The sequence below is a fragment of the Doryrhamphus excisus genome, linkage group LG10 (assembly GCF_037039965.1).
Source record: "Doryrhamphus excisus strain RoL-2023G ecotype Guam linkage group LG10, RoL_Dexc_Guam_v1.1, whole genome shotgun sequence".
NCBI classification, from domain to species: domain Eukaryota; kingdom Metazoa; phylum Chordata; class Actinopteri; order Syngnathiformes; family Syngnathidae; genus Doryrhamphus; species Doryrhamphus excisus.
Genome location: NC_136366.1, coordinates 9,260,354 through 9,322,365, shown reverse-complemented (window position 1 = coordinate 9,322,365; position 62,012 = coordinate 9,260,354). Strand labels below are relative to the sequence as shown.

The window sequence follows — 62,012 nt, the reverse complement described above, 5'->3', positions numbered from 1 at the left end:
CCCTTTCTTTGTTCTTCTTTCTTTGTTCTTCTTTTCTATCCCCTCCTGCTCCAATCTGGCTGCTCCAAATTAAGCATAACAAAAAAACGTCAAATAAAGCCAAATAATATTCCATATACCAGGGAAGGGATTACACTTTTCTCCGACAGAAGCTTAACAACCAAGATCCACCCATAAGTCATTATTTTCAGCGTGAACACTAACATGTGTGTCCAAGCACATATTGAACTAACTGCTAAGTAGTACAGCAAAGTATCCTGCTCGCTGTGCCTGCATGGGAATGACTTTCAGATGCTGATGATAGTAGCAACATCCCACTCCAGGAAATTGGACATTTTTCCTTTTGACGGGCTCTCTGTCCACAGCAGTAACATAACTTCCACGTCTGGACTGTAACACAAGACACTTGCAGCGGTGTATCTACTACCTTTATACACTTTACTGTACCGCTGGACTGTCCTAAAACTTGCATTGCATCTTTCACTTCCTCAGTTAAGACTCCATCCTTGCCTCCAAGCTCTCCTGCGATACCAAAGGAAGCCAAGCACCATAAGAGCATAACAAACATTTCATTTCCTCTGGCGAGCGATAGGAAGGCTTCCATGATGTCAAAAAGAGCAGGAATAGCAGAGAAAAACGCTTGTCATTCAAGTTTCTCGGGGTAGGTGCTTTCTTGAGGGTTTCACAAAAGGATTCATTGTAAAGTGTCGACTCATTTGTCGATGTGTTTATTGAAATGCGTTAGCCACGTTGCTTTGGGGGTGTTTCAAGTCGTCAAGCAAATAAGCCTTTATCCAAATAGATCATGTCTGCAGTTATTTTAGCCCAGCTGCAAAGTGTTATGACACAACTTGACTCTTTGCCGTCTGCTACTGCTGTCATCAAATTAAATCGGCATAACGGCCTTGTAACAGTAAAACTTTATAGAATTTTTTATGACTTGGTAAGTGTCAGAATGTGGAAGCAATCATTGAATAGAATTAAAACAGATGCAAAAATCGAAGTAGTTCCATAACATGATGACATCATACAGTCAAGACACCTGATAAGATTTCCATGACGACCAGGTGGAACCCAAATAAGACCGTCTGAGGTTTTGTCGACGTCTTACGCTATGATTGTCTCACTTTTTCCTCATTACGACTAACTTTTCTGGGAAATCAGCTCGTTTTCACATCTTGGGACTGAAATGAATACTATTATGTAACTTATTTTTGCTCCCGCGCTCCCCCTACTGTTGTAAATGTTAATTTAGAAAGTCCTAAACCGGTTTTCTGTGCTCCAACTACAAAAATACTCCATTTATTAACAATGAATCCTATTTCACGGAAATTATCTACCATAAACGAGGGAGTTTGTGCCAGACTGGAGCACTTTCTACTTTACTTTACTAAAAAGTAATTCAGAGTATCTGTTGACACCACTTGATTTAATACATAAATGCAATGTAAAAAATGTCATTAATTGATTTAGATACACTTTCTAAGTTGCTAACTTTATTTTTTAAGTTATGTTCAAATCATAATGTTGGCTATTACATTAACTTAATTTAACATGTCATATACACTCAAAATTTATTGTTGGTAAGCTTAAAACAAAATTCAAGTTGCCATGACTTGGTAACATAATATACACACACACACATATACGTATATATATATATATATATATATATATATATACAGTATATATATATATATATATTAAAGTTACTGCTACTTAAAAGCTGTGTGCATTGTTATTATAATTAAGTAGACAACAAATTAAACTAATTTGAATAAAATGATTAAGTCAGTTGACTTTACATATTTCTTTGAGTTACAAACTTAAAAACTTGTCCCTTTTAATTATTACAATTATTCAGTAAGCATTACTTAAAATGAGCTTTGAGTGAAGAGGAAAAGCTAATTTGTGCAATGCAATATTGTGTGTTGGTTCAAAGCAATTTCAAATTAAGTTGTCATAACTAAGAAAGACTAATGGAAATTGTTGCGTTGATTTTTTTTGTTGAGGCTAAACATTTATTTTTTGAGTGTACTTTTGCATTGAATCCAGTCTCTATGCGCGTCTGTTATTTCTGGGAGGGGATGGGAGGCCCGGTACAGACCTATTCGTCCATTTTGGCGCCATCATCCCAGCACACGGGAGCTCGCCAAACACACTGAGGCGCACGGTTAACAGAATATTACATCACAAAAGCTAAATTCATGCTAAGTCGTTCTACAAGTGGTAAATACAAGGGGGCGGGGGTGGGCACGGTGCTTCTTGTCTAAACCAGCTATTTTCCAGGATTCTAACCCCCTCCCCTCCTTACAACACTCTCATTTAAACTCATTTGGTCCTGGCTACTTCAACCGCTGCTTTCCCGCCCTCCTCATTTTTTTTCTTAGCATAGAACCCTTATTTTCCACCCCCAACCCCCAACACACACACTTCCAGGTAAATGAAGGTCCTGGGAGCAAGTGTGGCAACTGTGGGCGCTGGATTGCGACACCGCGGCTTTAAATGCACAAAGAAGAGGAGTTTGTCAAGTGCACTGCAATGGGGAAAAGACTCCATGTTGCCAGTGAGCACGGGTGCTCCCTCTAGTGGATATACACTGTCACTGCAAGCTAAGAAAGTCTGGATTGGAATAACCTGGCAATCAGACACAAAATATTAGGGGAAAAAAAAAGAGATAGTAAAAGAAAAACATCATTAAGCAGAGGCCCGTGCAGAAGCGCTTTAAAGTGGTTTGTTTTTCCATGCGAACCAACAAAGCAGTTCCTCGAAAACACAGAGAATAGTCGAGGAAAATTAGTAGCTCTCATCGGGGCATCTATATTTTTCTCTTAGCATATACAATAATTAGCTTTATATATGTTTCCCAGTAATCCCCAGCTGTGTATTTTCGGTGCCAACAACCTGACGTCTCCCCGCAAGGACTCGTTCTGGTTCAGACCGCCACACTGGTCCCAGTAAAAGGAAGCTTAATGACAGGCTTGTCTAAAGCAGGAGTCTAGGAGTCCGTAGCCCTGCTCAACGGACGTCCTTTAACATGTTATGGCTTTTTTTATCAGAGCGCCGATCAAAATGAAGCTGCGGGACGTTTGCTTTGTGGTCACACCGACACAGAAGATGAGTGTGCAGGTTCGACAACGAGAGTCCAGTCCGTGAGGCGGGATGCGTGCTGGACTAAAACCCCATGAGGCTTTTCCCTGAGCCCCGTCTTCAATGAAGCCTTTCTCCAAAGCTCATTAATATCATAGTAGGCGTCACACCTTCATGCGCTAACTCCACTTCCTGCACAAATCCAAACAACTCCAGAAGAGACAGATGGACTTTTGAGAATTTGTCGTGTTTGCCCGCCGTCAGAACAGCAGCGCTGTGTCGGTCCGGGCCCGGGCCTCATGAAGGCCGCTCACTGAGGCATCACTGAGACCCGTTTCACCACCGCGTCCATCAAAAGGCGTCATTTAAGCGCAGATGAAAGCGTGGCCTTTTAACTCCTTCCTCTGCCTAAAGCCGCCATGTTGACTTTGTCATCTGTTCAGCGAGCGCCCACCGCACCCAAAGCCCCTTCTGTGCACGCCGCTCCTGTCATCACATCATTAGTGACGGACGACATAAACTAGGTGTGTTTTTTGTGAATGGGAGGATAAAATATGGCTACTGAGCCACTGGTCACGTGACCAAATGGCAACAACAGCATCACTCAGCATGTCTCCATATGCTAACTCTATATGCACCATCTTCCAATTAACCTCAAAACCATCATAAAAATTGTAAAATAATTAATATTAAAAATTCCATACACAGGGCGGCACGGCGGACGAGTGGTTAGCGCGCAGACCTCACAGCTAGGAGACCAGGGTTCAATTCCACCCTCGGCCATCTCTGTGTGGAGTTTGCATATTCTCCCCCTATCCCAGCTGTCTTCGGGCGAGAGGTGGGGTACACCCTGGACTGGTGGCCAGCCAATCACAGTGCACATATAGACAAACAACCATTCACACTCACATTCATACCTATGGACAATTTGGAGTCTCCAATTAACCTAGCATGTTTTTGGAATGTGGGAGGAAACCGGAGTACCCGGAGAAAACTCACGCATGCACGGGGAGAACATGCAAACTCCACACAAAGATACCCAAGGGTGGAATCAAACTCCGGTCTCCTAGCTGTGAAGCCTGCGTGCTAACCACTTGAACGCGTGCAGCCATTTCATGTATTAGTTAATGTATAAAATTATTACTAAAATAACAACTATGAATCAATATACTCATGTTCCTCCAGAAATGGAGCCCCAGGTAGCACACGACTGGTGAAAAACATCCAGATCAAGACGACTTACATAAGAGTATCTGGATGGAGGTCGGAAGCGAGCGACCCGAGTGTTGACACGCACACACTCGTGAATAGGAACACACAGAGGCCAACGTATTCAGCACGTCCTGAAACATATACTTTGAAAAGGCCGCCGTTTCTTTCTCCACTGAAAGAGCTTATTCAAACGTGTTGGATAAAAAGTACCAGCGTGCACGTAAGGAGGTGCTAAATGCTGCACTATTTGCCTCACGTGCCGTCTCTCCATACATGTTGTATGTTCATCTGCAAAGTCTGTCGGGAATTCATAACATTCCTGTAGGAATGGATTGAAACAGAAACCATCTGGTCCAGGGTCAAACTGCAACCATCGTTAAAACTCAATGTGATGTTTTAAAAGGCGACCTAATAGGCTATTTCCAGCTATAAATGTAGTTAGAATGTTGTATTCCCGTGTTAAACTATTGCAAAGTTTCAGATATTGACGTTTGGACATTTAGAAGTGAGCCTTGAAAGTAGTTTGGGATGGCTCTGAACGCTAGGTTTCAGGGCGGGGTTTCTAACACCGGCTCACTGTGACATCACAGTTTACAAGCTGGGTGTGGGTACATGCCTGGAAGGGGGCCGTGGGTGGAATAAATTAAAACAGACCGTTTTGGGAAATCCAAGGACATACAGCTGGAATAGGTGCAGATTCTGGAAGATCTAGAAAGCTTTCTGTGTGGGTTATCATGTGTAGCTACACATCTGAGAAAAAAATTGCTTCAATTTTGTTGGACCTTTTGGAACAAATTCATCATACAAATGAGGTACAATTGGAGATTTTTTTTTTCTCTGAACATTACAGGAGTTTGTCTTGTTTTTCATCCATTACGCATCTTTGTCGTCTTTGTGAGCGACTCTGCTGCAGCTTGTTGACACACATGTTCTGCGGCACCCATAAAGCTTCATGCTTTGTCTTTCCATCCTAATTAAAAGACAAAATGCTTCAAATGAGAGCCTAAAAGCCACATTTTCAACAGCTGTGACAATTCCACCCCCACAAAAATACAACAAGTTTGACCCAAACCACAAAAGACACAGAAGAAGAAAAGAAGCTAAAATGAGACGAGTGAAGGTTCTTCCTTTGAATGCAACATCAAACTTTGCCTTGAAACAGCCGCAACGTTGCATGCATGCAAAGAAGGAAGTATTCACACAAAAAAAGTTAGAAACCTCATTAGAAAGCATGTAAGACAACATGTGATCTTCAAGGAAAGTCTGAGATCTGAAATAAGAACTAAGCTTGAGCTGCACTCTATCATGGATGTTGTAGAATATATTTAACATGTAAATGGAAACATGGAAATAACATCCGTAATTGGTAACCTCACCAGAACTGTAAATGGAGTGTAAAGAGGAAAACATACAGTATAGCCTTTCACACTAAGCTGTGGAGATATACAGTAATTTGCTGTGGCGCTAAGATACAATTGTAGGTCCCCCACCCTCGGCCTTTTTGCTATCAACCGCAACCGCACACGTCACTATGGGTTTGATATAAACATTCTTTGTGTGTTTAGCGTCATTGACTGGCGGAACTGTTGTGTCGGGGGGGGGACCCGGTTTTATAATGACTGTTATTACCACTCTTAAAACACTCACATGCACTTTCATTCATTCATTTTCTACTGCTTTTTCCTCACAAGGGTCGCAAGGGTGCTGGAGCCTATCCCAGCTGTCTTCGGGCGACAGGCGGGGTACACCCTGGACTGGTGGCCAGCCAATCACAGGGCACATATAGACAAACAACCATTCACACTCACATTCATACCTATGGACAATTTGGAGTCGCCAATTAACCTAGCATGTTTTTGGAATGTGGGAGGAAACCGGAGTACCCGGAGAGAGCCCACGCATGCACGGGGAGAACATGCAAACTCCACACAGAGATGGCCGAGGGTGGAATCAAACCCTGGTCCTCCTAGCTGTGAGGTCTATGCGCTAACCACTCGACCGCCATGCCGCCCCTCACATGCACTTATATGCTATATTTCAATTTTGAACTGGAATATACAATATAGAGTCATCCCTCCCCACATCACTCTACCGCGGTTTTTCAAACATAATTCGTGCCGTTTAGCAGGTGAATGTGGCCTATTAGTCAAAAATATGCACGTTGAAGCAAAATTGTCCGTAGTTTTAGCCTAAATGCAGTATTTTCAAGCATTAAAAAAGTCACTAAATTAACAAAAAGACAAATAGAAGACACCGAAAGACAGCTATATTACTGTCACGACCTTTGGGTGTCGTAATGTTGCTCTTCAAATTTCTGATGTTAGTGAATGCACCTTGCTCTTAGGAGGAAGTGTTGTTGCAGTAGAAAGAGAGAGCGAGGATTCGATAAGTGTGCGAGCTAAACCGTGTTATGTGTTGGTATTAAGCACTCCTATTGACCTTAAGGTTGGCAATAAAAAATTAAATAGACGTCTGACTGTACCTGTGTGACTCTATTAGTGCGCTACATTCAATTAGCCACCGCAAGAAGTCCCGGAAGTACAACAAGGAACTCTTCCATGCTAACGTATACATCATTGTTTGATTTAGCCAAACTTGATTAGTCATGCCTGGAGAGTAAAGCGCCGGATTGATGTCATGACATCAAGAGGAAGTGACGTTGATTCTCGTCTGGAGTAGAACTTGAAGCATCAAACGGGACAAACTGGATTGGGAGGCACAGTCATAACTCCACCCTGGTGGAAGATGAAAAAAAAACCCAATATAACACTGCATTTGATCTAATTTAATCCTCTGCATACAATTCCTTGAAGTATCCTTCACAAATACACTAAGTCACCCTCAACAGCGCAGAGATAAAACATTTACATCTTTGAGTTCTGCTCATTGCTCAAGATTGATATTTATTTTTATTGTATAGAAACAGGTGGTGCATATCAACAACCGCAATGGTAGAAAGGGTGTGTGTGGAATGGACCAATAATTTTGAGGTCGTCCAGTTGAGTAACATTGTTTGTTTCCACAACAGGTTTGTTACCTTGCAGATGTGTGCCAGAAGCCTTTACCTTCTTTAACCTATTGAAAGGATCACATCAGAAGTCTTTTCACAGTCAAGAAGGAAACTTAAGAATAACATTGAATATAAAAAGACAACAGTTCCTTCATGAAGCTACCGTCGGCTACCTACCAAACATCACAAATGAAACACATACACAACAACTACCCACAAACATTATTATTATTTCCTTTCCCAATTAAAACATGGTAATATGGGAACAGGTTCAACACAGACTATCTGGATTTGCGGAATTTAAATAGGTCTACTTTTTTTGGACATTTTGAATTGTGCACCTTAAGTGTAAACGTCTTCATGCGCTTTCTGCAGTTTCCATCATTAGGCTAATATGGAAAGTGGTCGTGTAATTGTGGTCACTGAGCTGCAAACTTTTGACTCAGCTTAACAAGTCGGTGGATAGCAGGTGGCATTATTAAGTAGGATTTCTCATGGGAGCTTCACGTCCCCTCGGTGGTCCGTGTGCAATGTACCCAATGATTTGTTTGATTTGTCATACCCACCATAAGAAAACATAACTGGAATTACATTTCAGTCTGAGACATCCCCATCATTTGCATTCCACTTAAATACCACAAACAGGTTTTGCCCCGTCCTGACACCGTGCTGTCTGCAGACGCTTTACGAGACCGTTCGAGCCACTTCAGACAACGTACAGTAAGTGTGTGATTGACATTGTAATCCCTATATAAATGTTGCATTTTTTGAACAGAACAGATTTTCATGTGTCATCCAAACTGAAATGCTATTATGTACCATTGAAAACTAATTTGACCAATTAGTTTGACAATTTACCCTCAGGATAAAATTGCTGTCTTCACAAATGCAATGCTGGAAAACTCAAAACTTACTAAAACATTTCATTGACTGTATTGAATGTACTATGAGACAATTCCCACTATTCCAAATGAATGTGTTATCCATAGGACCGCCAATCCATCCGAGATGAATATGGCATTTATCAAGGCTGCACGGGAGCACTATATGAGCCTGTCTCAAAGAGACAAATGTCAGGTGACTTATATCTGGATCGACGGCACTGGAGAGGGACTTCGCAACAAAACCCGGACCTTTGATACCGAACCACAAAGTGTAGAAGGTGAATATTTGTGTTTGGTTTTTCAGTATTGTTAAAACTGAGGATACTGGAAGTCCAGCCTTTGCTTTCCCATGCAGAAGACATCTGAATATGTTGTTCTAAAAGGAAAAATATGATCTCTTCAGATATTCCTGAATGGAACTTTGATGGGTCAAGCACGTACCAGTCGGAAGGCTCCAACAGCGACATGTACCTCATCCCAGTGCGTATGTTCCGAGATCCATTTACCTGTGACCCCAACAAACTGGTTCTCTGCGAAGTTCTTCGATACAATCGTCTCCCTGCAGGTACCTTTGGCACTTTTTTGGGGGGTGGTGTATTCTGGCAAATTGGTAGAGAAGCCGTGTGAGTGTGTCTGATTTGTTCAGAAACAAACCATCGGATGAGCTGCAAGAAAGTGATGGATCAGGTCAAAGAACACGGGATATGGTTTGGCATAGAGCAGGAATACACGCTCTTAGGAACCGATGGACATCCGTATGGTTGGCCTCAGAAAGGATTCCCAGCACCCCAAGGTCCGTATATTACGATATGCTGAACCATCTTGCCTTGCTTAGTCTTCTGTTCCACAGATTTAATAAAAGGCTGAAAAGATCTCACTTGACCAAATCCAGATGAAGAAAAGTATGCTTACCTGCAAATCTCTCCACCTATACATCTATTTATCCATCACACCATTCACATATTCATCAATCCACCAATCCATATATCAATCATCAATCCAATTATCTAGCTATTCATCCATCAAGCAATCCATGCTTCTGTCCATCTATCCATTCATCCATTTATCCGTCTCTCCGTTAAGCCATCCAGCCATCAAACCATCAATTCAGCTTTCTACGCATCCATCCATCAATGTATCAGTACATCCATCCATCGATCAATCAATCTCTCATTCATTCATCTGTCGATCCGTCTATTCATCTGTCTATGAAACCATCCATTCATCCATCAATCCATCCGTCAGCTATCCCTCCATCCAACAATGAATGCATCTGTCCATCCATCTATCCATCAATATATCCATTCATCTATCTGTCTATCCATCAAACCATCCACCCATCCATCAATCTATCCATTCATCAATCTGTTCATCCTTCAATCCGTCCATCCCTCCCTCGATGAAGATATTGAAAAACCTTCTTCCTCACTTCTTTTAGGTCCCTACTACTGTTCGGTGGGGACGGGCAAAGCGATTGGACGGGACATTGTGGAGTGTCACTACAAGGCGTGTCTCTACGCGGGGATCAAAATCTTTGGAACCAATGCGGAAGTGATGCCATCCCAAGTAAGAGTGGAGAAACATTAGATTTGTAGACGTATGTATTACAGAAAGACAGGGACGGTGCATGACTATGTGTAAGACTAGCAACTGACATGAATGAAGAAACAAACCAATCAGTAATCGTGACAAAAGGTGAAGGCATAAAGTGCTTCAGGGCTTAAGTGGTTAGGCGTTAAAGTACTTGAATGCTGAAGTGCGAAAATGCAAGGTGCTCAAGTATCAAAACCTGCTGGTGTTTATAAAGTTTTGACATATTTCTTACACATATTTCTTACAAACCCATTGGTTAAAAAATAGATTTATATTACATTTTGGCTTTCTCCCCATAATATTTTGACTTTATTCCCACATTCCCTTTAAAATAATGTATTTTAAATAATAATATTATAGTGGGGCGGCACGGCGATCTAGTGGTTAGCACGCAGACCTCACAGCTAGGAGACCAGGGTTCAATTCCACCCTCGGGCACCCTCGAGAGTTAGGTTAATTGACGAAATTAATTGACCAAATTGTCCATAGGTATGAATGTGAGTGTGAATGGTTGTTTGTCTATATGTGCCCTTGGTTTGGCTGGCCACCAGCTGTACCCCGCCCGAAGACAGCTGGGATAGGCTCCAGCACCCCTCATGAGGAAAAAGCAGTAGAAAATGAATGAATGAATATTATTACTGCAAAAAATGTTGCACTGTTTGACATTGTTTCTTCATTCTGTTCTTTTCAGTGGGAGTTCCAAGTGGGTCCCTGCGAGGGCATTGAGATGGGAGATGAACTGTGGGTTGCCCGCTTCCTGTTGCACCGTGTGTGTGAAGATTTTGGGGTCATTGCAACACTAGACCCCAAACCGATGAAGGGAAATTGGAGCGGTTCCGGTGCACACACCAACGTCAGCACCAAGCACATGAGGGAAGAAGGAGGTCTGCAGTGAGTAAACAATTCTCTGGAATTGTTATTGTAAAGAGGCGGCACGGCGGTCTAGTGGTCACAGCTAGGAGACCAGGGTTCAATTCCACCCTCGGCCATCTCTGTGTGGAGTTTGCATGTTCTCCCCGTGCATGCGTGGGTTTTCTCCGGGTTCTCCGGTTTCCTCCCACATTCCAAAAACATGCTAGGTTAATTGGCCACTCCAAATGAATGTGAGTGTGAATGGTTGTTTGTCTATGTGTGCCCTGTGATTGACTGGCGACCAGTCCAGGGTGTACCCCGCCTCACGCCCGAAGACAGCTGGGATAGGCTCCAGCACCCCCGTGACCCTCGTGAGGAAAAAGCGGTAGAAAATGAATGAATGAATGAATGTTATTGTAAAGTGTTCAGTTTTGCAGAGTAAGCAATTTTCCTTGCGTCCCTTCTGATGACAGATACATCGAGCAGGCCATTGACAAACTTAGCAAAAAACACATGGAGCACATCAAGGTGTACGACCCACACGGAGGTCAGGACAACATGAGGCGTCTCACGGGTCATCACGAGACCTCCAGTATCAACGAATTCTCCGCCGGAGTCGCCAACCGAGCCGCCAGCATCCGCATTCCTCGCCAGGTTGGCCAAGAGAAGAAAGGATACTTCGAGGACCGCCGCCCTGCAGCGAACTGCGATCCGTACCTTGTGACCAAAGCCATAGCAAGCACCTGCCTGCTGGATGATGTGGAGCAAGTCAAGGGCAGTTAGACATAGCCTAGTGTCTTTCTTCCTTCTGGCAATATTTAAAACAACACTTGTACAGCAATTATTTACAGTGCAGCTTCAAACTATTATTTTACGGTGTGCTATTGTGATCGACAACAACAGTATATTACTGTAAAAATATTACAGTACTGTGTTGTAGAGACTATAAACATTACAGTAATATACTGGGATTTTTCAGTTCTCAATTCACAACTTACTACTGTAAAATTACACTAACAATTTCCCTGTTAAATTACAGAAAATTTACAAAGAATATAAATCACACAAAGGCGGCACGGCAGTCTAGTGGTTAGCGCACAGACCTCACAACTAGGAGACCAGGATTCAATTCCACCCTCGGCCATCTCTGTGAGGAGTTTGCATGTGTGGGTTTTCTCCGGGTACTCCAGTTTCCTCCAACATTCCAAAAACATGCTAGGTTAATTGGCCACTCCAAATTGTCCATAGGTATGAATGTGAGTGTGAATGGTTGTTTGTCTATATGTACCCTGTGATTGGCTGGCGACCAGTCCAGGGTGTACCCCGCCTCTCGCCCGAAGACAGCTGGGATAGGCTCCAGCACCCCCGCGACCCTTGTGAGGAAAAAGCGGTAGAAAATGAATGAATGAATGAATGAATGAATAAATCACACAATTGTTTATTTAAACGGGCAGTGTCAACATGAATACTGCTACTGTAAAATACAATAAGAATAAAGATAAGATAACCAACTACAGAAATTATTCAAATGCATGTAAAAGACCTAAAGACATGAAAACACAACAAAACTGTTTCCATACTATTCTTTTACATAGTGTCTTATCTTACCATATTGAACTTTACCTTAGATCAAACAATTGGGCTGAATACGGAAGAAACCAATACACGGCAAATACAGTAAGTCGGTTCGGAGTCGATATGACCTTCCTGAGTGGAGTTATTGGCGAAAAACGCCTCGTCCATTGAGATTGCATTGTAGGAGGCAGCAGTACATTAAAGTGACCACTAGATAGCGGCATAGTGTTAGGATTAGGTATAGCGGTGGAGGAGGTTTTGGTAGCTGCTACCATCTTGAAATAACTGGAGAACAGTACGTCCTATCAAGAGGAGCCCAAGGCCGAACCACCCCCCATAAGCAGGCACGGGCTTTCGTTTGGGACCACCCCCGACTTCCTGTGACCACCGGAAGTAGGAGATGGTGGTATTTACCAAGTAGAATAGCAGTAAATAATAATAAAGGGTTAGGGTAGGGTTAGGGTTTAGGGTAAGGGGGTAGGGTTAGGGATTAGGGTAGGGTTAGGGGTTCGGGTTAGCACGTGTGTTCACAACCAATGAATGAGGAGGCTTCTCACCTCACAGCCCGGACTGACGAAGCGGTCGTCAGGGTCAATCCCTCAAGGTCGTCTCTTCCTCCAACACTTCTATGGCTTGTTTCCACAGGATGGCATTCTGTTCATTAAGTCACATGGCAACATGGTTCAACTTACAGTAGCAACACTGGATGGTTTTTACAAGCAACTTTCAAAAGGAGTGGCGTTCCTCAAGGATAGATACTACAACCACAACGATTTCCTTATCCAGAGGACAGTGTCAAGTAAAAACTGAGCGTATTTATTCGGGTAAAATGGTAATAAAAAAAATTACGAGAATCCTGATTTTCATATTAATATCAATAAAATTGTGATTAAAATAACTGCAAGTTTTCCATGTAACGTAAAAATGTTGAATTGCCTTTTAACGCAACTTCCGTTCTCGTAACTTTACAACATAACCAGTTTTTTTTTTTAAATGTCCAACTGTGTAACGTTGGTCTGTAAAACTTAATGAATCCTTTCTTTTATTATTAGAATTTACAATTCGATTCTGCCAACGTTATATTAATATTTAACTTCCAGCATTATTTTCCTCCATCTTCACAATTTTACTCTAGGAATTTGACTGCTCCTGTGCTTTTCTTGATAACTTGCAATCACATTCTTGTATATAAAAATGGGAGGTCTTAAAAAACAAAAAATGTTTTCCTCTTTACAACTCAATATCGTTTGAAACTTACTCTTGTAAATTACAATTTGATTTGACAAGCACATTATATACTTTTGTGTACTCGTAATTGTACTTGTACACCCTACAATCCTTCCACACACGACAAGACACTCATACAGTATATATGCAATTACAACAATAAAAGGCGCAAAGTGGTGGCGGTCTCTTGGTTTCATCAAAAGCTGTGCAGTTTGAATTTATTGTAATCTAAATTTACATCTTTTTCTTAAAAAAAAAAGAAGAAAGTCTGCCCCATGTCTTAGAACCATATTTAAACCCACAAATTCCATATACATCTTGTATAGTACACAGGAGGGCTCTAGTAGGCATGAAGGTGGCGAGATTCGTCAAAAGGCTCAAAAACAAACATGAATAAATACAAAGTGCTATCCTTAGCAGAAAAAAACAAGGTCTCCTACCTTGGAAAAGAAAGAAAAACAGAACTCAAACGTGTACAAAAGTGAGTAAAACCGCTTAAAGGAGCATCTGCACTCGTCTATGTGTTACTGAACATAGGTCGCCCCCCCCAAAACAAACGTTTTGATGTGCGTAGTCAGGAGCGGCTTTTCTTCATCAACGCAACTCCTTATTTCATAGGCATCCAAGGAACGCTAACTAGTTTCCAATAGTTAGCATGTCAGTTTCATCTTTAAGAAAAAACTTTGGGGGGGGGGGGGGGGGGGGGGGGTGTTCCATTTTCATGACAAGGTCATTAAAATGTCATGCACGCCGCAAAGAACTGCATGCTAAGTAGTTAAGGTAACCCATCCAAGCACTTTTTATTTGATTTAATAGTCAGAAACACACACAGCAGCTTGGTCAGAGGGGGGGCGGGGGGTGACGTCCTCTTGACTTGACTCAATATGGAGTATTTATAGGTGGGGCGGTGGAGGGGCGGGATGTGTCACAGGAAACAATGGTTGGCTGCGGCCGCCTGTACCATTTTCACTGAAGAAACGAAAACGGAATTGATTATCACCTTCATATATATTTTTTATATATATATATTTATATATAGATTTATAGATGTCTTTACTCTCACTCGCTCAGTTGCTATGACACCCCCACTTTGCTTGCTCTGCTTCATTTTTGCTTACAAAAAATGGTGACAGGCCTGAAATTACAATCACCAAAAAAAAAAAAAATAAACCGGGTGGGGGTAAGAAGTCGAGGGTCGGGGACGGGGTGTCGCTTTGCTGCTGTCCGGCTGTCCATCACTGACAGTTGCAGCAGGGGGGACACAGTCTGCTCGACACCCGGACATCAAAGAGGCGGCGGCGGAGGCTCCTTCCCCGTGGAGGCGCTCTCGCGGAGCTGGAGGTTCTCCAGCGCCACGTCTAAAGGCATGACGTCCACGCAGCCCATGGCCCCGAAGTCGGCGAAGTCTCGCCGCTCGTCCTCGTCCGAGGAGGAGCTCTCCTCGTGCATCAGCGTGGACAAGAGCAGCTCCTGGACGAAGAGACTGCGGTCGGCGCGCTCGCCTTCCAGGAACTGACGCTCGGCCTCGGACATCTTGGGCTCATTCAAGCTGCACAGAGGAATGGATCCCATTGGTGTGAACACACTAACTAAAATGTCTTCAGTACAGCAGACTAGTGACACCTGCTGGCAGGGAGGTCTTGCCTGCCACATAGCTGGCCTGTAATAACTCATATACAACACTGACCCAAATAAGACTTGTTTCTAATATGTCTACTGGTTGCCAAAGTTACAAACATGGGTATGTCAGAATATCAAAGACACCTCAACATAATGCAGACCACTTTTGCACAAATGCAAAGCAACAATCATAAGCAGTTAAGTCACTGGTCCAAATATAAGACGGTATTTTTCATATTGTTAAGTTACTTAACCCGAATATAAGACTAATATAGTTCAATTGCTGACCCGGATACATGATGGTATTTCTCATATTAATTTGCTGCCCTGAATATAGGACGGCAGTTTTCGCTTGTTAAATTACTGACCCGAATACAAGACGGTATTTTTCATATTGTTCAGTTACTGTCCTACATATAAGACGGTATTTTTCATATTGTTCCGTTACTGTCCTACATATAAGACGGTATTTTTCATATTGTTCAGTTACTGTCCTACATATAAGACGGTATTTTTCATATTGTTCCGTTACTGTCCTACATATAAGACGGTATTTTTCATATTGAAAAGTTACTGTCCTACATTTAAGACGGTATTTTTCATATTGTTCAGTTACTGTCCTACATAGAAGACGGTATTTTTCATATTGAAAAGTTAATAACCCCAATATAAGCTGGTTTTATACGTATTCTTAAGTGAAAGACCATAATACCAGATGGTTTTAGTCATACTGTTAAATTACAAACCCAAATATACGACAGATTTATATATGTTTGTGTTGACATTTACTTCAGTTATTTATTTCACTTACTAAAACAATAAAGACGAATTGTATATGCATTGTCTTACAGCGTATGTCTGCCACTCACCGTGCTAATAGGAACTGGGAGTTGTGGGATGACGACGAGGGGCTGATTTCGGCCGTGGCGCCCGTGTTGGCGGCGGCTGTGCTGGGCGGGGGGATGGCGGCGGCTCCGGCGGCCGAATTGCCTGGGTTGTTGCCACGCCTCGTGGAGTGGCGGCCCGTGTCCATCATCTGCTGCCGCGCGGCCTGCGCCTGCTGCCGCTCCAACTGCAGCTGCATCTGGAGCTGCTGCAGCTGCGAGGCCGACGGCCCCGAAGAGTTTATCTGCCCGCCCGCTGCGCGTCGCACGCCCGACAGCTGCGACAACAACTCTGAGAGAAAGAGACGGAAACATGACTGACAAAAAGAACGAACAAAAGCTGGACCTTGAACAGTTCAAACTGTTCATCAAACTCTGAACTGTACATATTACATAAAACATTCATTCATTCATTTTCTACCGCTTATCCTCACAAGAATCGCAGTGGTGCTGGAGCCTATCCCAGCTCTCTTCGGGCGAGAGGCGGGTTACACCCTGGACTGGTGGCCAGCCAATCACAGGGCACATATAGACAAACAACCATTCACACTCACATTCATACCTATGGACAATTTGGAGTGGCCAATTAACCTAGCATGTTTTTGGAATGTGGGAGGAAACCGGAGTACCCGGAGAGAACCCACGCATGCACGGGGAGAACATGCAAACTCCACACAGAGATGGCCGAGGGTGGGACTGAACTCAGGTCTCCTAGCTGTGAGGTCTGCGTGCCAACCACTCGACCGCCGTGCAGCCCTACACAACACATTTCCTAATAATAAGAGTAACATCAACAATTGGTGTCATTTGAGGGAAACCTATGGAGTGCAATACTTGGTTGCAACCAGCAGAGGTGCTGTGGACTCTGTCTCAATTAGTTTGCTGTCTGAACAAGTACAGCATCATAGTCAATTGTGGGAAGTTCAGCTGCATCCACAGGCATTATTGGTGGAAACAGGAGTTCAGAACATTCAGAGAGCCATTGCCAATCAATTGATTCATGATTGATTTTTCCTACAGTCAATCTTTCTTTCAATAATTAATTGTGGGGAAAAAAATCAATTCAAATTAATTAGTTAAAGGTCAAAATGGCTTCAGGAATGCACCGTTGACTTCCACAGTATATGCTAATATTTCAAAGGCTTGACACTCTAACATGATTAGCCACCCGCTGCACTCTGCCAACCAGATTCCCCGGAAAATTGAGCCCCAAGGCAAACATATCTGCCATGCACTCACCCGCGATGGGGTCCATTGCCTCTCTGTTGCTGGGGGTGTAGGTGGAGCTCTGCGATGACGAGGACGACAGCCCCCCAGTGGAGCCACTCGTAAAGTGCATATTTGTGCGCCGTGCCCGGGGCCCGCCCAGTCCCCGCCCGGGGTGGAACATCCTACGTACGTGTCGGACACTGCTGGACTCATCTTGAACGGGGGGGTCCGTTAAGGCTGAAGAATCCGACTGCTGGGATTGCATTGTGCGATAAAAGCAGAGACATGCATGCAGGCATTTGCATGCCAGTCAACGTTTTAAGTGGACTTCCGGGTTTTAATTGTCGCCAACAGAAGGATCAACATCTTTCAGCTTGTAACAAAAGGCAGCGAGGTAACCCTACGTGTTTTTACAAAGCTCACGATGTCATCAAAGCATTACATTGAAGTTGGACAATCAGGTAATGGCTACACTCACCACCAACGTATATCAGTGATTCCCATACATTCATTTTTTCATCAAGCTTCAACACATCAAACCTTATCAGACACCTGAAAGGCCATCATGGCTACAATGCCTGAGGCTTGTTCCTATTGCCGCTGCATATCAAAGGTTTTCCCAGAGATGACCGGAAGGCTAAAGTGATCTGGGATTTCACCAGATGACCGGCCATTTAACATACTTTAAAGATACAAGCTAGTCGGCTAGTCAGCCCCTTGGCACCATGGTGTGTAATATTTTTTTCTTATAGTTGTGATTTGATATCGTTTGAATTAATGCCTATATTAGCCATTTGGCTAGGTAAAAATTGTAACGGGATGGAAAGTGTTGCCATTAAATGATGACAGGAGATGTGCACCGCCTGTACAACCTGTACCATTTTACAAATAAACATGGCTGCTAGCACGTGCGTGTGCGTCTGTGGACACAAAGGATATTAAATCCCTGGGTGCTCGATGTTCAAGAGTGAGATGGGCTGTGAAGTCATCGGTGACATGGTTGGGATCCCCCCCAGGCAAGGCAGCGCATATTGGACAGATCTGAAACAAAACAATTTTTTTTTTTTTTAAGTACACAGTGAGACAGTTTCTGTCGCCGGTGATCCGTGTGGCTGGTGACAAGCTGCTGTCACGTCTGCCACTCTGTCCGCCTCCTCCTGCTGCTGCTCTATATTTCATAACCCGCGTTAAAAAGGGACGAGCATTATACACTGCATATAAGCCACTCCCCACCTAACACACACATCAGTTATGTTTGTTGGCAGCTAATGATGGTGATTTGGCAAAGTTTTGCTAAGAAACCTGTCCAAAATGCACATACGCATGACATGTATGTAAATACATGTCAAGAGGAATATTACTATAATATGAAATATTGAGTTGTACTATAAATAATCAATAAATGCCTTAAAATTCTCTAATCTGTAAGACTTTTTGAAATTGTTTTGGAGATTTACTGAAATAATAATAATTAAAAATGTTATAAAAACTAAATAGAAGATTAAAGTGCAGACAATAATATCCAAACATTCACTCTGGTAGCAACATAACCATGATTTTTTGAACCTCCCGCTTAAAAACAAATACATAAATAATTTTTTCCCCCCAATATTTAAAGAAAAGGAGGCCGTCATGCCTTATAAATCGACACCAAATGGTCCTCGCTGGACTGCATACTCACCACCTCTGTGGACGTCTCTGCATGCTCGGAGGTGACATGCTCTTGTAAGGATGTCTCCGTGAAGCCCATCTTCCCGCAGTAAGGACATGTGAACGCCTGGGGCTGCTCTACTGAGAAGGTATCTCCGCCATAGTACAAATCTGCAAGGTGAGGCAAAGAGGTCCTAATTACCATCTGTCATCATCTTTTAAGTATGCTCGCCGAGACACTTAATTGGGTGCGCTTAATGAGATCTAGAACCAGAGACATTCTCCCGCATTGCCAAAATAGTAGCCTTGCCTCGATAAATTACTAGGTGCTCAAACGTTGCATGTCAGATAGACACCTCTTCTTTTTCCACTCAGTTAAAGAAATAACAGGTGATTGGCATTATAGTACTTTAACTATGACTGATACTACCATATAAGGTATCAGTCTTCGGCCTTCTACTCTCTGCAGATGAGTAAACACCCTTGACCACAGTATGAGGAAATATGACTTTACATTGGTTTAAAACCTGAAGTACTTCCCGACATGGCAGCAAACTCCAACCACAATAATAAACATGGAAAATATAATGCAATAGAATGCAAATAAAGCTTACCATAGTCTACCCTGGTTAATATACACTGCATGGGATGCTCTGTGGTGTGTCGCGTCGTTGTGGCACCGCTCTCGTAGCACGACGCACAGAGGTCGTAGTCGTAGCAGATGAGACACTTGAACCGTCTTCCTCGAAAGTTTCCCTTTAAACACGCGTCACAGCTCACACCTTTGGGACAAAAAAGAAAAAAAAAACACACTTGTTTTTGGAGCCTCTGACTTTTCAGCGGACTTGGCACAGCAACTCACAGTCCAAGGCTTTGATACCAGACATATAAAGTGAGCGCACCTCATCTTTTGTTTGGTGCCCATGGACGAAACAATGGAGTCCTCCCATTCAGTCAACATAACCTTCTTGTAGATTAAAAATACAGTGGAAGATCTGAGGTCAAAAGCTCATTCAAACACAACTTCCAGGTTTTCATTTAAGTAAAAAGGACAATACCTAAGACGAACGGTTTAACTCACAAAAATAAACACTTGCTCAAGATCACAGGAATAGCTCTTTATTCCCAAAGAGGGAGCAGCCTCAACGAGGGTTGTTGAAACAAGATTGTTTAAAGAAAGAATAAGCAAACTCCAGAGTGGTTCTTTGTAAACATGTGGGACAATTTATCATTTTTAAAAAGTGCCACGAATCACTGCATCATGCCTTCATCAAGCGTCACTTAAGTAATTAAATAATTGTAAACTTAAATAATAAAAAAAAGAGTGTTCCCCTGTTTCTCAACACGGTTAACTTACTTTTACACTCGGAAGACAGTTCAGACTGTCCCGATGTTACTTTAACAACAAAAGGTTTTCAGAGACTATACCCAGAGACTAAAATAGATTTTCAGGCGAAGACCTCAACATTCAGAATTAATTTATTCTGTCTGTAAACATAACTGAAGTTGGTTGACCAGGTTTGAAGACTTTTCTTCTTCATTTTTGTCAAGCTGCTGCACCTCCTCTGACGTCTTTGATCATAATACTCATTTTGGGGGGCACAATTACTGTGGCATATACTAATGATGCTTAATATGAAGCATGTAAATATATAGTTTGGTTGATGGAATTGCTTATAAAGTGTAATGATAGCAAGTCAAAGTGTACATTGAGGAATAAAACATTACTTTGAACGTGTGTGTACCGCTAATTGACTAAACCAATCAACAGGCATTACTAATCAATCACCTATCGGTGTTGATTAACGGTGGTTAAGTCCTATGTTTTTGATCAACTTAAAACATCCTCGCTGCTTGATTGGCACTTTATATCTTTGAAAGCAGTTATTTTGGTGACAATAAAGCCCCGACACTTTGTGCCACTTAAAATAAGACAACTTTCGTGCAGCCGATCTCCTTCATCTTTCTTGTTGGGTTAGCTACCTAGCTAGCTAGTTAACATGCTGCCGTTGCGCACAACTTCCAAAGAAGCTGAAACATTTACAGCACTATTTTTATGACCGCTGACGACCGTTTTGTTTTAAAAAAAGAGTGACCAAAAACCGAGCAGCTTCTATGTGCGTTGTCTGTGCACAAACGGTGGACGTGTTGAAGACTTTTGCGGCCTGAGACTTGTGTCTTCTTGATGACAGTGCACTCGCCAACAGCGCTAATGTGACAAGACGCTACTATTAGCTCTCATACACGCGCACGCTGCAAACCATAGATCCGTGGTATATTTCACAGTATTTATTGTGTGAACGCTGTGCTATTTCCAAAAGACAAACACGATAACATCCGTAACACTTTGCTTGCAAGCCGTGCTAACAGAGCAGCACCTAGCAACGGCTAACTGCTAAGCTAGCTATGTTGTTGCCGTATCACTGCGGTAACGCTGAGTCAGTTTATAAGCATCTCCCCGCAGTTAGTTGACATTGCGACGTATGTGTGTGCGTATAAATGTACGCCATGTAACTCTGAGTGTTTTGAGAGATTCCGGAAATATGCAGTGAATGGCGCCTTAGTTTCCTTAGCTTGACTAGCATCTAGCTAGTTAGTTAGCTAGCCAAGCAACCACAGCGCTGTTTATCAACTCACCCTCATGTCGGGACATCCTACAAACAACTACGCGGCCCTTCCCGGGGCTCCCCAGCGCCTCGAATGGTGCACTTTCAGTGGGAGATACTGTACAGGGGAAGCTTCCACTCTCGCCACCCTTTTTTTCCAGCCAAGATGGATCCCCTGGCAGCTTACAGTTTGTTCTGCTTCCCCTCCCAGGCAGGCACTTATCACTTACTGCAGTCGACCGACGCTAGGGGGCGCTACTCCTGTGTGGAATCACAAGGCAACGCAAAAAGCGTCCCCACACGATATTGCCCCGTTTTTTGGCTTATAGGCATCTCGAAACCAAACATTAGATGAATGCTATACTCCACAATTATTTCATAAAATGCGTCAGCCAATTTATGTTATAAGATAATAATTCACTAACCTTTAATGTAAGCTCGTGTTAAAAAATACAACTATATACAATTGTAATTTCCTTAGTAACAAGGAAGGGGTAAAGTGAAACGAGAGTAAGAATTACATCAATTTAAATTAAACTTTATTCATCACATAATACACGCACAAAAGAGTGTGCCTTTTAACAACGACAAATGTTTTATTTTATTTACTCATAGAATTGATCAAATTGTAACAATTTATGCAAATTTTAATGTAGTGTTTCTGTTTACATTTACAGAATAATTTATATAGTTATTGAACTTAAAAGTTTAGATTTTAGGTAATAAAAGTTACCATTTATCTGCATTTTCCATTTCATTTTGTACAAAAGGCCATATCACATATCACATCAAATAATTGACCTTTTTAGATTTTAAGTAAAAAAAAAATATGAAGATAAAACATTGCAAATATACATATTTGACAACAGTATAAGGAAAAGAGCCACATATAAATCACAAGATAACACATGAGAACGTATTTGTAAAAAGCATTTATTTTTACACAGCGGATTCAGTTACTAGCGTGCTGACGAGGAAGCAAACCAGTGCATCACATTGAAGACTTCACAGCAGTGTTGAAGGCTGAAGTGCTTGCAAACGCTCACTTTATTGTTCCCACTCTCCTGGTTAGACTTGAAAAAAATAAAGTGATTCCAGACCACATTTATATGTCTATGCAAGCGAGCACACACACAAAAAGACACAATGTTGCCATACAACAACTTTAGAATGACTTTCTGTACAAACGAGTTGTGCTTAAAAGTGGAGGGCGTTAGCATTAAAAAGTCAGGAGAGCCAGGCCGTCTTCACTATGTACAAAATAATCTCTATGGAACACATTGCAAAGCTCTTCAAACAGAAACAACCTGAAAGAATGCATTTTTTAAGGTACCGCGCATGGTGTCACATTGGATGATAATGCTGCAAAATCACTCATATGTAACCGAAAAGTGGATACATACCCACACATTTTCATTGGATAGTAGCCATACTCTCGTTTCCTCATCAAAACCATATCTCATATTTACATACTTGTTGTAATTAGTGTCTACAGCATAAATCGAACACCTTAGCACCAACATATAAGGCAAGTGGGCGACATCTCTTAAATTACATGTATTATTGCAGAAAAAAACATTTATGTACATTTTAAAGCTTTCAGTTTGTGAGCTGTTGTATTTACAGTACAATCGAAGGTGTTGATTTAAAGGCGAGTACTGTTTTTTTTGTATCTGTGTCAAAATAAATGCTCAGGTCAGTGTTTTGGAGCAAACAAGATGCGCTGCAACGCCAGCATGGATGATGCTCCAAGATACATACAGTGTCTCCATATAAACGATGCGGATGTGTCTCTAAAGTTCACATATTCTGTCTAGCCTGAGCGTGGCCATTTTGGATCTTTGTAGCAAAAAGTGCATTAAAAAAAAATTCCATCAAACATGAAAGTGCAGCAGTCAGAATGCACAACTTTGGCGTGTGTCAGTGATAGGCCCCGCCTCCTCTGAAGCCTTGATTGCTGTTGAAGACTACAAAAAAAAAGGAAATAAAGTCTGGGACAAATATGGTTTTGTTCCCGTCCCGTGTGCCGTGTGTGCATGGCAATGGCTTGGTGTACTCCAGGTAGTCTTTATGTGCGATCACACGTTTAAAAAAAAAAATTCTACAAGCAGTCACTTCCTGTTGAGAGGATGCCTCAATCCATCATGTCCTCCTTGGAGAGCTCCCTGGATTTTCTCTTAAAGAAGCCCATCTAGAAGAGCAGAAAATAACAATGGGGAAGTGTGTGTTAATATTTCATGAGACATTAAAAAATGCTTTTTAGCAGTGATTCTCAAGTGATGGGTGTGTCAAAAATGAGCAAAAATATTAAATATACTGCAGATGACTTGCTTTAGCCTTGATACGGTACATATATACAAATATTAATGGGTTATCATTACTATATTATTTGATTGAATTGATTTTTATTAGGGATGTCTGATCATTTTCGGTACTGATAATTATCGGCCCAATATCGGCAATATAACAGTATCAGATTTCTTCCCAATCATCAAAACCGATATTTTAAAAATACCAGGTCTACAGAAGCAAATAACCCCAGGGGTCTCTGTTGTGCAATATATTAATTATTAGTATATTTATTAATACATGATTACGTGCTATGTTTTCCTCATGTACGTGATGCCAAAAGTGTTGAAAGTAATGATATTTGTACTATACAATAACTTTACCTTCCAAAGAGCAAAGATGACCAGGGCTAAGATCAGGAGACCTATCAGGATGCTGATGATGATGATCCATATAGGAATTCCTCCTAAACTCTCTTTGGAAACCTGGATCTTCACCTGATAAGCACACACGTCATTTCTTTATTATTTTTTTTATACACACACATACACTCTCTGACGTATTTTTGTTGTGTGAGACCGTGCTGCTGAAATAACAACTTGCAGACATGTTGACATTTTGAAAAGTGCTGACTCACACTTCTGGTGCTGTCACTGCTGCTCAGCACAAACAGGTCTGTATTTCGACTCCTCAAAGTGGCGTTCACCAGCATGTACAAACTGGAAAAGTCAGCCTGAAAGACAAAATAAATGAAGTTTATACATTTTTTTTAAAGGAAATTAACAAACCATTACAATTTTTTGGTTCCCATTTTCACAAGGAAGTGACAATCACCACACTGCACTGTGTCGGGTTCCGACTACTACTGTTGGTATCCCAACACCTGTCACCTGTCACTGATCATGCCACACACTAAACATCCCACTTCTGGCGGTATGCTGATGCTTGGTAGCCTTCCCAACCTTTGGCTCACATAACCATAACCATCCCATTTCTGAATTTTAGAAGTCTAAAACCCTGGTCTATTGTGTTGACATTCAGTTTACCCATCTCCAGAGTCTATCGGGCTCACCTCTACCAAAAAAGGGTTTCAAACTGTGCCAGCTAAGCATCCCACTTCTTACACCCTTTGTCACGGAACTCTAGTAATACCCTTAAACTGGATAAGAACAACCTGAAAAACCTGAACACTATTCACCGTTAAGCTAAATCTGTGGTTTGTACCCCGACATTGACTAACCACCCCACTTCTGACACCATTTGACTCATAACTCTGTAAAATCCAGAATTCAGTTCTATGGTACAATATCGTGCTGATGCTTGGTAGCCTTCCCAACCTTTGGCTCACATCTAACCATCCCACTTCTGACACCATTTATCACAGAACTCTAAAACCCTGGTCTATTGTGTTGACGTTCAGTTTATCCATCTACAGTCTATCGGGTTCACCTCTGCCAAAAAGGGTTTCAAACTGTGGCAGCTAAACATCCCACTTCTTACACCCTTTGTCACGGAACTCTAGTAATACCCTCAAATTGAATAAGAACAACCTGAACACTATTCACCGTTAAGCTAAATCTGTGGTTTGTACCCCAACATTGACTATTACAATTTCATCACAATTTATCACAGATATCTAAAACCCTGGTCTATTGTGTTGACATTCAGTTAACTCATCTCCAGAGTATATCAGGTTCACCTCTGCCAAAAAAGGGTTTCAAACTGTGCCAGCTAAGCATCCCACTTCTTATACCCTTTGTCACGGAACTCTAGTAAGACCCTTAAATTGGATAAGAACCTGGCTCTACTGTCTTGAAAAACCTGAACACTATTCACCGTTAAGCTAAATTGGTCCATCCCACTTCTGACACCATTTGTCAATGACTTTTGAAAATTAGTACACTCAACCTGGATTTGATGAAAAGGGTCTTAATATAATAAAAAAAACAAATTCCAGAAAAAAAAAATCCAAATACAAAACATAAATATTTTGTTTCTTCTACCCACCTTGATGAAGGTCGGCTTCCACACTCTGAACGTAACATTGACCTGGCTAACCTTGGCCTCTGGTAAGAAGCATTTGAACGACGTACAGGGAAGGTTCTCACAGCTCTGCGGGGCAAATCAAACACACCCCGGTGAGGTTGCAGGGAGTTTGTCACTGGAACACAGAAAATAAAGTATCCATGCCACCCACCAAGAGGAAGACGCCGAGTGTTTCTTTGTTTGGATTAGGTTTTATGACATCCGGGTTAAGATTGAGTGGGTTGATCAAACCGGCGGCGTCGCATTTCACCTGCGAGGAGGACAGATATCCATTTTGATGCGACTATCTCCTATTTGTCTTCACTGGTGCGCCATTGTTCTCACCTTCGGGCTGGTGACGATGTGCGTCAGGTATAGTAGGTAATTATTACGGGGGGACAGCTGGGGGTAGGTCACCCAAAGATCAAGCGGCGGGGTCACCGTCTCACCTGCCTTCTCCACCTGGAAGAGACGCGATGTTAGATGGGGAACACAGAATGACACATTTTATACACTCCATGTTGGCCACTTCATTAGGTACCCCTGGACGTGCAACTTGTGAAATGCAGTCTAATTGGAATGATGCTATTATTATCAGAACTTTCTACCATTGATGAACAAAAGGTCTTTTTTCATATTCATAATTGAAAGTGAAAAGGTGCAGAACACAAGCAGCAGGTTGTAAAAAACACTAAAACACCCCCACCCCCACACCAATGGTTACCGTGTAGCTGATGTTAACCTCCTCGCCGATCATCCAGGTGTCGTTGAACACGCTGGAGTACTGCTCGCCCTCTTTCACCACCACGTGCTCATCCACGGGCCGCCTGAGAAGTGGCACACTTTAGTTCAGAAAAGTCCCCTGTGGCAAATATGCTAATTGAAGCAATGGGAGACGCTCAAAGTGGCACGCGTAGAAGTAAACATCCACATGTGAACGCCATGAATGGTGCCCGTAAAATCCTCAACATGCTATCTGAATAACTAATATGTTATGTCATCATAGCTCCTACAGACCACTATTGAGCTTGTTGTTCGCCATTTTATTGTTATTACTAGTGCCGGAGCTATGGGGGTGGCCAGGGGTTGCCGTAGTCATCCTGGGTCACATTACGGCTACCCCACCCACGGCTGGGGAGCAATTTTGACAAACAGGGCCTAACCTATTTCAGCCTAACCGCAGTTTCCGCTTGGATGCATTTCACTGCAGCACACAACAACAGTGACGTCCATTTTGTGGAGGAGCTGTCAATAAAACCACGTCTTGCATGAAGTGGGTTTAAAAACAAAGGGGTCCTGTGCTGTTGTATCATTGTTTAGTAACTACAAGGTTACATAAAGCAAAATCTTTATCCCGCCTAGCAACAGTATCCACAGCATTGTAAATACTTGTCATTCAGCTACTCACACAGAGAACAGGAGTCCGGCCTCGTACTTGACGGGGATGGAGATGTGCACCGTGTTGTCGTGAAGGGTGGAGGTCAGCTCTTCGCTGTCGCTGCAGGAGAAGAGTACGGCGGCGCGTCACAATATTGTTCCTTTACTGAACACAAGTCAGTCAAAAGGCTAACAACTCACCTCGTCGCCGTCACATTGATTTGGATGCTGTGATGAATGTGATCGGGATTCACTTCAAATTTGACTCTGAAGGTTTCCTGTGTACATTTTCAGCGTTAAAAGCATATTGTACAGATACGGAGTTGGTTTGTTTTCAAGAGGTACCTCCACATTGCTTCCCAGGAAGGGGTAGCCCACCGCACACTCCACTTTTGTGTGGTTAAGAGTGCAATCTTTCTCCGGCTGGCAATGCAAAAAATAAAAATGCATTTGTTATTTCCTATTCATTATTATTATTATTTAATATTACATATATTTCTATATCATCTTCAGCCAAGCCGTCTCACCTCGACTTTGACGTAGTTGATGTTGGCTGTAAAGCTGACGACCACCTTGGTGTTGTAGGCGTTGTCCTTGCTGTTTCTCACTTGGATGTTCACGTCCATTTTGTCCTTCTTGGCTTGGATGACCATACTGGTAGAGAAGAGGGAGATGAGCATGATTTGGCTTGTGGTGCATTACACCACTTTCTACCACAAGGGGGCAGTATTGCACATGGAAGGCTTTGCAGGCTTGGCTTTTCCATGTACCTTTTTACACTGGGCTCCGCTTGAAGAGAGAGGTCGGCAATGCATTTCTGATGACTGCCACAGTCCACTAAGGGAATCTAGAGGAAGAATAACCTTAAATGAAGACATCATATTGTAACTACACTTCACGAAAGCGGACACAATAATATGATAATTCCGTTTTTCAGCACATCACCAGGACACAAAATCCTCGGGTTATGTACGGGTTACGTTGCTAACCTGTGAAGTCATTTTTACCACAAAACAGCAAAGCTTTGAACGCCGTAAACCGAGGCCCACCTGTCGTTTGAATGCGGGGCTATTTGGTGCAGAGGGTGGTCTGCAGTGTACTCCATCAACATCAAGTGTCCAGCAAAAAAAGGAGAAAGAAAACAGAGTTTTGTATTTGTTTGTACGCCTGACTAAAAGGGTCCTTGTGCATGACCTTAATTTCCTTCCCCCGCCCCTCAATGGGTCATAGTCCTGTTTGTTCCCAGTCTCCATGGGCTCTCTCTGGCCTCTTCTAGACCCCCAGCACGGGACTCTCCCAAGGATGGACCACAGACTAGAATATAATACGCAGTAGTGGACCAAATGTAGCTTCCGTTTGGTTATTTCCCCTTTTCTGTCTGACTAGAGGTTGTTTCCTTTTAATAACAATAACACGAGAGGGGCCAATCAGCTACAACATTGCTGAAGTCTAATTCCCATATCAAGTGGCAAATACTGTACTTGCCCCCCTCTATATCTGGACACATCACTCATGACGCAGCAATTATTTAGAAAGCCTCTGTTAGCGTGTGGGAGTGTGGGAAGGCGCGACTGTTGCTGTTGAAACGCCGTCTGGAGGAAACTTTTGAAAGACGGCACTCAGCTGTTACCGTTTTACGAGCAAAGATAAGGCCACGATGAGCCACGATAAAAGCTCAAACTTACCGTCTTGTTAACGGACGTGGGCAGGCTCTCATCCAGGACCGGGCCTTGGTCTTCATCAGCGAGTCCAAAGTCCAACGACACCATGAGAGGGTCTCGGAAGTCCAGTCGGGCCTTTGTGGGATAACAACAACAAGTTCATCCATCCGTTTTCTGGACCGCTTGTTCTCATTTGCATCAGGGGTAAGCTGGAGCCTATCCCAGCTGACTCTGGGCGAGAAGCGGGATACACCCCTGGTCACCAGTCAATCATAGCACAATACTACATTTCATTAACGTCTTTGAATGCATCTTATGAATGCCTTACGTTGCTTGTTTTAATTCATTTAGCCATTTTCATGCTTGAAATGCTTCATTTGGGAAAATAATACGTAAGTAGACCCTGGACTGGTTGCCAGCCAATCGCAGGGCGCATATCGAACCTGGGTCTTCCTGATCTCCTGACTGTGTGGCCTAAATGCTCACCACTCGGCTGTGAATATTAAATTATACCTCAGAAACAATAATTTATTTTGTTGTGTTGAAAAGTGTTGCTCATTCTGGGGCCTTACGGGACAATTGGGGAGATTCTTGAATTTTTCTTCACTGTGGTGAATTAAACAAGCAAAAAGAAGGCAGGAACTCATACTCTACATACACACACACACACACACACACACAAAGAGCAGCAGCTGTTTCCACTGATTAGTTCCTCTTTCTGGTGCCTGAGGGAAGCTAATCAAAGAAATGCATCGTTGGACTGAAATGTAGCAGGAATGAACCATTGCACGCATGGCCCCAAATGTCACAGAACTGCAAATTTTGAGGTTGCTGTGACAGGAAACGGCGACTTGCTATGATGAACGGTCTGTATAAAGTCGGACTACTTACACAGCTTTCACTTTTAGGACCCCTTTGATTTCCTGTCAAAGCCTTTATGACAGTGAACTTATCATTAACAGCAGCACTCAGGCTGGTCTGGGAACCCTTGAAATGTAAATAAATATACTGGAAATGACGTTTGACTAAAATGTGACCTAATCTTCAACCCAATGGAAACAGTTCTGCATCCCACTTTTGGGTCCCAACCCACCAGTCGAGCACCACTGATCTAGACTCTGGCGCTGTCCTATCTAGTCCTTCAGCATGACCTGATGAAGTATGCTTGGATAAGAGGCGAAAACAGCCCGAAGAGTCCATTCATTCATTCATTTTCTACCACTTTTTCCTCACGAGGGTCACGGGGGGTGCTGGTGCTGTCTTTGGGCGAGAGGCGGGGTACACCCTGGACTGGTCGCCAGCCAATCACACGGCACATATAGACAAACAACCATTCACACTCACATTCATACCTATGGACAATTTGGAGTCGCCAATTAACCTAGCATGTTTTTGGAATGTGGGAGGAAACCGGAGTACCCGGAGAAAACCCACGCATGCACGGGGAGAACATGCAAACTCCACACAGAGATGGCCGAGGGTGGAATTGAACCCTGGTCTCCTAGCTGTGAGGTCTGCGCGCTAACCACTCGACCGCCGTGCCGCCCCGAAGAGTCCAGTTGTGACCAATTGACTACCCCGGGAATACAGTAGCCTGGATGAATGGGAATAGTCACAGACCTATGACAGAGAAGCACACATCAGGAAGGGGGCGTGGCCTCATTAAATTCGGTTTTATTAATTCCCGCGGAATGGTTTGAAGATTTATACACGCAAAATTGAGAGGTTGCGCCAAATGAGTCTGTGCTTTTCTTCCTGTCACTCACACAAATATGATATTCGGTCCTATATACAAGTAGCGCTGGCTTACCGACATCATGAACTCCTCCGTCACGCACAGTCGCTTTTTGTCCTGCACGGTAAAAGTCCCGGTAATTCTCCGATCACTTTTATCGTCCGAGCCGAGAAAAGAAGCCCTGGCTTTTGCCCGCAGAGCATCCAACGTGAGATTGTAGCGAATCACTGCGGGATGCAAAACAAGATGAGGAGTCAAAGGCTTGAAACTCAAGACGCCATCCCGCTGCAGCTTGAACGGAATCCAACGACAGGCTCACCTGCTGTGGACGTCAGGTCCTCCGTGTCAGATTTGACGCTGTAGACAAAACACACCTCCGTCGTCACGCACACTGACTTGCGTCCGAGGTGCTCACATTGGTACTGGGTTTGCTGCAGGTTGATCTTGGCAGGGTGGAAGGTCATGTTGGCGTGGAGCTCTGCAACATCTCTGGACCTAACACACAAACATACATCCAGCTTGGGTAAACGTGCACTCAGCGTCTCTAAGTGAGGGAACAGATGCACTAGAAGTATAAAATGTGGCCTACACTCTCTCTCTATTAGCAAACCGAGCCAACAAGCTTGCCAAAATCCCATTTGAACTGGAAGCCACTTGGGACATGGAGTTTTCACACAGCTCTGCTGAGTCTCGGCCAGGAGGGAAAACGTGTGGGAGAATGTCTCCTTGGGAAGTTGAGTCATGGCTGGGGGCCGGTGTTTGAAAACCTAAACATGCAAAGCCTATCTATTGGACAGTAGAGCTTTAAGTAGAAAGATCTTTAGGAGGTCCAGTGGGACATGTACAGCTGTCTAAACGGAGGACATGTGAGATGATTCTCAGGTTGCAAATGCAGTACATCATCTTCAGGTCCATACGCTGCTGACTTTGTGGGGGCGATTTGGGGGAAGGACTTTTTTTCGCCCCAGTGTGCAAAGGAAGGTCCATTCAGGCATGGTGTGGGACGGCCTGACCTTTAAGCCCCTCAAACACAGAGTTCACCGTTCCGATGCCTCACTTCCAGGCCTCTCACCTCGGACCTGTTTGTCATGGGTGACCCTACCAGGGGCACGAAAGCCCCCCGACAACACTCCACCGTGATAACGTTGCAGCTCATGCATGAGTTCCTCACCAACCACTGAGTAGCACCATCAAGCTAGCTAGGACAGGTTCAACCTTGGCCGTGTGTTTGTGCTGATCTACTTAATGCGTGCTTCATGTCTCACCAGAACAATGAGGCCCCTCCGAGACCCCCAATAGTAACGTCCGTTATTCCATCTCCATTCAGATCCATGACTCCATGTATGGACTGACCAAAGAACTTCATCTTGTCATTGTCTCCTCCTGCCGGAATGTGCTGAAGGAACAATTTCATCAATGAAATGCAAGATTGTCTCAATCCTTCCGAGCAGTCCGCTGGTACTCACCTGCACAAATTTCTCCTTCAGTGACCGTTTGTCTCCGTGGTAAATGTACACCGCCCCCTTGTGGTCATTCTCAAAGGGGGCGCCGATGGCCACGTCGTTGAACCCGTCAAGGTTGAGATCCGAAACGGCGGCGATGGCGGTACCGAAGCGGGCGCCGCACGGTTCGTGTTTATGAGTGCAGCTGGATGAGTGGGCGGTGCAGCACGACTGATTGATGGGCTTTAATGTGAACTCGTACTCAAACCGGCCATCCTGGCGGAGGAGAACAGAGGAGTGAATACATACGGTAATCTGTCCATGCACGCGTCATTGTGATTCTTAACCACGTGCACCTGCTTCAGCTGGTAGACATAAACTTGACCCTGCTCGTCTCTTTCGGAGCCCATGTACATTGGAGCGCCAACCAAGAGTAGATCGGTGTAAGAGTCGCCATCCACATCCAGAGTCTGTAAAACGCTGCCAAAGTACGACCCGATCTGCATACGGGAAAAAAAATGGTGCAAAATTTAGACCCCCAACATATCCATATACAGTCCCTTGTTTATCACGGGTAATTTGTCCATTTCTGCCCACTCGGATTCATTCATTCATTTTCTACTGCTTATCCTAGCGAGGGTCACGGGTGGTGCTGGAGCCTATCCCAGCTGTCTTCAGGCAAGCGGCGGGTTATACGCTGGACTGGTGGCCAGCCAATCACAGGGCACATATAGACAAACAACCATTCACAGTCACATTCATACTGGGAAGTCATAACGGCAACACCTGTCCATCTAATCGTCAACATCCATGAAACAGTAAGTTCTTAAAATATGGATACAAACCCAAACACGACAAGGAACAAATCTAATCTGGTTTGATATCTGCACTACTGTACAAAAAGTGCTCGGAAGTACAAAACGGAGATGAAATTCATTCATTTTCTACTGCTGGCGGGGGTGCTGGAGCCTATCCCAGCTGTCTTCGGGCGAGAGGCGGGGTACACCCTGGACTGGTGGCCAGCCAATCACAGGGCACATATAGACAAACAACCATTCACACTCACATTCATACCTATGGACAATTTGGAGTCACGAATTAACCTAGCATGTTTTTGGAATGTGGGAGGAAACCGGAATACCACTCATGCACTGGAAGAACATGCAAACTCCACACAGAGATGACCGAGGGTGAAATTGAACTCGGGTCTCCTAGCTGTGAGGCCTCCGTGCTAACCACTCGTTCACCGTGCAGCCCTGTAAATCATAAAACCCAATGTACAGCGAACATACTCACTTGTTCTCCTCCCAGTGTCTGCGAGACAACAATGTCTTTGTCCTTCAGCCGATAGATAACAACACGACCCGTGTGGTTGTAACGCGGCGCTCCCGTGATGTACAGAACGCCGTCAGGGGTGGACGCCGATTGGACGTCATAACCTACGCAAATGGGGAAAACATGTACAGGATCTCTTCTTCTGCCAAATGTTTACATCTCATTTTGAAAGGAGGAAGCGATAAAACACAGCTGGAAACTGGAAGGACAATGCCTGACAACTGACAAAAGGAACACAAAGGAAGGCGTACGCCGCAGACAAAACCATATCGATGAGAGCGTGTGCCAGCAGCTGAGTTTACAGTAGACCAGCCTAGAGCCGGAGTGTGCTCTTCATAACGACAGCTTGATTAAATAAGTCGATATTAAGATGCTTGGGTTGCTTGTACAGGCCATAAAAGGCCTCAAGACTGGGAGAAAAGATGTCCGTTTATTATTTATGTGAGCGGAGAAAAGAGCAAGACATCTGCAGCCGACGTAGATCACACCGAGAAAAGCAAATTCTGTATTTATTCTGCATCTCATTCCAGCTAAACACATTCTTCAGAAGCGTAAATATTGCTGTAGTTTTGTGTCCTTCCTACCCACCTAGATAACCAGCCAATCGTTCGTACCCGGCTTCAGTTTGGGGGTCAAAGAAGTGGTCCTTCTCGGGATGGATTGTTCCCCCATCGGTGTGCATGATGACGGTTCCATTCCAGTCATATGCTCCCACAGCTCCCAGTAGCATTCCTTCCTGTGACAAGACAAGATCATAAGCATGAAACCACAAAGTATGTATTATTATTATTAGTGGTCATGTGTCGGTCATGAATGAACGGGTCAAAAGAACTACTTCTTTTTTGGGAATGGAACGAACGAGGTCACCGCACTTAAAATACCCGTTCAGTCCGTTCAGTTGCAAATGGCTGGAGAGTCAGTTCACCGTTCCTTTTGCTTGCTTGCCCGTCTGATCCAATCATCACGCCTTGCTCTGTGGGTGGGTGGGGTTAGCTGACTGAAAAACCGAGGCCGAGAGATTGACTGACACCGTCGGTGACCTGTTCATTCTGTTCACAAAAAAGAACTAGTTCTTTTGACCCGTTCGTTCATGACCGATACACCACGAGTCATCACGTGTTGTTGCACTGTTGAGTCGGAATGAGTCGTGAACATGAGTGAACGGACTGACTCGACACGGCTGACCGGGTCTATGGGGGGGAAATCACAGGGGGAGATCACAAGCTATAACGACCAATTGACCGAAATGAACAGATCTTTTTACTGAATGAACTGGAATGATTCGGTTCACTGAAATGAAAGGTTTTGCCCACCATTAATTATTATAATGCATGGCCCCTGCGCCACTCTTTGGACACCCATGCATGGTTAGCCAGTCAAGGTCCGGCTTACATTGTGGAGGGTTTTTTACATCTTCCAGACGTCCATTAAGGAGATGGAGCTCACTTCCACACACCTGCTAGGCCAATTCTTCACTTTCCTCGCTAAATTTAGCGACTAAATGCTTGTATTTGTATGTTGTGATGCGCGTCTCACGCATAAACTAGAAGAACAAATAGTTCAGTTGTCACAGTTGAGCCGCATGGACATGATTTGTGAGGTGATATACTTGGGTCAGGAGGCGGACAAGAGACACCAGAGGGAAGAACTTTTTAAAAACGCCAAATGAATGAATGAATGAATGAATGAATGCAGGGAGACACGCTGCTGTGTGTGAGTTTCCTCAAGCAATCACCTGATTCAAAGCACTCTCTGCTTTGCCTCTTTGACGTCTCGCTATCAATTGGAACGCCGTGGGCGTGTATTCCCGACAAGAAAACACAAGAGGCCTTGTGCACGGAAGCGGATAATCAAGTGGTAGAAGACAAACCGGAGAGTTCATGGGTTAGGTCGACACATCGGAAAACGACAGCAAGCGAGTATTGACTAGGTTGTGGTTAAACGGTCATCTGACTGCAAGTCTATTTGAAAAGCCATGAAGCATCACACACTTTTTGGTAAGCAATCACAGAGCAACCCATTATACACACAACAAAGTATAGCTCCAACATATTACTCTGTGTCCATCTGTATTACCTGTGAGAATTGAAACCATGTGACCCACCATGCTCATAACAGACCGTATCATTGAGAGCTGTCACAGATCTCTTGGTGAGAACCGACCCCCTGCCGTCTTTTCGGAACAAGTTACAGATTGTTGCAATCCGTAAATCTCGGACTTACTTTGGAAGCATGGGCACTGAAACCAGCTTGGGACATTTCCATGTCGAAGGAGGAGGTGAAGTTGCCAGTTGTAGCTGTGTAAGAAATGGGTAAATGACTGTAAATCCATTGCGGCAGTGGAACCCTTGTTTGATACCATGTACCACGTGTGTGTGTTTGAATACCTTCCAGGGCAAAAATCTTGTTTCCTAGCGCATCCACAATAGTCAACAGCGCCACCTCGTCCGACACATTGAAGAAATGATCTCGTAGCGGCTGACTGGAGATGGACTCGATTTCCTTTATAAACTTCTGCACTTCGTCTGCAGTCTTGTTCTGTCGGTTGTAGTCTCCCAAAACCTGAAGACACAGTCCAGAATGAGCGTTTGAGACTACATCAAATGATACCATCAACGACCTGATTAGTCAGGGTTCGGAATTACGTCATCATATCATTTCTACCTACAGCGATGCCAAACCTCTCGATGCCATCCTTCTCGCAGTCGCCGATGACCGGATCGAGGTTGTGGAAGTCATGAGACTCTCCGTCAGTCACAATCACCATCACCTTCTTCACCCCTGGACGTGCACCTCGCTCCGGCATGAATGCTTCCTTCCTAAAGGGGAGGAAGTCCATGCCTCAACGTCATTGCCAAGTTGAATTAGAATCACGGTCTTCTGACTCATGCACGACCGCAATGATCTAACAGAAAGTTATGGCCTGCATATTAAAACAAGGGGGTGTGGCTAATGTGGAGTACCTGGCAGTGTCAATGCCCAGAAAAGTCATTGTTTTGAAGCCGGTCTGCTGAGGAAGATCCCTGACAAAGTCCAGCAGAGCGGGGGTGTTGTCGAACTGGCTCAGGTTGACGCGGTGCGTCACAGTCTCTCCGTAGGACACGATGCCCACCTGGAAAGCACAAGATTGTTCTTTTTTTCACCCTTCTCTTCTTCTTCTGATTTCACGTTGCTCTGCTGTCTCCTCATGCCGAGGATGTGGTCGACTCGGGTGGAGTTTTTAAGGCTGGAGCAGCCATGGAAGATGTGACTTACAAGTCCTGCCAGACGACTTCCCGGAGTTTTCCTCTCTGGAAAACTCCACATGCTCCAGGGAAGATCGATTCAGTCATAAAAACCACCCGTAAATTTGGAAATACACACAATGTAGCGCTTCACATTTTAAGGTTATTCTTGGTTACAGTAGCTCAATTGCAGAAGAAAAAGAGAACACTTAAATAAAATGCAGCACAATGTTGTGAATTATCTTCCACAAACAGGCAAGGCATAGAACAGTCCTGTAGCATTCACTATGGGAACAGAACTGGAGGAGTCTGTTGGAGAATGAGATCCACTGCCCCTCTATTGTGTGCCAAGTGCACAATTGAAGTGTAAACAGAACATAAACAGTCAACAAACTCGTCTTCAGGTTTTACAGGCGTGCCATAAATAAGAATGGAACAATGCATAAACATCGGTAAAACTGACCTGTGAGAGTTTAGGTCCGATCTGAATGTTCTCAATGAAGCGGATGAGAAAGTCGATGATGCTGGTCCATGGATAGATGCTGTTGGATCCGTCAAGGACTATCACAATGTCCAGTTCCTTTGCGCAGTCTGGATTCAAAAAGTGGTAGATAGGGATACAAAATGTGTCAAGTTTGTATAAAAATATAACGTTATTATGCAGATAATCAATACACATCATGGCATGGTTTAATATTGGGAGTCTAGAGTTTACATTTCAAAAGAATCTTCTAATTGTCTTCTACACCGGGGGAAATGGATGTCCTGGGTGGGACTACTGTGATGCTAAGACCCGATGCTAATCTCACATCCTTGTGGACAAGGGGGGTTGGGGCCAGTGATGGGAATAACGGCGTTTAAAATAACTGCGTTCTAATTACTTTTACTGTCAGCATAATGCCGTTTCCATTTTCGACACCCCGTTACTGCAGTTACTGAAGCCGCCTAAAAATATATCACGACTTCATAACTAATCTGCAGCGTAATGAGAGTGTTGCACAGTGACAAGGGAGGGGGAGCGATAACCACATAAGCAATGAGGATTGGCTCAGGTTTTAGTAAAATTGCGTCTTCAGCCAATCAGAGAACTTGAGTGGGCGGGTGTTTAGCGCACATAAACAATGAGGATTGGCTAAGGTTTAGTAAGATTGCGTTTTCAGCCAATCAGCGATCTTAAGTAGGCGGGTGTTTAGCGAACATAAGCAATGAGGATTGGGTTAAGGTTGAGTAAGATTGCGTTTTCAGCCAATCAGAGAACTTAAATGGGCGGGTGTTTAGAGCACACAAGCAATGTTGATTGGCTAAGGTTTAGTAAGATTGCGTTTACAGCCAATCAGAGAACTTGGGTGGGCGGGTGTTTGGAGCCTGTCCAAACAGCGTTTGTCAAATGGAAGTACAGACACTACTTTAACCTCGTTGATGTCAAAGGTAAAATGTACATTATGTCCCCGAAAAAAAACTTTGTCCACGTCTTGTGTGAGCAACTCAAACCCACAGAAACACCTACTGACTGCAATAAATGCAAACCTTTGTAATGGTACCTGTCTTTGCTGTGTAACTTTTACTGGTAACTAGTTACTTTTGTAGTGGACTAACCCAGTAACTCGGTTACTTTTTTTGAGAAGTAACTAGTAACTATAATTAATTACTTTTTAAAGTAAAAAAAGTAATGTGCCCAACAACGGTTGGGCCTGTGTACCTTGCACGCCCGGTGCCACCGAATTAAGAATCTGGAAGGATGAGCTGACGTTGGCGCAAACTCCGGAGATATATTGTTGCTGACCACACATGTAGCCGTACTGGGGACCGCATGCCTGCATAGATAAGACACACACACACATACATACACAGATACACAAACTTGTTGCTTGACAACACAACACTCGTTTGGCTGGCGTTTTACCAAGTGACACTGAACAGAAGAGAGACGTAAGAGGAAAAAACTGCTCAAAGTGGGCTGAATTACTGCGAGACGATAAAAACCACCACAGACTGCACATGGTCTTCGGAGGAGGGGGATTGGGAAGCTGTGGGAATACTGTAATTACTAGGAATAACAGGAGAAGTGAATAACTCAATACACCATTCCGACATCGCGCCCACACTCCAGGGTCTCAAAAATTCATTTGTGGATGAATCTCGTTGCTGTATGTCTAAATTTGATTCACAACATCCCGTCACATTCCCAGCACATCGCTAGTGAAACAGGGAGCGTCGAGCCTGGTGTTCCCACAACCGAGAGCAAAGGTCAACCAGTGGAGTTTGTCGGATTTTTATTTACGGTATAGAAAGAGCGTGTTTTTTCACATATGTACGGTACTTGGCAACTTACCAAGAATCCGCCGCTGGGATTGGTCACGAGCGTAGTTCCCATGGTCATGTTCTCTTTGACTTCATGTAAGTTGGGAACGGTGGTGTTTTCTGGGTGAAACACGGATGAATAAACACGAGTGAGACCAACGGAGCAGCAGCACACAGGAAGAGCAGCTGGACAAATTCCTCTTCTTTCATTTTTCCCATCGGAAGAAAGACGTACGGCCTAATTCGGTGCAGCAAACTACAATCACATTTTGTTATATATAGATTTCAGCATTTCGGCCATTTTGCTGTCGGGGTATCGGGCAGGTCCCCAATAGGTACAACAGATGGCCCTATGGGGAAATAAAATATCATGGCTACATTGTTTCCTTCCAATATTTGTGTAGTTGTTATTGCTATTTTTTTTATCATTTATATTTTTTTTCTGATGAAAGATGAAAAATTTTATTATTATTTATTTGCACTTTTTTATTTAACTTTTTTATTTAATTGTTAACATTTTTTTAAATGTAATGTTATAACATAATATAATATTTCATACAGTGGTATTCAACTGCAAAATGAACGTGTGTAAATAAACAAACACATTTTCATAGCAATAACGATGATTTTACATGATTAGGGGCAAATGGAAAAGTGCCCCACCACTCGGCCAATTTGAAAAAAGCTACTTTTTCTTGTATTGTTATGGTTATTATCATTGAAACACATTCTACAGCAAAATAAAAATGAAAAATAATATTTGTAATTATTTTTAATTTATTATTTATGAAATATATGCAATACTATAACTATTGATATTATTACATTATTTTTAATTAATGTAATTATTTACTTAATAAAGTTATATTTTATCACAAAATGATGACTTTAATGAGTTACTGTAATGAGAATACATTTTTTAAATTCTCATAATCCCGACTTGGCTCCTGCCAGCTCTCCCTGTCCTTTCTCGTCTGTGTGGAGCTGCCGAGGAGTACAGTATGTCTCAAGTTGCCATAGACACAGCTAAGAGAACCTAACTGATGTATGAGACTTCATTTCATTTGGGTTTGGGGCATAAATGACGGTGCGCTAAAAAGTCTGCCTAGCAACAACGACCTACTGTTTTTAACACATAAAAACGCCACTAATCTATACACAAACTGTGTGTCGCAGTTGTGAATCAGGAAGAGGACCCAAAAAAACCACTTAAGCAATCCCAACATGTGGCTAAAATGGCTGTTGTTCCAGCGTGGGAATGTTTTGTGATCTCTCTTGTTCAAGCGGGGCGCACACATTCACACAGATTTCATCAATGACAGCACCACTCAGTGACTCGGGAACATTTCAGTTTGGAATCTGATTCCTATTAGCCAACAGCTCCAGTCTTGACACATGTTCTCCTTATGGACGCTTCACAGAGGCTGCTGGCGCTTATTTCGCTGACAGAGGCATTTTTACCGTTTTTGTTAGAAAAAAAGGAAGTTTTCATAAACAAAACAGGAAAAGGATAACGTCCTTTTTCCTCTGCTGTTGTTCGGTAGCTTCCACACATTGATAAATAACACAGCACAGAGGAATGTTGGCCATTTAACCTCAGCTGTTGAAGGATGCAGAAAGGCCACATCATTAGATTCACCTACGTTATGTAAAGAGATCCACTACAAAAAAAACAATTTAATCATTCATATCCTAATAATATCTGATGAACATTTTAACACCTTTTATCGTGGTTGTCGTTTGCAGTGGGGTACAACTGCACTGCATTACACTGACAGACGTTTCTACACTCTCAGAGATGTATTTATTGAATATGTTTAGAGATCAGCTGTAATATTTTAAGCTACAAAACAATGTTAAATAATAAAGAAAAAAATAATTATAATATTACATTAATGTATGTTTTTCTAAATGTAATTATTACATTTTTATGTTATTTTCTTTTGTTTTTTTAATTATTCTATTTTTTAATTATTATTATCATTTAATTTAATCATTGTTATACTAGATAACTGAATCATTATAATTAATTCTTAGTTTAATTTAATCACTAAAACCACATAAACATTGCTAAAGTAGAGCGACGACCATAATGCATCTTACCTGGCATCCTCCAGTTGTTAAGTATAGTGTATACTATGTGTGCAAAATGTCTTTTTAATGTAAGCTATGTTTTTTTTTTTAAACTCTAGACCAGGGGTCGGCAACCTTTACTATGAAAAGAGCCATTTTACCCAATGCCCACTGAAGAAAAATAGCCTGGAGCCGCAAAACATATATTATGTTTAAAACAACATTGGAGGGAATTTGGGGGTATCAAAGTAGTTCAGATAAGAAAAGACGAGTTGGAGTACTCTTGCTAGTATTGGAGATAAACTTACATAAATGTATGTGTAAACTACTGTAAACGTAAAAACAAGTTCCCATGCCGCTGTTTTTAAATTATCTCGAATTTATTTTTTAGATTTGTAGGTAAGTATTACTTGTTTTTCTTCATGTACTGAACTGGATAGCAGTCAGAACTCACTCAGGATGCATTCATGGTCTCAGACAAAGTTGGATTTTTTAAAACTCATTACAAAAGACGTGCATTTTCCCCACTCGGGTGTTAAAAATATTCAAGCATCGCAAAGGGAGCCACAATAAAGAGGCTGAAGAGCCACATGCGGCTCTGGAGCCGCAGGTTGCTGACCCCTGCTCTAGACAATATGATTAAAAAAAAAACATTTATACACTTAATCCTTCCTAAAGGTCACCCTTGCGTTTTAAGTGTAACTGAGACAAACCCCAGCAGGCCTTCGAGAGTTATTTATATTGTGTTTATCTGTCTAATTAAGCCATAATTACACAAGGACAACCATTAAATCCGCATTTGTTTACTCGGATGGGCCTCACTTCCCCTCAGCGAGAGCCACTCAAATATCCAGTAGAGCTAAACACACAACCTAAGATGTACACACAGATATTTCCATACAAACACATACTGTACAGTACACGGGTTTTACCTGGCAGCTCCAGTTTGACGCATGTGTTCCCCCCTCTGCCCACAGGACACTTATAGACGTCGCCTGTTCGTTTCGCTGGCTGGCCCGACAACGGCGATCCAATGAGAACCCTGAATTTAAGAGCATGCATGGTTGGTTAGTTAGGCTGAAAAAGCCCATGTATTGCTGCAATAACAAACACAATTATTCTATTAGTGCAGTAATGATGTTTGTGAGGTCCCCGGCCATGGCTGTAAAAAACTGTTTACAGCCTTTATTATTTGGTTTATGAGTCTCATTATATCAATTACACCCCTTATATTTCACCAACCATTTTTATTAGCGTATATATATATATATATATATATATATATATATATATATATATATATATATATATATAAATATATATAGAAATCTGTAGAAATCAAACTTAGATATAAAGTAGTACTCCAGTTATGGTGATTATTTGTTCCAAAAGTTCACACGAAATCTGAAAAGTATGACAACTGAGTCACCTTCTTGACTCAGTCGCTAGCAATGAAAACTTTCTTTGGCCCCATGGCGGGTTATTTAGCAGTCACAATCAATACAAATGCAGAGACAGTGAGTCAGCAATGTGTAGGGTGCAAATCAACAAGTTTGTTTTGTGCAATATTATACAAAAAAATGTGTGAAATTTATTTATTTAATTACAAAAACCTTCTCCGGGTACTCCGGTTTCCTCCCACATTCCAAAAACATGCTAGGTTAATTGGCCACTCCAAATTGTCCATAGGTATGAATGTGAGTGTGAATGGTTGTTTGTCTATATGTGCCCTGTGATTGGCTTGCCACCAGTCCAGGGTGTAGAAGACAGCTGGGATAGGCTCCAACCCCCCCCGTGAGCCTTGTGAGGATAAGCGGTAGAAAATTAATGAATTAATAATTACAAAAATAGATTTGACTGTACTTTAGAGTAATCATTGTACAGCTCAACACTCAACCAGCTGTTGTTGACGTACTGTATTTTCAGTGAATAGTAAATACATACTGTTTGCAAGCTGCACAATGACTACTCTAAGTTATAGCCGAGTGTCATGTCTCCCTACTGAAATGGTTGCTGAAATGTGAAGGGCTGTATATTGTTCACAACGAGTACACATGACTACATGCATGCCTGCGTCCACGAGTGAGCATGGTCATGTGACTTGGTGTGTGTAAACTGATGCTAAAAAAGAGAGCCGGTCATCTGCCTTCATCTAAACACTCGGGCTTTATTAACATTCCTGCACTCTAATGAGGCCTGGATGTCTACGCGCACCGCCTGCAAAAAAACACACACACTCTTTGATGGGTACTTTTTAAAGTTATCTGCTGACTGACGATTGAAAATGATCGCCAAGAAGAGTGGATTTACGCAATGTGATTGCACAAAACGGTATAGGACTGATAAACATTTCTGCAACTTCTCTGATATTTATATACTTACAAGTATTTGTATTAGTATTACACAATATTCCCGGCACAAATATGATTGGCTGTGCATCCAAAGCCGCACAAAACTTGAGACATCAAAGTTGCATTCAAAAACAAAAAAAAAACAATCAATACACATAATGGTATCTACCAATTTTGACAATAAAACCTTGTATTAAGCCAACGACCCCCCTCCCCTCCCCAAAACACTCTCCATCACTTCCTTCTTTTGTGTCTTATCTCACCGTCCTAAATCCCCCAAGTTAACACATCCTCCCTCTGCCCGTCGCCATGTACAGGTTCATCGCTCAGACCACGACGTCTGACTGAGATTATCTGCAGACGTTTTAGGTCACAGTCGGCTACGGAGATTAGTGAACAGTGAATTTCTTTAACTCGTCTCACATGGCTCTGATAAGGTTGTTACAGCTAGACAGGGCCAGGTATGCAGCAGGCTACAGATAGATAGGCTAAGATACTGGGATCTATTTACCACACTCTAATAGCGTTTGGCAGGCTTGTATGTCCTATACTCTCTCTTCTAATGATGGAGTACTATAGTGCGTCGATGTGCAAGCGCCACTAAATTACAGAATTTGTGGGCCAAAGAAAGTTAAAAATGGAAATTTGGGTAGGAAAAGTCCACTGCCACACACCACAGAGAAAGGACTGGGAGAGTTGGCAGGAACACGCAAACACCAGGAAATTACTATTTGCTATTACTATTTGCGTTTTAATTTAATTTAATTTAATTTAATTTAATTTAATTTAATTTAATTTAATTTAATTTAATTTAATTTAATTTAATTTAATTTAATTTAATTTAATTTAATTTAATTTAATTTAATTTAATTTAAAAAGTTTTAAGTTAAGATCTGTTTTTAAACCGCGTTGTTCATTTTCCCTTAAAGAGTTCTATTTTTAGATAATAATAATTTTAGTTAATTATAATTAATTTCAATTAATTACATGAAATTAAATGTTATTTATGGAAGACTTTGACAGATTCTTTTCATTAAATTAATGTAATATGCAGTCACACAATAAAAGGCCATCTAACGAATGAAAAGCTCATGAAATTACCGTAATTAAAATATAATTTAAAATATTCCATAAAAAATAAAAACAATGGAACACATATAAATGTAATTAATTAAATAATAAATAATAAAATCCCGTATATAAATTTATTATGAAAAAAATAATAGACACTCAATAGACAATTCATATATACGTGATTATATTTTCTTCAAATGAAATTCAATTAAATTCTGAGGACCTTTATACCGGCAGGAAGTGAAAGCATGGACTTCATCCTCTCATATGTTTCCATCAAGGTCAAGTTCTTGGACAGCAGACCCATCCATGCATGCCTTTGTTTACCTTTCTTTCTGCACGGAAGCAGAGTCACGCCGGAACAGAAAAGGCGCCCCTGAACCGGACTCACAAAGTCAAACCCATGCAAAAACTCCATGAACGAGACTTGAATTACTCACCATTTGCCTTCGCTGTTTTCAAACTGCTGCACGGTGTAACCGAACATGTCCTCCAGCGGACCCTCGAAGGACAATGTGTTCTTCTGGTCCACATTGAAGGACAACACATGCACCAGAAGCACTGTATGGATGAACGAGAGGGAAAAAGTTATAATAAGGCACCATTCAGCCTGAGACAACACACCTTATTTTCATATAAATATGTACATGCGGTAAACATAAACATGTATAGATAGTAATTATACGGTTGCTGTTGTAAAAAGACAGCAAAATGCTGCATTGGGTGCTAATAAAGTCGGATGAGGGCTGAACTGAAACACACGCATCATCATTTTGGAGAACACATAAGGAATGTGAAGCATCACTGTGAAGCACTTTGGTCCGAAAGGCGTCTGACCCGTGGGGACAAAGACTTCTTCTCTACGCTGGATGCTATCACAGAGGCTCCATAGGAATCCATCTTCATTGTAAGCACATCACAAAGACACCATTTATAAATATGAAGGGAAGAAGAATTCCTCTAGTTGTTCAATGTGTGCGGAGGAGGGCAAGATTAAAAGACGACAACCCGACAACCCCATCGGTGGACCACAACGACGGAGACAACAAATATCTAGCAGCTGTTTGCTTGTTTGGTGATGGGAAAGAAACACACCACATCCTAACAATGATGGCCACCATGTTGGTTTGGAGACGGATGCATTAATGTCTCCCGGAGGATTATTAGTTTATTTTTAGTCAGAGATAAACAAAGTAGTACATGCTTCACATTCATTTCCTTCTCTTTTCATAACCTGACCACCAAGTGATTCTTGACTGCTTATTTGGACAGTCGGTACGTTTGTCCTTTTTATGAGTTAGTTGGTTATACACAGGCGGCACGGCGGCCAAGTGGTTAGCGCGCAGACCTCACAGCTAGGAGACCAGGGTTCAATTCCACTCTCTGCCATCTCTGTGTGGAGTTTGCATGTTCTCCCCGTGCATGCATGGGTTTTCTCCGGGTACTCCGGTTTCCTCCCACATTCCAAAAACATGCTAGGTTAATTGGCGACTCCAAATTGTCCATAGGTATGAATGTGAGTGTGAATGGTTGTTTGTCTATATGTGCCCTGTGATTGGCTGGCCACCAGTCCAGGGTGTACCCCGCCTCTCCCCCAAAGACAGCTGGGATAGGCTCCAGCACCCCCGCGATCCTTGTGAGGATAAGCGGTAGAAAATGAATGAATCAATGAAAAAGAACATCATGCCAACAGTAAAATATGGTGGTGGTAGTGTCATGGTCTCAGGCTGTTTTGCTACTTCAGGGCCTGGAAGACTTGCTGTGATAAACGGAACCATGAATTCTGCTGAGAATGTCCAGCCATCTGTTCCTGACCTCAAACTGAAAGGGTGGTTTAGACAGCTGGGATAGGCTCCAGCACCCCCCGCGACCCTCGTGAGGAAAAAGCGGTAGAAAATGAATGAATGAATGAGTTGGTTATACAGGTTTATTGGTTGGTCGGACAATTGGTTAGTTGGTTCGGGTGACGGTCAGAAATGTCAGTTGGAATGGAAAGTTCGTATCATGTGTTGCTCTATAGGAGTCCACAACTGAATACGAACTGACAAAAATGAGTTAAAGTCCCCTTTAAGCAGTTGGTCCATGTGATGGGCTCGCCTCTTGCCGCTGTACACAGTACACTCGCAAAAACAAACGGCCATTTGAGTTTGTATGTTGATCCCAATGATATTACAGCGGATTAGGCTTTTTTTCTGCTTCCTCTTTCGGTCCGTAGAGGAAGGCAGGATCAGGAAAGGCAATCTTAGCCAAGAAACATTATCCACTATGTTACTCCTGGGTTCCCTTCTCCACTTCCTCTGTTGCGAAGGAGCTCCATTTCCTGTTTCTATTAACCTGATTATGGACATTCTTTGAAATTGACAGGTGCACTCTCTTGCTTTGCTGAGTCAAGATGGCTTCAGGCCAGTCAGGCCTTTTCCATTTATCAAATAGTGAGCTCAAATGCTGCATCAAACGGAAACGCCTTCTGTCTGTCGGTGATATAAATATATCGTATCCCGTAGTTACGACACATCCCATTCTGCTCAGAATACTGTGTCTTATGTTAAGGCTATTTTGGTGAGTCTGCCTGACGTCCGCCCTGGAAAACTAATAAGTGAGGTCGCCTCTTTATGGATGGAAATGGCCTCATGGAAATGGCCTCTGGGGCAATTGCTATTGAAGTTGTCCATTAAAGTTGCAGGCTGACTAGAGAGATGAGGAATGTTTTTTAGGCTGGAATTTACAAATGAAAAGACACGTTTTCGTCAGCTGGAGTGTGCCTGATGGACAGTTTGAATTACACTACCGCTCAAAAGTTTGGGATTACTTGCAAATTTCTTTGTTTTCCAAAGAAAAACACATTTTCATGCATTTACAAACATTTTTATCAATTTCACAAACAATTAAAATGAATCAGATGATTTTCAGGATCTACATTTTTGCATAGAGGCCTACTATCAACAACTGTCAGTCCTCTGCATCAATCTCCTGGTATGGCTGCTAATCCAAGTTCATCATTTTATAAGGCTAATAGATGATTAGAAAACCCATTTAAAAATCTAAACTAACACTAAAATCTCTTACCATGCTGTCTAAAAGGACAGAAAAATGATGCACAACTGTGCAAGAAGACAAATATCTGACAGTGTGTAGTTTAAGACAAAGACACCTCACAGGTCGTCACCTGGCAGCTGTACTAAATAGTACCCGTCAAACACCAGGGTCAGTATCAACAGTGAAGCGGCGACTTCAGGATGCTGGACTTCATGGCAGGATTGCCAAGAAAAAGCCATATCTCAGACTGACCCAAAAACATTTCCAAGTGATCCCAAACTTTTGAGCGGTAGTGTATGTTATTTGTTTGATTGTGACAGTGCTATGATATTCATATTTTGCACTCGTTGCATTTACAGCATTACAGGATGGTGAGTCAGTCAGTCGGTTAGTTTGGTAGATATGCAGATATTGCAGTATCCGTCCCAAAGCTGCATTGCACTAAGCTGGTATTGTGACATTGCTGGCTTACTCGGTTGAACGGTCAGTCCTTGGTTAGTAGTTTGGTTGGATTCGCGGTGATTTGACTGGTTGGATTAGTTGGACGGCCATTAATTTGGTAGTTGCTTAGGCAGTCAGCCACTCGCCTTTGTGTTGGACTGCCAGTCAGTTGTTTGACTGGTTACTCAGACAACTGACTGGTTTGCTAGTTCAGTTAGTTGTTTAGTTAGACAGCAGTTACTATGTTCGCTAGTTGTTGTTCATTCAACAGTGGGTTACTTTGGTTGGTTGCATGGTCAGTTATCTGTCCAATTGATTGATTAGGATTGTCAGTATCTTGCTTAGTCAGTTTGTCGGTGGATAGTGGCTCAGACCTTTGATCAATCAGTTGGTCAGTATCTTGTTTAGTCAGTTTGTCGGCTTGGTCAGTTGTTTGGGTGGATAGTTACTCGGACCTTTGATCAATCAGTTGGTCGATCAATCAGTTGGTCGATCAATCAGTTGGTCGATCACTCAGTTGCGTTGACTGATTGAATGTTTGGTTGGAGTTGGAGTAAGTTGGTTGGTCATTCGGTACGTTACAAAAGTTACTGCAAAGACAACAGTAGACAGTCTTGAACACTGAGATAACTACAGTACAGCCATATGTTGTTGTGCATCCTTTCTGATGCCATAAAAAGGACTGTATATTAATCACGCAAATAAGATAATGCTAATGTAATAAAAGGCTTTCATGGACCACAAACCTGGCCTGCTAAAAACAAACTACTTTGGTCTAATTTGCTGGCACGCTAGACTATTGTTGGTATTTTTGGCCTGCTGCTCAAGCTGTCCTTCTGTTTCAACGTAACCATCAAGCATGCTGGGCTGGATACAGTAAGTCATTAAACGCAGCCAATCCAATTAAATTAACAAGTCCACAATTGTGAATGTTTGTCAGATGCCAAAACACAGTCGAGATTTGCAATAGAAGCCTTTATGACTTACAGTGAAGCTTTAGTAAAACACGCTGAACAGAAACATGGAAAACTGTCTCTGGCCAGAAATGTTTAATCTAAATGGTTCCAAAGCAAAAAGCCAGAAGACTCCGCTGAGTCTGCTTTCAGTCAAAAAAAAGTCCATGTGGTCCTGATTGATGCTGGCACCATGTCAGCTCACAAGAACCTGCCATAAAACCCACACCGCCCCCTCGTCAACAGCGACTCCCTTTCGGGCACGGATCAGCACCTGTGATACGTCAAAGCAGACTTTTGGCTTTAAAGTCTCGATAAAAGTGTACACTGTGTAACAATAATCACCTTTAAAGCTCAACGCAAATCAACACGTGTTGTACTAAAGTCGAATCAGTTACACATGTCAAGCTGATTCAGGTTAAATTGACAATTAAAGTCAGCAAATGTGGTAGCAGAGAAACGGGATATCGTTAATGTTACATTACCAAGGCGTGAATGGATAGCTACACCGTGTACTTCTCCAGTGGGAGTCTGGCATTGGAGGTTCTCCCAACATGTGTTAGCAGCTAAGAGCAGGCCGCCTCCAGCTACGATGAAGGCATGAGCCCCAAATATTTCCAGATTTCCTCCACTTCTTTTATCCTGATCTTATTTTATCCATTTTTTTGCAGGTTTTAATGCACTGCATTCTTTTCATATTGTCCTGCACCAGCAGCATCCTTGCAGGGTGTTAAACTTTGGGCAGTGTCAGCATTTGTTTTTCTTGGCACGTGTGGGAGGCGCGTGCTTGCAACAATGTGGACGGGATAACGCCGGACATTGGAAGATCCAGGCGGGCGAGAATCATGGCGCGATTGGACGTAATGCAACAGGTGAAGGTTAACAATGTCGGATTGGAGGGTAACGGCTTATTAACTGCATGCTGTGTGGGTGGCTTGGCCTTGGAATCAAGTTGAAGACCTGACATTTTTACGTGAGGTAATAAAATGTGCCAGAATGTTTAGAATGCAGTTCTTTGGATCGAGAACTTTGTCCCAACATCAATGACTGATCATTGTTTTGATAGTTTTTGAATGAATTGTGTTAGATTAATGAAATATCTTTTTCTTTTTTCCTTTTAAAATAAAATTTAAAAATTTAAAAATTTAAAAATTTAAAAATTTAAAAATTTAAAAATTTAAAAATTTAAAAATTTAAAAATTTAAAAATTTAAAAATTTAAAAATTTAAAAATTTAAAAATTTAAAAAATAATAAAAAACTTAAATTATATTAGAAAGGCAGGAAGTGAACATTGAAAGTAACAGTTACTGATTGTAAAAGTACCAGATGGAGGGGTAGGATTTAATAAGCTTTGCTTCTTCCTACTCCTTTTGGACATGTGGAACTGTGAACTGATTATGGGATGCACTCAATTGTAATCTCACGCATGTTCAAATGAAATTAAACCATTACCATTACCTTTTTCCTTTTTCCTAACTAGGCCACACTAGCCACAAAGGTCTAGATGATCTCCCCCAACACTTTACTTCCTTTCTTCCGGTCCTCATGATTAGGGATCCTCCATCCCACAGGAGCATCATCCATCCCCTGCTATTCTCCCCATTTATCTCTGTCCATGCAACCTTTCTTTCCCCGTTTTTCATTGAGTCTACAGCACTGCGGTGTCGCATACCACACTGCGCAACTTCCAGATGTATTCCCTCTAGAGCGCTGCACAAAACATGCAATGAGCCGAGACCCACGCATGACATCATCGACATCCCCCCCACCAACAGAGACAACTGTCAGAGCTTTTCTATCCCCTCTGAAATTCCCCCTTTGTAACAACACCGCGGCTAAATACGCTGATGGCGACGGTTTTAACTTATACACGGAGGGATCAAACACCTCTGGACGGAACCAAAAATACACACACCCAAGGGTCACTGCATGACCTTTATGCCAGAATCAATAAGCAACGTTCGGGAAAACACACGGGGGAACACAAAAAGAAGGGAAAGTCAGTGAGCATTTGAATGAGCCGGCATTGTACTGTATTATAGCCACTATAACAAGCAGTTATAGTTATTAAGGGAGAAAAAAACTCAAATCTACATGGCCCTGTGTGAAAAAGTGATTGTCCCCTAAACCACTCTTTCAGTTTGAGGTCAGGAACAGATGGCTGGACATTCTCAGCAGAATTCATGGTTCCGTTTATCACAGCAAGTCTTCCAGGCCCTGAAGTAGCAAAACAGCCTGAGACCATGACACTACCACCACCATATTTTACTGTTGGCACGATGTTCTTTTTCATTGATTCATTCATTTTCTACCGCTTATCCTCACAAGGATCGCGGGGGTGCTGGAGCCTATCCCAGCTGTCTTTGGGTGAGAGGCGAGGTACACCCTGGACTGGTGGCCAGCCAATCACAGGGCACATATAGACAAACAACCATTCACACTCACATTCATACCTATGGACAATTCGGAGTTGCCAATTAACCTAGCATGTTTTTGGAATGTGGGAGGAAGCCGGAGTCCCCGGAGAAAACTTGCACAGGGGGAACATGCAAACTCCACACAGAGATGGCCGATAAAATAATAAATGTTATATGAAAATACACTACCACTCAAAAGTTTGGGATCACTTGCAAATGTCTTTGTTTTCCAAAGAAAAACAAATTTTCATGCATTTCACAAACATTTTTTTCCATATCACAAACATTTTTATTCATTTCACAAACAATTCAAATGAATCAGATGATTATCAAAGAACGATCTACATTTTTGCATAGAGGCCTACTATCAACAACTGTCAGTCCTCTGCATCAATCTCCAATCAATCTGGTATGGCTGCTAATCCAAGTTCATCATTTTATAAGGCTAATAGATTATTAGAAAACCCATCTAAAAATCTAAACTAAAACTAAAATCTCTTACCATGCTGTTAACTACTCCCTTCAGAGAGCAGCACAAACTGGGTCTAACAAGGACAGAAAAACGATGCACAACTGCGCAAGAAGACAAATATCTGAGAGTGTGTAGTTTAAGACAAAGACGCCTCACAGGTCGTCACCTGGCAGCTGTACTAAATAGTACCCGTCCAACACCAGGGTCAGTATCAACAGTGAAGCGCCGACTTCAGGATGCTGGACTTCATGGCAGGATTGCCAAGAAAAAGCCATATCTCAGACTGAAAAAAATGTCCAAGTGAGCCCAAACTTTTGAGCGGTAGTGTGTATTAGTACTAAAATAAGGACAAAGTATATAATGTAGAAACAAATACCCTTTCCCCCACATGACATTACAACTTCCTTCAATATTCTATATCTCGTGTGGCCTACAGAACAGCTCCATACATCTGACCTAAACAGTGATTTCAGCATTTTACAGCATAAATGCCTGACAAAGACTAAAACAGCCTCCATGCTCGTATTTACTGACATAATATTGTGTTCTAATCCTGAGTTAGTGCACCAATGTAAATTATTTACATACTGCAAGCTGTGCCTACTTTGCTATTAGCTGCAATCACAGTCAGGGATTGTTTAAAATGGATTCCCTGAGCAGCTTTTGGAACATTACCAACACATTACAGTGTAACAACTGCAATGGTTTAGTCAATGGAATGGTGATATGACACCCCCGCACTATGCCGTACAATTAGACAGGCGACAACCGCACAAAAGCACCCCCCCCCCCTTCACACACACACACACACACAATCAAGAAAAGGTTAATGTGAACACATTGCCCTTGGGCAGACGCTGGCCCTACCCCTGCCCCCGCCACGGTACCAGTTTGATGGATGGCTCTGGCCCGCTGTTGGCCTGGGAGAGATGGAAGGGTAGAAGGGTGGGGGCGGAGGGCTGGACAGGCCTGGTGCACAGATGCAGCACTGCAAGAACACACACTGACACACAGTGTGCATCAGGGAGTTCATGCTAACAGAATGTGGAAATAAATATTCCGGCCAAACGATTAAAAAAAATCCCATATTTGTCCCTGATCACAATTACGCATGTCAATACAGTCAAAACATTCACTTTACGTACTAAAAAGCATTGGAATTAATAACACAGCAATACCTCCCACCACACCTCTTTTTATAAGCCCCCCCCGCCCCCCCAGACCACTGGGTTACTGCCCATCAAGTGTCCCCATGCATCATGAAGTTAACTACCCCACCCAGTCTATAAAACCACCCTTTAGCAGCAATTAGTGGATTTATATGACAGAGCATTAAAGCATTGTTAAGGCTACACAGCGTTCAAGTGGTTAGCGCGCAAAGCTCACAGCTAGGAGAGCCAAGTTCAATCCCACCCTCGGCTATCTCTGTGTGGAGTTTGCATTTTCTCCCCGTGCATGCATGGGTTTTCTCCGGGTACTCCGGTTTCCTCCCACATTCCAAAAACATGCTAGGTTAATTGGCGACTCCAAAATGTCCATAAGTATGAATGTGAGTGTGAATGGTTGTTTGTCTATACGTATGTGCCCTGTGATTGGCTGGCGACCAGTCCAGGGTGTACCCCGCCTCTTCCCCGAAAACAGCTGGGATAGGCTCCAGCACCCCCGCGACCCTTGTGAGGATAAGCGGTAGAAAATGAATGAATGAATAAAGCATTGTCACCATTCTGGGGGCTTTGTGGTTGCGTCCTAATTGCCGGTTTTTGGGGTCCAGTCTTGTAATCAAGTGAGGTGTGGAGGGGAAGCGGATCTCCACCCTCCTACCACAATTTGTCATTAAATCTGTTTTTTCGTTTTAGCAGGGAAAATATGTCCGCACGTCCACACAAGACTATAAACTTGACTCATATCAATACGTATACATATTGACCAAGTCATAGGTTTATTGCTTCGTTAATTGTCCGAAACGGACATTTTTAAGGACATATCAATGAATTGCAGATTTTCCCCATTTCTTAGTAGCCCTGAAACATAATTTCCGCCCAAAAGTAGGAACTGTAAGGTTCTATTGGACTTGAAATGCTGTTTCTTCACCGCCAAGGTAATTCAAGCCAACCAGCTGACTTAAAAGGGTTCCATGCGACCAACATGGACACCTTATGAGTTCAGCATGAGTCTGTGTGTGGCTTGACCTTCCTCGGAAGGTTAAGATCGATGGAAGCTCGCGCAACGTGATGTCGCACCTTCACGGGGTGTTTGGCTTGTCTCAAGTCTTCTTTGTAGGGGTATCGATTTTCCCCTCTCAAGTGTGTGAGTGTTGTTACGTGGATTAAGTCTGAACGCCCGGTGCGAGTCTGTGTTTGTTTTGGGGCTCAGTGGCCACTTGGAGGAAGATTAGGTTTTTCGTACAAACACTTCACGCGGATAATGGGAATCAATGACGACAACGGCGCAACTGTCAATCATACGAAAGAATGAGGTGACAAAACCGAACACGGTAATATTTGTCTATGAAAAATAACATGAACTGGTGATTCAATAGCAAGGCTCGACAATAACGATGTACCGATGGCCCGGGGCAAGTTAAAACAAAATTCGGGCAAGTAAATCCAATCAGTGATATTCCCGTCGGGCAAGTGCACTTTGACATGCCATACTGCCAAGAGTTTTTTTTAAAAGTGGTTCTTGTTGGGTGTTGGTAAAACACGGACTGCATAATTCCGGTGGTAATTTGCAAACCAATCCTTGCAAATCTTGAAATGGACCAATCAGAATCGTTTATTTAGACCGAGCTCCGCAGTCCACAGTCCGCGTTTTACCCACACCCGTTCTTGTTCGCGATCAACCAATCAGCGATCGTTTGACTACGAAAACATCTATCATGGCGTCCCTGCCAACATCGTCTAATTCTTCAACAACTTCTGAAGGAAAACACCAAAAAGTGATGAAACAGTGCCTCCTAAACAAGTATTTTATTAGCGGCAGCAAATCAAATGATGGCACAGGTGAGTGAATCACATTGCTGTGACAATTTGAAGTGGTCACAATGAAACCCCAAAGTTCGACCCCCAGAAGTCGGATGCATGAATGTGCTCACCAAAACACCCATTCTTACTTTACTTTAGTTACTTCTAACTAATATTGACTGTCAGTGGTCTTACCCACTATGTTTGTCCATATTATGCAATGCTGGTAGTCAGACATATTAAAGGTGGTAAAATAAAGCAGATGGACATCTTGTTTACAGCCAGTTACCCACCAACTGCCAGACCGGCTTATTGATTTCAATGGTCAGAGGAGGCCCACCATCTCCATACTGCTACACCTTCTACATGTGTTTTTACAACAAGCGGCTGATCTATTCCAGTCATCACACTGACAGACCTGAAGCAACCACATCAGGTTTCAGTTCCTCCGCATTGGGTGTTGCCTTCAAGTTCCATTTAACTGGCATGCATCAGACTGAGGTTGTTTTAAAGACTGTTTCCTCACATTTGTGACCTTTATCCTGACCTCTTGCGACTTCTATAAACACAAAGAAACTCTCCTAAGAATGGAAGTGTAAACAAAGGCATTATGTTTTTTAACCGTAGAGAGCTTATAGGGAAAAGAAGCAATTAAACCTCTCGCAATAAATAATAAATCTTTCCATGTAACCACCACAATTTGCTCATACCCTGGTTGGAAATCATTTCTTAATTATGTCTTCAATTAGATTCATTATTCATTCATTTTCTACCGCTTATCCTCACGAGGGTCGCGGGGGGTGCTGGAGCCTATCCCAGCTGTCTTCGGGTGACAGGCGGGGTACACCCTGGACTGGTCGCCAGCCAATCACAGATCACATATAGACAAACAACCATTCACACTCACATTCATACCTTTGGACAATTGGGAGTTGCCAATTAACCTAGCATGTTTTTGGAATGTGGGAGGAAACCGGAGTACCCGCAGAAAACCCACGCATGCACGGGGAGGGCAGAACATGCAAACTCCACACAGAGATGGCCGAGGGTGGAATCAAACTCAGGTCTCCTAGCTGCATGGCCTGTGCGCTAACTACTGCAGCCCTCAAATTAGGTTATTTAGTCTTATTTAGTCTACTATATTAGGTATTATGAATGTAACAGTGACTATAGGGGTGCTATTTCATGTCTAGAGGGCTCTAAACGTAATTAGTTTTTTTTATGCTATAACTACAAAAATATTTCCTTTGTGGAAATTCACTTATCACGGTCTGGTCTGGAACCAATTAACCGCGACAAACTAGGGATTACTGTAGTTGGTTTAGTCACACAGGAACTCACTTTGTCTGCTAACGGTGGCCATTAACAAGGTCAGACTATTGACATACTAAGTGTCAGCAGACAGCGGAGAGATGTGTTGGCGATCTAAGCGGCACATTCACATGTACAGTATCACATGAAGCCCCCACTTGGCCTCACATGACCAAACATCAATAGTAAAGGGCTGTAATGAGGCTTCGCTTTGCAGGAAATTAAAGCTTGTAAAAGCACCTAAGTGACTAAACTATCGATGCCTGTTTGTGGCTTTAAAAAAAAAGGGTGACATAGCTGCCGGAAATGTGAGGTGAGGTAGTGTGCATCCTGTATCCTGTCAAATGTCACATATTTACAAGGTATTACATTTCCATTGTCAATTATCGATCGATCTCTAATCATGTCAAAACCCATATTTAAAAGGTCATAAACCGATTTTAAGCATCTCCTTGATCTGCGTAAGAAGAGTAGTCGTAGTTCACATCGTCGTCTGACCTGCATCATAAATTCAATTGAGCCTTTAATGTCTTTTGAAAAAAAAAAAACAGCAATAACTCAGGTTACTAAGCTTTTGTTTCAGAAAGCTATAAGGGAAAGACAGATTCCCAAATCTGAGACGGAAACGAGCATCCCATCCTACTGAGGATTTTAAATCATTTTTGCTTTCACCTCTTCCCTCCATCTCTGTAGCGCTCTTAGGAAATCTCAGGAACCTTTTGCTTACATGCTGGAGGCACAACAAGCCAGCTGAGATTTAAACGTAACTGCTTCACCACCATCGAAACACAGTTTTACAAGTAAAGGCTGTAATTACAGTCTGGGTGTTTATTTACCTAACCCGCAAAAAGAATGGGGCGTTAAATGGGCTCCGGCAATATTGCAATATTGCACACATGCTTTTTTATTAGCAAGTATATCGCACAAGACTGCTACAACAGAACCAATGTTGTAATAGCGGCAAGGAGAAACTGTTCAGCCGAGCAGGAATACCACTGATAAATCCGGCAAATGTATCAAGCGTTAGCTTTACACTGATAACTGAGTAGTACAACTAATGTTTTAAAGCACATGCAGAGGTAGATGATCTTGTAAAAGCCAGATAATTGCCGTCAGCCAATTACAGGAAAGTGATCCGTGAATGAAACTCATCCGTGGTTATGTCGGTGTGGCGTGTCCTCCGTGGGCTCCGACACGGACTGATTGAAACCAGATGCCTGCTTCGTTCCTTTTTTTATTTTTTTTGTGGGAGGGAGGTGGGGGGTTAAACTCAAACCACCTGTAACACACCCCCAAACTCCGTTAGGAATTTCCAGAGATAAAATGCTTGTCATGTGCCCACTACAATAACCGTACTGCGGCCCTCTGGAGACCTGGCGTTGCTGCAACGGGGATGGAACCAGGTGAGGTCACGCTGGAGCTGGACTCATGGTGAGCTTCTGGTGCAACCCTGCACCATTGCATCACAACTCAGTGTCATGTGATAAACTTATTATGTTTGCTTTGATTGGGAACGCCATTGTCCTCCAAGGGGGGGGGTCCAATATAGTTCCTTAGCTCCCATCAGGCTTGACCTGCTTGCATTATGACAGTTCACACCACTGAAGGAAATCCCTAACACAAGTTTGTAGCATTAATAATTCATTTTCTCAATATCTCTACCAGTTTGTCAAGGCAGACACCCATCCCAGGAATACCGTTTTGGTTCGGTTTTTCCTTGCCTCCGTCATTTTGCTTTCTTTGATGTACTGTACTGTACTGAGGATGGTGGTTCTATATCTGCTCCATATGTACCGTGCCTCTAGGGGGGAATATTTGCACAGCATCTTGGGGCTTGCTATGACACAGTCTGCTGTGATTTGCTGTTTGACGCTATAGTCCTCCATGCATGCAGTTTGGTTCTTTTGGAAGAAGAGAGAATTTTCTTGAGGAATAAAATAGCATTTAAACTAAAAAATTAATTAAAAAATTTATTAAATATTTTTATTATTTAATGTATTTTATTCTATTATTAAATGCATTTGTGTGTCCCCCCGCCCCACAAAACAAATCACAAGCTCAACCAACCCAAAATAACCAACATAAATAATAACAAAATATCAAATTTTTGGGAGAAAAAAAGGCACATTTTTTCAAGAAAAAAAAACATGCTCACAATATTTTTTTTTTGCAATTTTTATGCTGAGAAATTATTGAAGAAAAAAAAAGGACATATTTTTATTTTTTTTTCACAACAAATTATTTGAAGCAAAATTTAACATTTCTATGATGACAAATTCACACTTGTGAATACTATGTGAATACCATTAATGTGAAATTGTCAAAAAAAAAACGTAAAAAAATGGGGGGAGAAAAAGTAGCTTTTTTTAATTAAAAAAAAGATATTTCTGAGAATAATATCAAATTTTGTGTTTTTTTAAATGTCACAGGAATAATTATTATAATAAGAATATAATAGAATAATAATAGAATAATAATATTTTTCTCAAGAAAAAATTACCAACATTTTTTTTCTTTTTTTTCAGCAAAAAGAATGCAATATCAAGAATATAACATCGTAACCTTGCAAGTGAAAATGAAGGCAGAATATGAGGATACATTTTCATGAAAAAAAAAGAGAAAAAAAAGCTGGCATTGTTGGGAGTGACGTGACTTGTTATTTTTTTAAAAAAACGGATTTTGATCCAAGCTAAATTAAATCTAAGGGCAAAAAAAAACCCAAGTGAGTCAGATGTGACACCGCAGAAATGTTGGCATAGAAAAAGGACAAAAGACACACTTTTCCAAGATGTTTTGACACATTGACACAGGCACGTGTGGATTCATGCATTCACTATCCTGACCATAAAAGCACGTTTCTACCTCGCACATCACATATTCTTACAATGAAACGTGTACTTTAGAGTAGTCAGTGGACAGTTTACAGTGTACGGAGCAAGCACACTTCCAGGCGACAAGTGCCTTGCTGAGGAACCCAAAGGTGATGGAACCCATCTGATCCTCTTCCTCCACAGTAATGAGAGGAGTGAGAAATCCACACGACACCATTTAAAGTCACTTTCTATCAACCCCGGTGCCACCTCCACTGACGTGCACGTCTTTAGAAGTCAATTATGCTCAGCCAGATGATCTCAGCGCTGCTGGCTTATGCAGACACTGAATGGAAAAAACCTTCTATATCTTTGTACGCCTGTCAGCCATTATTTCATTCAATTACAATAATCACCACAATGAACTCACCGGCAGCTGTGAGAGAGAAATAAACACATGAAGCCCAGAACATCTTGGCGCCTCTGTCAGTCAGAGGAGACGGAGGGAAACACTGTCAAATATTCCACGGACTCCTGTCTTCTTCTTTTCAACGTAAAGTGGAATCAATGAACGGGTCGAAAAGCATCCAAGAGGTCTCCTCGTACCCACTTGTACCAGAAAACATCCACGCTTCTTTAGAGGGTCTGTGAAGTCCGGTGTCTCTCTTCTGGGCTATGCTCGCATAGTGGAGTGTGCCGCTGCAGGGGCGTGCATGAGGATGAGGAAGAACTATGGGGCAGGACCCTCTCTGAAGTGGGCTTGGTCTGCTAAAGCAGTGGCAGGGGCGTCACTGGGTTCTGAGGACAGGGGGTGGCTTAGCCCCCTGGGGATTCACAGGATATGAATGAATGTAGTAGACATTCAAAAAAATTCAAAAAAATCAAAAAATCTAAAAAAAACAAATAAGGAACAAGAACCGGGATATCATTTTCCCACTTTAGGACAGATTTAGTAGAGATACTCAATTGTTTTAGGCCACCATTAAATGTACACAAATACACACAATCTACACTGCAAAACCGCTGCTCAAGCTCTGGAACCATTCTGTCCAGTGGACAGTGATCAATGATATAATAATCATTATCATATTATTAATTAGCCTATTATTATTACTATCATCATTATTCTTCTTCTGATTATTACTACTACTACTACTACTAGTAGTAGGGTAGTATTAGCCTGCTTATTGGCTTGCTTATTAGCCTGCTTTTGCCCTATTATATGATTTTTTTTTGTAAAAAAATCAATAAAAAATAACAAAAAATCATTATTACATTATTAATTAGCCTATTATTATTCCTATCATCATTATTCTTCTGATTATTACTACTACTACTACAAGTAGTAGTAGGGTAGTATTAGCCTGCTTATTGGCTTGCTTATTAGCCTGCTTTTGTCCTCTTATATGAAATTTTTTTCTAAAAAAAATCAATAAAAAATAACAAAAAATCATTATTATATTATTAATTAGCCTATTATTATTACAATCATCATTATTCTTCTTCTGATTATTACTACTACTAGTAGTAGTAGTAGGCTAGTATTAGCCTGCTTATTGGCTTGTTTATTAGCCTGCTTTTGCCCTATTATATAAAATTTGTCATATTGTCAATTTGTCAAATTTGTCAAAATTTGTCAAAAATTGTCAAAAATTGTCAAAATTTGTAAAAAAAAAAAAAAGGAAAACATTTGTAAAAAATTGTAAAAAAATGTAAAAAATTGTAAACATTTGTAAAAAAAAATTGTAAAAATTTGTCATATAAAAAATATCAAATTATTTAGGGGGCTTCCGCCCGAATGACGCCACTGAGCAGCAGGATTTCTTACTATTTTAGACGTGATTGTTCATTTATTTGTTTGGATTTGAAGACATTTTTCACCCCAATAGGGAAAATAATCAGTTCCAATGTCAAATCGCTCACCATTATAAAGTTCTGTTACAGCTAACAACTTCTTGTCATCTTGCAGAAGCAGGGGTACACGCTGAAATGCGATGCAGATTCCACGCCCCCCCCCCGTCTCACAGCCCAGTGCAGTGTTTATGTATCCTATAATACCCTAAAATAGCTATAATAACGCACGCTTATCCCAATCTGACCAACTTTAGCTCTTATATTATTTCAATCATCTTGATTTGACGCGTATCGATTCCAGCAATCACAGCACAGTGTTGTTCACGGATATCCTTCTCCAGCGTGAACCTCCGTAAACCAACCCTCAAGCAGTTAACGCCATACATCATACATGCACTAACGCAGTGTCATAGTATGTGTGAGGTTCCACAAAAACGTGCACAACTAAGGAACTGCTGGCAAATGTTTACACAAGTCCTTCCTGCCCTCGGCTTTGTAGCAGATATCTCCAACAGGGACTCAGGAAGACTCTGATTAGTATTTAGCCCGTTTCCTCACCCATCTCCACCCTTCTAAGCCTTCTTTTCTCCGGGTACTCCGGTTTCCTCCCACATTCCAAAAACATGCTAGGTTAATTGGCCACTCCAAATTGTCCATAGGTATGAATGTGAGTGTGAATGGTTGTTTGTCTATATGTGCCCTGGGATTGGCTGGCCACCAGTCCCGGGTGTACCCTGCCTCTCGCCTGAAGACAGCTGGGATAGACTCCAGCACCCCCCGCGACCCTTGTGAGGATAAGCGGTAGAAAATGAATGAATGAATGAATCTACTAATTAGTTTCCTAATATGTCAAACTCTAACCCTAACCCTTCTGCACTCTGTGTGTATGCAACCAGCCCCGCCTCCACCCACCAGAGACAAAAGGGCTCACTCCCTTCATGCTGTTGTTCTTTGGGACCAACATGTAAACTCTCTTCCTGCCAGTTTGGAGGCGAGAGATGAGAAAAAACGATGAAAAAAAAAACGAAATATATATAGCCCGTTGGTTTTTATTAGTTACCGGATGTGATTCATTCATGATCGTCTCAGGCCTAGTGCCCAAAATGCTAGTCAAAGTGCTCCTGTCATATACAGGATCTTTGACTACCGTTTCAATAGTAGGGTTTTTAAAACAGAAGAGCATTCCTGTCATATAAAGCAGGGGTCCCCAACTGCCGGCCCGGGGACCGGTACCGGCCTGTGGTGCATTTGCTGCCGGGCCGTACAGAAATAAAAAATCATTTATTAACATTTATCACACCCAGATGGGACCATCTCGTCTCAACAAAACAAGCTCAGGCCTCCCACAGATTCAGTGGGTATATTTGTTTTTAGCCCTGTCCTGTTATTTTATATTTGATGTATTTTTCTGCCATACATTGCTGGTCTGTGAAAAAAAGACCCAAATCACACCGG

The 62,012-nt window shown here is 42.3% G+C and overlaps 3 protein-coding genes across 5 annotated transcripts; 1 reads left to right on the top strand and 2 right to left on the bottom strand.

The window, feature by feature from the left end:
• Nucleotides 1-7,963: 7,963 nt before the first annotated feature.
• On the top strand, nucleotides 7,964-12,665 carry LOC131103719 (glutamine synthetase-like). The gene is made up of 7 exons (XM_058050209.2): nucleotides 7,964-8,032; nucleotides 8,302-8,474; nucleotides 8,600-8,761; nucleotides 8,843-8,989; nucleotides 9,635-9,762; nucleotides 10,481-10,680; nucleotides 11,115-12,665. Exons 2-7 carry the CDS (start codon nucleotides 8,321-8,323, stop codon nucleotides 11,422-11,424), a joined length of 1,101 nt encoding a protein of 366 aa, XP_057906192.2. The 5' UTR covers nucleotides 7,964-8,032; nucleotides 8,302-8,320; the 3' UTR covers nucleotides 11,425-12,665.
• Nucleotides 12,666-14,142: 1,477 nt separating this feature from the next.
• kcmf1 (potassium channel modulatory factor 1) lies at nucleotides 14,143-21,659 on the bottom strand. 2 transcript variants are annotated; one of them, XM_058064828.2, is made up of 7 exons: nucleotides 21,444-21,659; nucleotides 19,421-19,588; nucleotides 18,838-18,977; nucleotides 18,096-18,197; nucleotides 17,187-17,376; nucleotides 15,933-16,239; nucleotides 14,143-14,992 (listed from the first exon to the last, which is right to left on the bottom strand). In XM_058064828.2, exons 1-7 carry the CDS (start codon nucleotides 21,457-21,459, stop codon nucleotides 14,728-14,730), a joined length of 1,188 nt encoding a protein of 395 aa, XP_057920811.1. In that variant the 5' UTR covers nucleotides 21,460-21,659; the 3' UTR covers nucleotides 14,143-14,727. The 2 variants fall into 2 exon arrangements, with proteins under 2 accessions (XP_057920811.1, XP_057920812.1); XM_058064829.2 differs by having other exon boundaries at nucleotides 17,187-17,371; nucleotides 18,097-18,197.
• Nucleotides 21,660-22,329: 670 nt separating this feature from the next.
• itga1 (integrin, alpha 1) lies at nucleotides 22,330-59,391 on the bottom strand. 2 transcript variants are annotated; one of them, XM_058064188.2, is made up of 30 exons: nucleotides 59,134-59,391; nucleotides 44,740-44,860; nucleotides 41,807-41,916; nucleotides 38,833-38,921; nucleotides 38,200-38,314; nucleotides 36,964-37,091; nucleotides 36,240-36,388; nucleotides 35,945-36,095; nucleotides 35,664-35,838; nucleotides 35,500-35,573; nucleotides 33,865-34,012; nucleotides 33,238-33,380; nucleotides 32,298-32,441; nucleotides 31,966-32,217; nucleotides 31,765-31,895; nucleotides 30,819-30,994; nucleotides 30,575-30,726; nucleotides 28,789-28,899; nucleotides 27,874-27,950; nucleotides 27,631-27,757; nucleotides 27,449-27,526; nucleotides 27,305-27,381; nucleotides 27,135-27,224; nucleotides 26,451-26,553; nucleotides 26,072-26,188; nucleotides 25,899-25,997; nucleotides 25,709-25,813; nucleotides 24,339-24,434; nucleotides 24,085-24,198; nucleotides 22,330-23,603 (listed from the first exon to the last, which is right to left on the bottom strand). In XM_058064188.2, the coding sequence occupies exons 1-30, from the start codon at nucleotides 59,174-59,176 to the stop codon at nucleotides 23,547-23,549; spliced, it is 3,552 nt and encodes a 1,183-aa protein (XP_057920171.2). In that variant the 5' UTR covers nucleotides 59,177-59,391; the 3' UTR covers nucleotides 22,330-23,546. The 2 variants fall into 2 exon arrangements, with proteins under 2 accessions (XP_057920171.2, XP_078650132.1); XM_078794006.1 differs by lacking the exon at nucleotides 59,134-59,391 and adding an exon at nucleotides 48,232-48,766.
• Nucleotides 59,392-62,012: the final 2,621 nt, after the last annotated feature.

Coding starts and splice junctions, on each gene's coding strand:
- kcmf1 (XM_058064828.2), bottom strand. Junction 18,198..18,837: donor CAGAGACGTCCACAGAGGTG/GTGAGTATGCAG, acceptor GTTTTGTTTCAG/ATCTGTCCAATATGCGCTGC. Junction 14,993..15,932: donor TCCCAGTTCCTATTAGCACG/GTGAGTGGCAGA, acceptor TCCTCTGTGCAG/CTTGAATGAGCCCAAGATGT.
- itga1 (XM_058064188.2), bottom strand. CDS start 59,176: ATGTTCTGGGCTTCATGTGTTTATTTCTCTCTCACAGCTGCCG. Junction 44,861..59,133: donor TTTCTCTCTCACAGCTGCCG/GTGAGTTCATTG, acceptor TCATCCATACAG/TGCTTCTGGTGCATGTGTTG. Junction 24,199..24,338: donor GCAGTGACAGCACCAGAAGT/GTGAGTCAGCAC, acceptor TGTGCTTATCAG/GTGAAGATCCAGGTTTCCAA.
- LOC131103719 (XM_058050209.2), top strand. CDS start 8,321: ATGAATATGGCATTTATCAAGGCTGCACGGGAGCACTATATGAGCCTG. Junction 8,762..8,842: donor ATACAATCGTCTCCCTGCAG/GTACCTTTGGCA, acceptor TGATTTGTTCAG/AAACAAACCATCGGATGAGC. Junction 10,681..11,114: donor AGGGAAGAAGGAGGTCTGCA/GTGAGTAAACAA, acceptor TTCTGATGACAG/ATACATCGAGCAGGCCATTG.